The following is a 71,435-nucleotide window of genomic DNA, read 5'->3' as shown; positions in this document are numbered from 1 at the left end:
AAAAGGCGATGGAGGGCAGCAACAGCGCAGATTCATTTGCAGAGTCCCCACATAGATGAAGCCTCTACGGGATGCTTTCTGATCCTTAACCCAGCAAGATGCTGCCTCTTGCCCTCCGGCAGAATGCCTTGGAGCAGGATCGCCGCCCCCCCTCTCTGACCAGCGCAGGGAGGGGCTTGCCGAAGGTGTGTCTGTGATGGGAGTCTATCAGCCTTGGCCTGACTGCCTTGGTGGGAAGGCCTTGCACCCATCTGTAAGTCCTTCTACCTAACAATGCATGTATGCAGTCAGGGACCCGTTCCTGCCTCTGTCGTCCCACCTGTCACTGTGATGTATTGATCTACCACCAGTCCTGCTTTGCCACCACTTCCTCTCTCCCCCTCCTCTCTCCCTGTGCCCCACTTACCTTGCGGCTCAGTGGCAAACCCTCAGGCGCCATTTTAACCTTGTGCTGGTGGCCTCTCTCCTCCGGATGCTGTGTCTGTGTCTTTGTCTCTTTTAAGACATGAAACATGTCCTCTTTCAATTCTCTTTGAAGCAGGAATCACTTTTGTGCCCTAAAGCAACTCTCTTCCTCGGCCCACCTGCAAACCCAGCACACAAAGGAAGCACGGACGCCCGGGTAGAAATGCAGGTGTGTTGGAACACCATAAAGTAGACATGGAATGAGGTACTTTACACCGCTGATGTCTGTATGGATTGTGAGAAGAGTTGTATGAGCCTCCAATAAAGTGATTTTAAAAAAAGTAGACGTGGAATGAAATAAAGAGATGGAACAGTCGACTTCTGAAACCACCACCACAGCTCAACGCAGGTAAGGGGATATTGGGATAACTAGCGAGTCTGGTTCTCAAGTCAAGGACAATCTCTGGAACGCATGGGGTGCGTGTTTTCCAGTAGACATAGGCTCCCTCGCTTCACTCACCATTTCATCACTCACTCACTCCCATCTTGAAGGCTGTCACTGATGAACTGAGACATGAAAGTTCAACACGTTCAACGTTGGGGTGTGGAAGGAGGCTCAATCTAAAGTTCAACCAAATCTTTAAAGTACCCGATTAATGGTTTCATTGCTTAATAGTCACCTTGTGTACACACCGTGAATCTTTGAAATGATTAACGAGAGGCAAAGATTGGTGGTGTGGCCCATTATATTCCCCTCACTAAGAAAGCATGTGGGGCCCGACTTTATAATGCAGACTTAAAATAGCCACCAATCAGCTCTTGGGAGCTTTGAGAACGGGATGCTGAGCCACATTACTTGATGGTAATTAGCAGTAAGCTACACCTCACCCATTTCTCATTTCACACTTTACAGACCCCTTAGTTCCACCTCAGCAGTAATGGAGCGAAACTCTTCAGGTATTCACATATTCCAAGTCACATCGACGACTCACAGTGGGGTAATAAGCCTGTGATAGAATTTAGCAAGGGGATTTTGGGCTGCTGAAAACACAGTAACAGTGAAAGTGGTTAAAGTGCTAGGCAGTTGATGTAGAGGTCAGTGACTAACCCACGCACCACTCTGGGGGAGAAAAGTGGACATCTATTTCTGTGAAGATATACAACCTTGGAAACTTGAGACAGTCTTCTTGAGCCTTTAGGGCAGTGGTTCTCAACCTGTGGGTCGCAACCCCTTTGGGGGTTGAACAACCCTTTCACAGGGGCCGCCTGATTCATAACAGTAGCAACATGACAGTGATGAACTAGCAATGAAAATAATGTTGTGGTTGGTCGGGGGCCACCACAGCATGAGGACCTGTATTAAAGGGTGGCTGCATAGGGTGTTGCAGTGGGTTACGGGCTGCAAGGTCAGCAGTTGGAAACCCCCAGCCTCTCTGAGTGGGGGGTGGGGGGTGAGGTTTTCTGCTCGCGTCCACAGGTACACCCACCTATGGGGCTTTGTCTTCTCCGTTTCCCTTTGGAATTTTCGATTCAGCTCTTTGACTTCACTTTCTTCCACTTGCTTTAACTAGTTTACAATCAAGAGCAATGTTCAGAGTCTCTTCTGACTTCCTCTTTGGTCTCTTTTCTTTTTTTTAACGACCTTTTGCTTTCTTCATGAGCGACGGTCTTGGTGTCCTCCCACAGTTCGAGCATCAAGAGAAGTTGGAAAAAGTACACAGAGTCACTGCGCCAACGGAGCTCCTCGACATTCTGTCATTGAAAGCACCATGGACTGCTGGAAGGACAAACAGATCTGTCCTGGAAGAGGTACAGCCAGAGAGCTGCTTAGAGGCGAGGATGGTGAGACTTCCTCTTACTTTGGACATGTTGTCAGGAGAGACCAATCCCTGGAGGAGGACACCCTGTTCAGTAAAGTGGAGGGGCAGTGAAGGCGAGGAAGGCCTTCAAGGAGATGGAGTGACACAGTGGCTGCAACAATGGGTTCAGACACAGCAACAGTTGTGAGAATGGCGCAGGACTGTACTGTGCTTCATTCTGTTGTGCACAAGGTTGCTGCGGTAATTAGTTTATTGTGCCAACCTGGATGATAAACACATGTGGGGTTAATTGAAGGGTGGAGGGATAAATGGCTCAGTGAGTCTTTCCTTTCGACTTCTTGGGTCTCTTGCTTTCTGATGGTCGGACCAGGGTGCAGCTGGCTTAGCAGTTCCCTGCTTCAGCCGGCAAGGCTCACTTCCTGCAAGACATCCCCAAGGAGAAGCTGCATAGACCTACCCCGATGCAGCCCTGGGTGCTGGAGCAGCCGTGTGGAGACCCCTGCCAGCGCTGAGATGCTTACATGTTCACTGATTCGGCTTTCCTCCTGCAGTCAGTGTCATTGCGTGTGTTTTGTGAAATGGAGGAGGACTTTGTGGGTTGGTGTCAGACATGTGGGTTAATGTTGGACTTGTGGGTTTGGGCAACACTGGGTTGGGATGTTTTCTTGATATGCATTTAGCCTTTATATAAAACTCTCTCTTACACATGAGTTTCTGTGGATTTGTTTCTCTAAAGTACCCAGACTAACACAGTTGCTATGGGTTGGGGCTGAATCAATGGCACTTAACAACAACAGCTACACAAAGGTACAGTCCTGGAGATCACAGGGGTAGTTCTACTTGCCCTAGAGGGTCACCGTGTGTCAGAACTGACTTAGTGGCAATGAGTGGGGTTGGGGTGGAGTAGGGTCCCTATGTGTTGGCACCAACTGGAGGGTAGTGAGTTCAGTTTGTTTGTTGGGTGGGTGGGGTCTAAAGCAAGTCCTTTTCTTCCCGCTCATGGGGCTGGCATTGTGGGTTAGACGTTGGACTGCTAACCACAGGGACAGCAGTTCAAGCCTACCAGCCAGAAAGATGAGGCTTTCTGTTCTCATGAGGATGTATAGCCTTGAAAATACAAAGAAGCAGTTTTACTGTGTCCTGTGGACTCCTTGAGTCAGAATGAACTTGACACCAGCAGCAGCAGATGCCATGAGCTCTCCAGGAAAGCCATCTTATTTTCCTGTCTCGACATGAGAGACAGCGTGAGCGCCAACGAAGGAGACTCCTTGTTTTCTGAGCCCGCTCTTCAGCCTCCTTTGGTGGTTTTGTAGCGTATAGTTGTGCCAGGTGATAGGAGAGATAGAGAGCAGGTTAAAAGGTGTAGTAACAGATGCTTCCCCCACAGGCACACCTTACCTGATGGCACCTCCCTTATTGAGCCTCAAAGATACAGTGATTATTACAAGTTGGAGGTTGGTGGCAACCCCGTACCTGTGTGCAGGGTTCTGTGTACTCAGAAACCAACCAATTCGTGAGACGCACTCCCTTGCTGTGCTTGCTTTGCTTTGATGGCCTGGAACCACCCACACAGTATTTCTGAGGTCTGCCTGTAGGCTGCCATAAGTGGCCCTGGAGGGTTGTGTCTGACTGCCACAAGGCAGGGTCAGACATGCTCCGTGGTAAATCCTTACTAACCTATTCTGACACCAGCCATTCCTCCCAGGCCACTCCGCTGGCATGACATCTACACTGGGTTCAATAATTCGTAGTAATGGCCACAGAGAACTCACAGGCAATATTCTCAAATAAGGGGGTTTCATTCAAGAAATTAATAGGTTGCCACAAGTCAGGATCAGACAACAGTAAGGATATAGTCATTGGTCTCCTCAGTCAGCTGTCAAGTCTCTCTCCTGTTCTCAGTCTCTCAGCCACGTGGCCCTATGGCCTTTGTCTCTCTGGTCCAGGAAGCCAGCCCACCTGTCACTCTGTCCCACAGTTCCATTGTCTCCAGTCAGATGAGGGGAATGTGGCCCGTAGTTTCGGCGCTGCTCCTGAGTCTGTGATGTGTTGGGTCTCGGCAACTTCCGCCACTTAAGATAGAGATGTTGAATATGCTCTTCCAAGGTCCTTGGCTTTCTTTTGTCTTCTGCTTCAAAGATGGCTCATCAAAGATGGCTCAGACCCCTTATAGCCAGGGTGGTGGTGGTAAGGAAAACTGGCCAATCCCCTCTTTTAATGAGATACACACCCTATTTGCCTAATCTCACTCAATCATTTTGATGGGAATTACAGAGATTTCATTCGAAGAGCCAAATTACAAAACTGCCCCATCATATAGGCAATTGTGCCGTGAATTTATTCTTTGAGTCTCTCCACCTGCAGGGTTGGGCAGCAAGGGAGGCCAGACTACACAATGAAGGCTGGTGGTGACCGTCGTCCTCTCTGCCGTGCAGATATTGGCTTTTGTTGGAGGACAGATGTCCAGTGGAGCAGACGGTCACTTGGTCCAAAGGTTGGAGTTGGCCTCAGGGACTTGATCTGCAGGAGATTATTCTTCCCTACTTGGAAATTATTCTTTGAACTCATTTCTATGTGTATAAAAATGAGTTGCTATAAACTCAATTCCAATTCTTGGTCATTCCATACGGGTTAAGTAAAACTGTGTTCCCTAAGCTTTCAGTAATTTCACTTTTCAGAAATAGATTCACCAGTCATTCATTCTGAGGTTCTATGAGATGAACTTGAACTTCCAACCTTTTGGTTTGAAGTTGAACCTTTTAACTGCACCACACAAGAATTCCATATCAGTATACAGAACCAACCAAACCAGACCCCTCCCTACGGGACTATTTGATGTAGGAATGTTTCCAGTTCATGATGGATTAGGTGCTAGGGATTTAGGAATGACCAATTTGTTTTGGGTTCTAAAAACGTAATCAAGCATCTCCTTAAATGAGATTAGTCACATTCCTGAGGCATGCCAACCAGCACTGGAATCTGCTTCAACATTTTTGCTGGAAGTTTTATAATCAGCTTTCAGGAGAAGATGCCAGCTGTCCAGATGGACAAAGATATGACCGGGGAAGCTTGGCAGCAGAGAGTTTGACCAGAGTCACAGATTGTACTTTGGAGCCAAGGCGAGAGTGGGTGGCCATTGAGGGACAAGGAGCAGGAGACTTGTCAGACTGCTGTATGTCAAAGGGGAAAGCTTGAGTGACAGAGTATAGAGTACATCGATGGAAGACAGCTTGTCACCTTCAGCTGAGCATGTGGCGATCGTCATTCGATTATCCATTCCTGTGTGTAGGGGCTGTGCCCTTAACTGCTAAACCAGGGAGAGTCTTAATTGCTAAACCAGAGAGTCCAAACCAGGGTTGACTATGAACACTCTTTACTACTCTCTTCTGATAATTGCCATACAGATGATTCAGTGATCTTGCTCAATTATTGACATGATTAAGTTCCAAAGACCCCACAGTGCTATGAATATTAGCAAAAATGGAGGATGATCACATCAGATCACAGAATAGAGGATGGTTACATCATGACATCACTGCCAAATTCCATCATGACATCACTGCCAAATTCCATCATGACATAACTGCCAAATTCCATCATGACAAAATTGTTAAATTACATCATGACATAACTGCTAATATGCAAATAATCAGAGAAGCTAGATTATATGAACAAGAATGCAGGCTCAGGATGGGAGGAAGACTTATTAATAACCTGAAATATGCAGATGACACAACCTTGCTTGCTGAAAGTGATGAGGACTTGAAGCAATTGCTGATGAAGATCATGGATTTAATCTTCAGTGTGGATTATAACCCAATCAATATAAAGAAGACCCAAAGCCTCACAAGTGGACCAATAAATAATCAACATCATGATAAACAGAGAAAAGATCGAAGTTGTTAAGGATTTTGTCTTACTTGTATCTACAATCAATGCTCATGGAAACTTCAGCCAAGAGATCAAAAGATGGGTTGCACTGGACAAATCTGCTGCACAAAACCACGTATGAGTGTTGAAAAACAAGGTTACTTAGAGGACTAAGGTATGCCTGGCTTAAGTCATGGTATTCTCTGTTGCATCATATGCACGTGATAGTTGGAAATTGAATAAGGAAGATTGAAGAAGAATTGATGCACTTGAATTGTAGTGCTGGAGAAGATTATGTAAAGAACCATGGATTGCCAAACGGACAAACATGTCTGTCTTGGAAGAAGTAAGGCCAGAGAGCTCCTTAGAGGCAAGGATGGCAAGACTTCCTTGTACATACTTTGGACATGGTGTCAGGAGAAGGACATCATGTTTGGTAGAGTGGAGGGGTATCGAAAAGTAGGAAGGCCTAGGGGGTAAAAAAAGGAGCGGATACCAAAATGATGATGGCAACATATGTACACATGTGTCTGACACAATTGATGTATGCATTGTTATAAGAGCCGTAATAGCCCCAATAAAATGATTTATATTAAAAGAAAGAAAGAAAAGGAGGAAGGCCAGTAATGAGATGGATTGACACCGTGGCTGCATCAATGGTCTCCAGCATAGGAACAGTTGTCAGGAAGATGAAGGACTGGACAGTGGTTCGCTCTGGTGGACGGAGGGTTGCTGAGGTGGGAAATGGATTCGGTGGTGGTATCTAACAACAACAACATAAGTGCTAAATCATATCATTAGCTGCCAAACCATGGAGAATCACTGCTCAGCCAAGCCGGCACATCACCCAACCATCACAGCCAGCTTCATGTGCTGTGAATGTAAAAAATAACCGATTACTATTATTTTTGTAAATGCAGTCTGTCAGATAAGGAGGCTGTCTACAAGTGAGGCGCAGCTGTACCGGAGTAGGGGGCTGTTCCCGCTCTAGAATGAACATCTCCGTGAATAGGGGTCTGTACTCAGCACCAGGGACAGTGTCTAGCCTGTGGTAGGTAGGAGCTCCTCAGTCCTATCTGTTGAATGAGTAAATGCATATGTGCGCTGGGAATGAACATTCTAGTGAGCTCCTATAGTCAGGCTAGAAATTTTACGTAAATGAATTAGTTAGTATCATCTTGTTATTACTATTGAATTGGCCAAACTCATAACAGCCTTCTCTACGAATTGCACCTCTTTCGTCCTCACTACCGTTGCTGTGTGGGAGCCCTGTGTTGGGGCCATTATGTCAGTCCTCCGTGTGCGGGAGCTTCCTCTTGTTAGATGACCTCTTCCTACAAAGGCACGGCTTCCTTCTCCTGGGATTGCTCTCTCCGAGTGACTTGTGCAAAGTATGGGGGAAGTCTTGCCATCCTTGCTTCTACAGAGCACTCCCGTTGGACTTCTTCCAAGGCATGTTGGCTTGTTCATCTGGAAGTTCGTCGTATATTCCATATTCTTCACCAACATCACAATTTTTTTTCTAGATCTCATCTTTTTAATTTTTTCTTTCTTAATTTTTAAACTAAATTGAGGGCTCGTACAACTCTTATCACAATCCATCCATCCATCCATCCATCCATTGCATATCAAGCACATTTGTACATGTGTTGCCCTCATGATTCTCAAACAACATCGGAATCAACCTGCATCTTATAACAAATCCCAAACTCTTAATTAAAGGGGACCCCACAGTTGTTTGAGGGCCAGGGGTTGTAACTGGAAGTATTCCTTGAAGCTGCAGAAAGAAGGAATCTTTTCATCTTTCCCTCTTTTCATCAACCCAATAGATGGGAGATGGTCAGTAACTTGGTCAATGATAAGCACGTTCTTTCAAGAAAAAGATGCTGATTTCCTGCTCCCTTGTATCCCCCTCCCAATGATTATTTACTAAATGGATAGATAGATGGATGGGTGGGTGGGTGAGTGGGTGGATTCGTGTTTAGAGAGGTAGGTGGATGGATAGGAGAAAAGATGAGAAGGCCCATTGGGGGTTACAGTGGTGCATGACAATGGAGGTGGGTAGCTGGCCATATCTGACCTTGAATTTTCCCTATTGCCATGAGGCAGGGGTCAGACATGTCTCCCTGGTCCATCCTTCTACCTATTCTGACACCAACCCTTCCTCCCACGCTACTCTACATCTATGATGGGTTCGATAATTCACTGCAATGGCCACACAGAACTCACAGCCAGTACTCACAATTAAGGGGAAGTTCAGAGGCGACCACAAGGGAGTTTCAGCAAACAGTAAGAAGAGAGTCATTGGTCTGCTAAGCCAGCAGCCGAGTCTCCAGTGCTCAGTATCTCCGTTACACAGTGCCCTGGCCATTGTCTCCACCTGTCTGTCACTCTCACAGTTCTAAATTCTCGGGCCAGATGAGAAGTTATGCCATCGTCTCTGTGCTCTGCTCCTACGACCCTCTGTGTTACAGTTTGTGGTGTATCTGGCCTCGGCGGCCTCTGCCACTCTGTACTCTTCCAGGTGGACCTGGAATTGTTCTGGGTCTTGTTGGTCCTTATACACCAAGGAATGGCTTTGAGGGACAAAACTCGCTACGATGGGGTTGATTCTGACACATAGTGACCCTACAGGACAGGATAGAACTGCCCTGCAGGTCTTTTGAGGCTGTAGAAAGTAGAAAGCCTCATCTCTCCCAAGGAGGAGCTGCTGGTGTTGGATTGCTGACCTTGAGCGAACAGCCTCAATGGTAAACACTATGCCAGCAGGGCTCCGTCTCTTGAAGGAAAATGAAGGGAGATATCTGAGGTCACACCCTCTACTAAAGTGCTCTTAAAGATGCCCCCCAGGGAAACATAAGGTGTGGCTTGGTTTATACCCTCTATTAACGTCAGAATTTGGCTTGACCTTGATCCTCTAACAGGGAACTCCTTCCAAAAAGGGCTCAGAGCCACAGGCAGAGTCTAGAATTACAACACATCATATAAGGAACTGTGGCTAGAATGTCATGTTCATGGACTACATCTCCGTTATAGGCACACCCCCTTAATGCCTCAGGAAAGCACCATATTCCCATTGAATAATATACCCGCAAGGTTTTTTAAAGATTATGTAGTTATACATTAGCTATCAGGGAAATCATTGACTTTCTCCGTTCCAACTCATTCTTAGTGGCCTACACATTGGATTTGAAAATTCATCCTTTAGGATATACATCTTGACTCAAAGCCTTTCATGTATTCCTCAAGAGCCATGTTTTGAGTTCCTTTGTCCTGTGCCAGGTGCTGGGGGGGGGGGGCTGCAGGGGGGGGGAGTGAATGGGACAGATGTAGTTCCCACATTCGCATTGCAAACACACAGAATAAGATCATAATGGGAAAATGCTTAGCAAACTGACCTGTGAGCTAGCGCCATTCTCAATGTCAACCGAGTGGATAAATGAATGGAATATTGCTGTTGTTAGGTGCCATTTGACTCCATTCCAACCTTATTCACAGCACAACCAAACACTGCCCTGCCCTGTGCCGTCCTCGTAATTAATTATTCCTATATTGGAGCCCATTGTTGCAGCCAATGTGTCAGTCCATCCCTTGAGGGCCTTCCTCTTTGTCACTGGCCCTCTACATTGCCAAACATGATGTCCTTCTCCAGGGACTGGTCTCTCCTGACACCATGTCCAAAGCAAGTAAGATAAAGTCTTGCTCTCCGTGCCTCTAAGAGCATTCTGGCTGTACTTCTTCCAAGACAGATTGGTTTGTCCTTTTAGCAGTCCAAGGTACTTTCAATATTCTTCTCCAACAGCAAAATTCAAATGCATCGATTCTGCCTTGTTCTGTTTTTATTTTTTTATTCAATGTCTAATTTCACAGGCGTAAGAGGCAATGGAAAATACCATGGTTTGGGTAAGTCATGCCTTAGACCTCAAAGTCACATTCTTGCTCTTCAGTACTCTAAAGAGGTCTGTGCAGCAGATTTACCCAATGCAACTTGCATAATGGTTTAGAGCTCAATCAAACCTAATTTAAAGTTTTCTAATCATCTCTCATTTTCATATCACCCTCATGAATTTTGCCATATCCACAAACCACCTGTGTCATTGTTGATAGGTGGCATCAAGTGAGTTCCTACCTGTAGTGACCCTATGCACAACAGAACGACACGCGTCACGATCCTGTGTCATCTCCAGAATGGTTCCTATGCTGAGTTCATTATTGTAGCCACGAGTCAATCCATCTCGTTGAGAGCCTTCCTCCTTTCCTTTCCACTGCCCCTCCACTTCACCAAGGACGATGTCCTTCTCTGAGGACTGGTCTCTCCTGACAATATGTCCAAAGTACGTAAGACGCAGTCCTTGCCCCTGTGGAGCTCCCTGGCTGTACTTCCTTCAAGACAGAAAGTCATGGTCAGAATGCTCTTAGAGGCACGGAGAGCAAGACTTTATCTTACATGCTTTGGACACGGTGTCAGGAGAGACCATGGTACTTCCAATATTCTTCTCCAGCACCACATTTATTTATTTAATATTTGTTTTCAAAGCATGAAAACTTGTTGTTTTTTGCTTAAAGACTTCTTGGAAGTGAAATAGCCTATTATTGCTACAAAAGGGAAACCCTTTGTCATTTCTCATAACGAGAAAATAAACCTGAAAAGAGAATCAAAAACATACAATAGTGAGGTTGTTCAACTCTAGCCAGGGCTTGCTGCTTCAGAAAGTTTGGAAAACCTGAGGTGTTAGGGTCTCGTCCAGCAAGACCCTCACGCGGTGACCCGGAGGGGCAATGAATCTGGATGGAAAAAAGACACAGAGACGTGGGGCAAGACAAGTGCTGATCAAGCCCGTTTATTTTGTCAAAACTCGGGGTATATATTTACAACAGAGAAGGAAGTGGGAGGCACATATTCCAATGAAGCACACTGTGTAACAACCAGTTGGCTACATGTTTCAATGAAGCACACTGTACAACAACCAATCAGCCACATGTTCCTAATAAGGTACAAAGGGTGCGCAACAGTACTCAAAGACGTCTGTGGTGACGTCCGCATGCAAATTAAGGCTTACCGGGTGAACTTATCACTATGTTCCTAATATGGTATATCTGCAGTTCAATGGGTGCTCAGTACTTTGACTAATGGCAACAAGGTCAGTTATTGCACGTAGCTTGGAATGTGGGGGCGAAGTTGGGCAGGAAACAAAGCCTTGCTGTTAGAAAGCAGCCACGTTTCTGCTACGTGTCCGAGGCCAAGGTCTTAAGGGCTATCGGCTTCCAACACTGAGGCATCTCTTCTGGTTTTGTTGTTGTTGTTGTTAGGAGCCTTTGACTGGGTTCAAAGCCTATGCAATACAACCAAACACCGTCTGCTTGGTCCTGCACCATCCTCACAATCGTTAGGTTTGAAGCCATTGTGATAGTCACTGAGTCAGTGCATCTTGAGAGTCTTCCTCTTTTTCTCTGACTCTCTATGTCTCCAGGCCTCATGCCCATCTCCTGGGACCGGTCCTTCCGGATAACATGTCTGAAGTATGTGAGATGAAATCTCCCTCTCCTGACTGCCAGGGCACATTGTGGTTGAACTTCACACCAGACAGAGTGGTTGCTTCTTCTGGCAGTCCAAGGTATTTTCAATATTTTTTGCCAGCATGGTATTTTGGATGCATCAATTCTTCTTCAGTCTTCCTTGTTCATTATCTAGCTTTCACACGCATATGAGGCGATTGAAAATATCACAGTTTGGGTCGGCTGGACCTTAGTCTTTGTGTTAGACAGGGTTCTCTAGAGAAATAAAACCAGATTGCTGATAATTATATATATATATTTATAAAGATATGTATAACACAAGAAATGAACAGTTAAATTATAAACAGATAGATATATAATACAAGAAATGAACAGTTAAATTATAAAGCAGTACAATGGCTCAGTGCGACTCACTCCCATGAGAGAGTTGTGAGACACTGGCAGTCCTTTAAGTCTTGAGGGCCGTCAGGTAGTCCTCTGTAGAGAGAGAGAGCTAGGCTATCCCAGCACAGGCAGCAAACAGCAAGGCAGGTCACTAACTGTCAGTCCTCAGCTCCGGAGATGTAAATTTCATTCGTGTGATCTTAAAGGGACCTCAAGTTAGAGCTACACAGGCCAGACGTCCCACAGGTAGTGTGCCCTTTAAATTGAGTCACAGAACAAGCAAGGCAGCTGCACACTGGTCCGATGATTAATGAGCGAGAGACAAGACAGGTGAGGCTCACTGAGCCATTTGTCTCTCCGCCTTTCAATTAATCCCACTTGTGTTTATCGGCCAGGCTGGCACAATAAACTATCTCAGTTGTCAAAGTGTTATCTAGAGAGAGGTCTTGTGTAGTCAATTTGTCCGATGGATTGTATTCTTTGATTTCTTGACGGCTGCTTCCATGTGCGTTACTTGTGAATGCAAGTATCATGAACTCTTCCACGTTAATCCTTTCTCCGTTTATCATGATGTTGTCGATTGGTCCAGTGACAAGGCTTTTGGTTCTCTTTACCTTGAATTGTAATCCACACTGATGGCTGTAGTCCTTGATCTTCATCAGCAAGTGCATCAAGTCCTCCTCTCTTTCAACAAGTAGGATCGTGTCATCTGCACATCACAGGGGTTAATAAACCTTCCTCCCATCCTGATGCCATATCTTACTTCGTGTAGTCTAGATTCTCAGAATATTTGCTAAGCATACAGATTGGTAAGTATCATGACAATGTGCAACCCTGAATGAAGGCCTTTCCTGATTTTAAGCCAAGCAGCATTCTCTTGTTCTGTTCAAATGACTGGTTCTTGATCCTTATACACATTTCAAATGAGCACAATGATATGTTCTGAGATTCCCATGCTTGTCTGTGTGATCCACATTTTGTTTGCCCCACAATGTTGAATGCCTTTGCACTGTAAATAAAGGAAAAGCCAACATTTTTCTGGGATTCTCTGAATTCAGTCAACATCAATCTGGGGTCAGATTGCAAGGATAACTCCTGTTCCATATCCTCTTCTGAATTTGGCTTGAATTTCTCGAGCTCCTGCCCATGTGTTGTTCCAATTGTTCTTGAATGGTATTCAGTAAAATTTTACTTGCATGTGGTATTAGTGTTACTACTCCATACTCTCTGTGTCCTATAGGGTCACCTTTGCTTGAAATGAGCACAGATAGGAATCTCTTTATTTGTTAAGAACTCTGGCGGTAAATTGAATTATACATTATGCTGCTCATAGTAATGTCAGCTGCTCAACCTCAGCAGCGGCTCCACGGGGCAAAGATGAGGCTCTCTGCTCTCTTAAAGAGTAGGCAAAAGCCTTAAAGTCTTTCCCCTAGCACAGCGGTTCTCAACCTGTGGGTTGTGACCCCTTTGGGGGTCAAACGACCCTTTCACAGGGGTTTTCTAAGACCATTGGAAAAGATATATTTCCAATAGTCTTAGGAACCGAGACACTGCTCCTCTATGCATCTCCAGGAGGGTCCACCCACATGCAAATACGCCCACATATGAGTACCTGGCATGAAGACTGTTACCCATGTTTCACAAGGCTTCAAGACAAAATTTCATTTATTTTTAATTATAAATAAATATTCCATAATATAATTACATATTGTTTTGTGGTTAATCACTGTCCTTTCATTATGTTTAGTTTGTAACAATGAAGACATTCTGTATATTGGATATTTACGTTATGATTAATTACAGTAGCAAAATTACAGTTATGAAGTCGCAACGAAAATAATTTTATGGTAGGGGGTCATCGCAACATGAGGAACTGTATTAAAGGGTCTCGGCATTAGGAATGTTGAAAACCACTGCCCTAGCCCCAACCCCCATGCTCAATGTAAACAGAGATCAATCAATTAAGAAATCAGCTCATGGACTGCAGCTTGCAGTTGAGCTACTCATTCAAGAGCGAGTTTCAGAGGCACTCTGGCATCCCCTTTTCTTTCTTTCCTGTCTTTTTAATGATGTTTTGTTTTCTTTTGGTATGTTCTTAGTTTCACCCCACAACTTGTTAGGTTTTTAGTCGTTAGTGCGTAATATATCAAAACTATTCTTGAAATGTTCTATAAATTCAAGTTGGATATATTCAAGGTCATATTTTGGCTTTCATGTACTTCTTTTAATTTTCTTAATCTTCAACCTAAACTTACATGTGAGCAATTCATGGTCTGTTCTATAGTTGGTCCCTAGCATTTTTTTCAACACCCATGGAAGCAGCCGTCAAAAGATTAAACAATGCATTGCATTGGGTAAATCTGTTGCATAAAATCTCTTTAATGTGTTGAAAAGCAATGATGTTACTTTGAGGACTAATGTGTGCCTGACCAGGCCATAATTTTTTCAATAGCCTCATATGCATGTGAAATTTGGAATATAATAAGGAAGATGGGAGAAGAAACTATGCATTTCAAAGATGGTGCAGGTACAGAATCCTGAAAGTACTCTGGACAGCCTAAAGAAAAAACAAATCTGTCTTGGAAGAATGGTTCTTAAAGCTTTTTGGAGGTTCTTAGAGACTTCATCTCACATGCTTTGGACATGTTATCAGGACAGACGAGTCTCTGGAGAAGGCATGATGCTTGGTAAAGTAGCGGGGCAGAGAAAAAGAGGACAACTCTCAACAAAAGGAACTGACAGAGTGGCTGCAAGCATGGGCTCAAACATAAGAACAATTGTGAGGCTGGTCCAGAACTGGGTGGTGTTGTAATCTGTTGTACATAGGCTCACTATGACTTGATGGCACCTAACAACAACATCCTTGTGTTGGCTAATGATATTGAGCTTCTCTATTATCTCTTCTCACAGATGTTGTCAATTTGATCCCTGTTTATTTCATTTGGCGAGGTCCCTGTGTATAACCACGGTTGATGTAAAGACATAATACCACCCCAATGAGATTTCCTCTTGCACAAAGTATCGATGATGTGCTGCTTAGAATTTAGAAACCCTTTAAAATGAATGCAGATGTTACCAAATTCAACAGTGGCAGCATGGAAAGGCAACATATAGTAGTGTGTTACCAAAAGCATTATATTTGATGTGTGAATTAGTGAATGATATAGGGTTTGGTACACATCTCAACCCATGTTTCCCGTTCATTCCCCTTCAAGATAATTTCATGTCATATGCAACAGAGAAATGTATTATGACTTGCTAATTTTATGAAGGGCAATGCTACTTTTCATGAAAACATTAAAATTTAGGTATTAGCTGTGTTTCATCACTACCAACTCCAGAAGTAGCTATTTCTCACAAAAACCATTTAAAACTTTGAAGGTAAATTTGCAAATATGTTTGGTATTTCTGTTCCCACTACTTGTATTTTAGGTCACTAGGTAGTTGAAGGTATTACCGTTTTACTGGAAAAATGTTTGGAGTTGTGAATTGTTTGAATCCCCGTCTCTTAATAATTACAAATTTTTGGTGTAGAGAAAAAGTCCCAATTTCATATGCCCTCATCCTCCCAACGTTTACTGGGGGGTCTCTGGGAATACTTGCAGCCAAACTAAAGCACCAGATGTTCTATACATTCTATTTTTGGAAAGTTAAAAAAAGACTAATTAAAAAATTCATATGCATTGTTTAATAGTGAAAATTGATAGTATTTTCTGTAATAACATCCATGTTTTTCTCTACTTTCTTTTTTTTAATTATACTTTCTCTTTTTTTGTTTTAAACATTTTATTAGGGGCTCATACAACTCTTATCACAATCCATACATATACATACATCAATTGTATAAAGCACATCCATACATTCCCTTCCCTAATCATTCTCAAAGCATTTGCTCTCCACTTAAGCCCCTTGCATCAGGTCCTCTTTTTGTTCCCCTCCCTCCCCGCTCCCCCCTCCCTCATGTGCCCTTTGTAATTTATACATCGTTATTTTGTCATATCTTGCTCTATCCGGAGTCTCCCTTCCCCCCCTTCTCTTTTCTCTACTTTCTAAATGGGCATTGGCTGCAGCTTTTTTGTGGAGATGAATGTCCGAACAATATCATCAGAAAATTTTAATTTTTCTCGCACAATATGTATTTCTGTCGCTGTTGTTGCTATCTGGGAAGTTGATCAATAAATCTTAAACTCGGGTCACTAAATATCTTTTTATTTTATTATTTAAAAAGTTATTTTATTGGGGGCTCATACAATCTTATCACAATCATCAATTGAATCAGGCATGTTTGTACATATGTTGCCCTCATTCTTTGTTAGGCATTTACTTTCTATTGAGCCCTGGGTATCAGCTATTTTCCCCCTCCCTCCCCAAATATCTTTTTAAATCTTAACTTAAGATAAGAGACTTTTAGCACGTGCACACACACACACACACACCTATAATGGCATGTGCCTATATACAGTTGGTTTAATAAGCCCCAGAAATCCACGGGGCCATTTTCCTTGGTCCTGTAGGGTCATTACGAGCTGAAATCGACTCAATGGCGGTGAGTTCAAGGACATCTAGTGGTGTGGCGTGTCACAAATTGAGTTGCTGACCCCGAGGTCAGCAGTTGGACCTCACTAGCCACTTCACTGGAGAGAGACGAAGCTCTTTATTCGTGGGAAGATTTAAAGCCCTGAAAATCCAAAGGGCCTATCCTACTCTGCCCTATAGGGTCGCCGTGAGCCAGGATTGACTGAGGGCAGCAAGTTCAAGGAGTTCTGGTGGCATACTGAGTTATGCTGTTCATTAAGTAATATGTACATATCACTCAATAAATGTTTGTTCAGTGACAGAATGATGAGCATTCCTGCAGCTCTCTTGAGCGATGATCTGTGGGTCTCAGAAGAGTCTCCTGGTTTAATTGTCTTTGAAACTCTTTAGGATTTCTTTGTCTTTCAGTTTTGCCTGTAAGCTTTATAGTTCATAAAGAAAACCGTTCTAGGCAACTTCAACCAAGTTCAAAGGACCCTCTCTTTCCCACGAGCAATTCAGCCATCCACTCGTTCATTTACTGAATTAGTGTATATCCAACAGGAGTAGTTAATTGGTTCTGGCTCCTTTCTCTGACTTCATTCCTTGGTGTCACCTCTGATTATGGCTTAAATCTCTATCTTCACTCCATCGAATCCCCAAGAGTCCCTGACGGATGATTCCCTGCATTTCTCTAGACGGAGTTCTAGACAAAGCCTTGGAGATCCCAGGAGGCCCCGTGGCTGTTCTCAGCCCTCACTGTACTTAAGAACATTCCATTGCCTACAGAGCAGTCCAGAAGATCCACCGGGGATCTGGGGAAGGACGTGGCATCAGACTTTTGTCACTCCCAGGGTGATGATGATGTTCAGCAGAGACAGAGAACCAAGGCCACCAGGCTGCCCTGAAGAACGAGCACACAATACCATTGTGCTTTCTGGGTGTCCCTGCCTCAGCCTCCCAATGATGCAGCCTTCTGCTTTGACCTGTCTTTCTCTTTCTCACACGGAGACTGTCCATCCTCCAGTAGACCAGCATTCCTTGAAAACTAAGGTGCTTGCTATTGGCTCTTTCAAATGTTTAACAACTATATTGCTAGAAAGGCCTACATTGTCATTGGGAAACAAAATGTTAGGAATATTTATAAGGCTATTCATTCATACATTGACTATATATAAATATGGAGCAGGGCTGATGCTTACTGCTGGGGGCAGAGGAGAGCAAGAGAGCTGGTGGCACTCCACATGGGCTGAGGGATGGCAGGATGGCGAGAGGTTAAGAAATAGCAAGGTGTCATGTGTGCTTTGGGAGAAACGACAGGACAGGGTGCTCTCGGGACACACAGGAAAGGCCTTGACCATGTTTAGAAGGAACTGGGCATTTTCTTGATACTTTAGCTGAAATCTCAAAGATGAAAGGAATCCTCCAGATCTCTCTAGGACCCCCGAGAGAGGATGTCATGTTTATCTTCTTCTTCATGGTACTCTTAGCGCCTGGTAACAACCAACCAACCAACCAACCAACCAACCAACCAACCAACCAACCAACCACCAAACCAGTTGCCATGGGGTTGTTGATTCCTGCTCACGGCAACCCTATGTGTTTTAGAGTAGAACGGTGTGCCATAGCATTTGTGGCAGTTAGATTTTATGTCAACTTGATCCTGTGTGAACCTTTGGGGTGACCTATCAGTTAGGTCACAGCCTGATGACACCTACTGGGGGTGTGGCCTTTTCATAAAAGAGTAACTGGGGGCTTCACTCTTTGCCCCTTTGCCTTCTTGCTCCCTGGGATTCTGCCTACCTCTGGGGAAGGCCCCATGTGGGTCACCCAACCCCAGAGCTGTCCTGCCATGTTCTACGGACCTTGGGACCCACGCAACTCTGTCCTCACCACCCTGTGATCTTCCTGGATCCCGATTCATCTTTCTGCTTCTTTGGCCTGAGCTACGTGAGTCTGTGGAGGGCTCTGGCGAGCTTGGAACTCGTGGACTTAGGGTGGACCGAGCTGGGGAGGCATCTGGATACACGACTATTCTTGATAGAAAGCTATTGCTTGTACCTACACGAGTGCCACTGGGTTTGTTTCTCTAGCCCACCCGCCTAACACAGGGGTTTCAATGGCTTTGGCCTTTCAGGTGTGGATCATCAGGGTCTTCTTCTGAAGCACCCTGGAGGGATTCAATCCAGCCACCTCTGGGTGTGTACCTGAGCACGTTTGCCCACCCAAGCACACCCCGGCTCATGGTGTGGCCTTGCTACAGTTTGTCCAATGAAGGAATAAATGAACAGGTGGAGCGGAAGAATCGAATGCTTGAAAACAAAAGAAAGCAAGGAAGAAGCGTCTTCTCTGCAGCAGGGACTGTAGGAGGGGAAGTCCCCGGCTTGTTATTACTGTTATTGGAGGCCTAGGCAGGGAGTCTCATAAGCTGTGAGGGCTTTGAACTTTCTCTTGGGGTCAAGGTTCAGGCAGAGCCGCAACGGAGAGATTTGTGGGTTGCAGGCATCACTTTGGCGGGGGTCTGGGTTTGCATGGGAGGGGCGAGTGGGGACTGGAGACTAGGCAATGAAAAGGCAAGAGTGGTGGTGGCCGACTCTGGAGGAGGGATGTGAGTGCTACCAGGTCAGATTGGGGTTGGTGATGGTTGGGTGGGCTTGGGGTGAGGGTGGAAGGGGAGGCCATCGAGCTGACCCAGTTCAGGACGCTGCAGGAAGCTTGCAGGACGGCAGAGCCACTTGCTAAAGCAGGACGCACTGAAGGCAAACCAGGGTTAGGGTGAAGAGGCGGTGTGTGGCTTGGGCTGGGTGGCTTTTGGTGTGTCCAGGGGCCATTCCAATTGAGATGTCCAAAGCACAGTTGGATGGCCGTGCGGGGCATTTAGGAGAGAAACTTGAGCTGGAGGCGAAGGGAGGGCTCCAGGGCGAGGTGACAGCTAAGGCCACTGGGAGGGGAGGGGCAACAAGAAGAACTGTGTGAAGGGAGAGAAATGGAGACGGAGCTATTTTGCCTTGTCCCCTGCGTTGACCACGGTGTGCTCCTGCTATGGTGAAGCCTCCCCTGCACAGTCGCTCTGTCACACATGGGATGCTACCCCAATCGCCATCGCTGACTTTGGGGACACGCTGAAGCGTTGGCCTAGCACCACCAGCAGCTGCCTACGTGGCAAAACACGTGCCGGGCAGCCCAGCATGGATAGCAGGGCAGCTTTGGAGAAACACGAGGGGTCCCTGTTCCTCCGTGTCCTAAGCCCGTGGCCATCAAGTCGGTCTGACTCACAGTGACCTGATAGGTCAGCGAAGAAGTGCCACTTCTTCCGTAAGGTTTCCCAAACAGGCTGCCTCTGCTTTCATCCACAGAGCTGCGGGGATGGCTGCTCTGTGAGCCCCACATGGGCCACCCCACATGGGCTCCTTCTCCTAGCAGGGGTGAATGGTACTTAATCCATAGGGTTGTGCTGAGGACGATGTCAGCACCCTTTCAGACGGCTCCTCCTCATTTAGAAATGGTCGCTGCTACTGTGGGAGCTGGCTCTCTCTCCCGCCCAACGGGCACCAATGGTCTCATTCCGTTTCTTCAGTGGCTCAGAGTTCACCTGGAAATCGACTTGCCCTCACATGAAACTCCTTGCTGTTGACCCCGAGCATTTCAGGGCAGAACTGAGCTCTGTCCGGCTTTTGGTGACTGACTTTTTGGAACCAGGTCACCAGGCCTTTCTTCCCCGGGGCCTCGGGGTGAATTCAAGCTGTTAGTAGCCTAGAGCTTCACAGTGTGTGCCAGGGGCTGTGCGGCACTCAATCGCAAGGGGACGTAAACCTGCCTGCCTCCTCACCATGAGCCCAGGGCAGAAAAGCAGCCAGGCCCCCATTGGCTAGTAAACAAGACAAACCAGTTCTGGTTGAATTAAAACAGAAGGGAATTTCACAGAAGAATAATGGGGACTTCACAAATGTCTGACTGATGAGCTTGGGCAGTGCACAAGGCAGCCACCCGTGGAGAAGCCCGAAGCTGGAGGCCCAGTCAGGACAGTGTGGGCAGGCAGGCAGGAAGGCTGGGATGAAGGCCTGCCCTAGCCGATGGCCTGGGGCTCAAAGGCCGGGCGAGAGCACCTGGCACAGCCAGCTCAGGCACCTGGCAGCACATGGACTGGACAGAAGGGCCAGGCTCCCCTACCATGGTGGTGACTCATAGCCAAGAGGGGCCTCTCTCCAAAAGAAAGAGGGACACTTTGGGGGAGGCAGAGCCTGTTGGACAGCCGACAAGTTGCAGACCTGAACCTGGGCTGAACCTGGGGTGGAAATGCCTTTGAGACTGTCCCTGCACTCCTGGATAGGCCCTCTGCTTCACTCTCTCTGAAAACCTCTCCAAATGGTCACTCACAGGGGGGACAGGGGCTATTCACAGTCCCGGGGTTTGACTCATCCAGCCGTGGGAGAACTGGAAGAACTCTTGGTACCATTTACTATTTCCAGGCAAGAGACTCTGGCCTAGCTTAGATCAGGCACCAGCTTCTGATCCAATCAGTTGAGTCCAGGGCATTGGGGCAATCTGAAACCTCTACCCATGTGAGTTCGAGGAGGGCTTTGGGCAAGAAGGTTAGGGACGTTGAGAAGGATCTGCATCCCCAGTCTATGAGGCTGGGAACATCATGTCTGTATGAAGTTACAGGTCAACAGCACGTCAGCACAGTGAGTTCTCTAGACCAATCTTCAGGGAACCGCCTGTCCTGGCTCAGCCCGAGAATGTGTGTGTGGAGGGCCCATCAGGGACTCTTAGCTCACGGGGAGAAATGACAAAAAGGAAAGGGCAGGGGTAACCCCAGATGCTGAGGGAAGTGGGGAGAGGGAGGGGAAAGGAGGCAGCATGTGCATAATTTGAGACTCTGTGTTCTGTGGGAAGGGCTCCTGGTGGCACAGTTGGTTACGTACTGGGTCGCTAACTTGAAGGTCAGCAGTTCAAAACCACCAGCTGCTCCATGGGAGAAAAATGAGGCTTCCTACTCCCAGAAAGATTTCGTTTTGGAAACCCTACAGGGTCAGTCCATGTTTATCTTCTCAGTTGCTGTGAGTCAGAATCGATTCTAGCAATATATGTGAGTTTTGAGTTCAATGGGAGTAAGTGCAAAAGGGTGAAGGTTCTCTTCCTTGCTCAGCAGAGCAGAGTCCTAATAATGAGGGGGAATCCCCGTGTGTTAAACACTCAACACTAGCTAAAAGGTTGGTGGTTCAAACCCACCCTAGACTAGAGGCACCTTCAGAAGGTCATCCTGGTCATCTGCTTCTAAAAAGTCCCAACCCTGACAAGCCTGTGGAGCAGTCCTATGCCACCCTCATGGAGCTGCCTCGAGCGGAAAACCAGCCCATGGCCGCCAGTTCTTGGCATCTGAGAAGAGGCAGAGATTCAAATCGAGACCTGATCTGATTCCCCTGGGCACACATTTGGGTGCGTGAAGACTCGCCCACCCAATGCCATTCCAGTGCTTCCTGTAAGCCAGCTGTCGACTTGCTGTCACCTTGGATTCCACAGTTAATCCCAGATCTGAGCTGTTGCCTGTAATTCTCCTTTGTCTGCTCCAGTGGGCTGAGAGAGGATTAAGGGCCAACGGGGATGAGGTCATTTCTGAGACCACAGCGCACTCTCGGAGAGCTGTCCCATGAAGCGTGGATCAGGGCCATGTGGGGGCCCAGGGAAGATCTTTAAGATCCACTTTTGCTTAAAATCAATGTCACTAAATTATATCTGTAAAAACTATTGAGTTGTTTTTTCAGTGTCTATACAATAAGAGCAAGATAAATGTAACTTCAAAAAAATCCACTTTTGCCCCTGATCTATTTGAGATTAGGGAAGAATCATCTGTCTGGGGAATTTGGAAGGCAGGCCCCAGGGTTGAGCTAACGCCTAATCTGTCCCCCAGTCTGGGAAGACCACGGTGGGGTCCCCACTGAGATCTCACTGGGAACATGTTGAGTTGAAAGGCTCACTCACTACCCTTCCAATTCACAGTGACCCTGTGGGCAGAGTAGAACTGCCCTTGTGGACTTCTAAGACTAATTCCATTAAAAAATGGTTTAAATCATTTTATTGGGGATTCATACAACTCATCACAATCATTCATCCATCCATTCTGTCAAGCACATTTGTATATTTGCTGCCATCATCATTTTCAAAACATTTTCTTTTTACTTGAACCCTTGGTATCAGCTTCTAATTTTCCCCCTCCCTCCTCCACCCTCTCTCCCTCATGAACCACTGATAATTTATATATTAAAAAAACTTTTATGTCTTACAATGACCAATGTCTCCCTTCACCCACTTTCCTGTTGTCCATCCTCCTGGGAGGACGTTATAAGTAGATCATTGTGATCAGTTCCCCCTTTCTCCCTCCACTTTCCCCTTACCTTCCTGGTATGACTGCTTTCAATATTGGTGCTGAAGATTCCCTGGGTTCCCAGATCTTATCTGTACCCGTATACATGCTTTGGTCTAGCTGGATTTGTAAGATAGAATTGGAGTCACGAGAGTGGGGTGGGATGGGAAGGAAGCATTAAAGAACGAGAGGAAAGGTGTATGTTTCATCGTTGCTATACTGCACCCTGACTGGCTCATCTTCTCCCTTAAACCATTCTGTAAGGGGATGTCCAATTGCCTACAGATGGACTTTGGGTCCCCACTCCACAACCTTCGTCATTCACAGTGATATGATTTTTTGTTCTGGGTCTTTGATACCTGATCCTATGGACACCTCGTGATCACACAGGCTCGTGTGCTTCTTCCGTGTGGGCTTTGTTGCATCTCAGCTAGATGGCTGTTTGTTTAAGATCCCAGAGGCTATATCTTCTGAAAGCCAGGCACTATCAGCTTTCTTCACCACATTTGCTTATGCACCCATTTGTCTTCAGCAATTGTGTCAGGAAGGTGAACATCATGGAGTGCCAGTTTAATAGAACAAAGTGTTCTTGCATTGAGGGAGTACTTGAGTAGAGGCCCAATGTCCATCTGCTACCTTAATACTAAACCTATAAATATATGTACATAGATCTATTTCCCCATCCTCATATATAAATATATTTACATATGTACATGCCTATGTTTAGACCTGTATAAATGCCCTTTGCCTCCTAGTTCTTTCCTCTATTTCCTAAAAAAAATTTTTAAACACTTTTATTGACCTATAACTCACATACTATGCGATAGTTTAAACACATTGAAAAGGATTATGCAATCATGACTACAATCAATTTTAGAACATTTTCTCCTTTCTTGTACTTGTTATTAGCTCCCCATTTCCCCTCAGCCACAAGAAAATATTCATCCAGGTACTGTCACTGTAGGTTTACCTATCCTGAATTTCATATAAAGAAAAATGTACAACAGAAAAAGCAAAACAAAGAGGGATAAAACCCCACAACAGCAACAAAACATAGAAAAATCTCAGTCGAAAAGTATGTACGTAACTTTCTGTGGCGTTGCCAGCTGGATCCAAGAAACAGTTTTACGTAAACTTCCATACGCACCATCGTGGAAAGGTTCCACACATAATATTTGTTATTGCCTGTGTTCTTTACAGGAGTAAAGAGCCATGTCTTTCTCCCTCAGGTGCAGCTGCATCTTGTGGTTAGCAGCCCAAAGTCACTGTGTACTAGCTGCTAGGCGACCACGGCTGACCGCATCCAAAGATCCCCCAGCATCATTTGTAAGGCTCATTCATAGTAGAGCTTACTGGGCTAAGCACTAGGACTGCAGAAGGCTCCTTACAGGGAGAGCCCTCAACTCATTTTTCACTCACGGGCTAGACTCAGTCTCACTGAGTTCTCTCTGACGATGTAACAAGCTTTGCCCCCAGGCAGACTGAGTTTGCAAGTGGATTAGTACCACTCCCCAAGCCAGCCGAGAGAGGGGCAGCCTGGAGATCGGGGACTTGCCCGGGTTTGTCCTTGATAGAAAGGAGGGCGTTCATCATGAGTTACACCCTCCCTGATTGCCCTGGTCGGAGGGCCCTGACCTGCTCTTGTAAACCTTTTCTAATCTGTAAGGGTATACATCTCAGGGGTGGGGGGTGGGTGATGGATACCAAGGGCTCAAGTAGAAAGCAAATGTTTTGAGAATGATGAGGGCAACACATGTACAAATGTTCTGGATGTACACCGTGGATGTATGCATGGATTGTTAAAAGAGTTGTACAACAAGGGCTCATGAGGGAGGGGGAGCGGGGAGGGAGGGGAAAAAAGAGGACCTGATACAAAGGGCTTAAGTGGAGAGCACATGCTTCGAGAATGATGAGGGCAATGAATGTACAGATGTGCTTTACACAATTGATCTGTGTATGGATTGTGATACGAGTTGTATGAGCCCCTAATAAAACGTTTTAAAAAAAGAGTTCTACAAGTCCCCAATAAAATGATTTTTTAAAAAGAGTATACATATCCCCATCATGGTCCCTTCCTCCCTTTTGTAGTCCTGTCTGCAACAGTCGTGAGCTCACCTGCTGCCAGTCATGCTTCTGTACGTGTCCTTTGCTCCTTGTGCGTCCTACTTAAGTTACTGCATTTCTGCCGGGCCTGGGACGCCGTGATGGCCTTGTGCTGACGGTCTGCCTCACCCGGATGGTTTGTCCATGACTTGTCCTTGCCGTGTTTAAAACTTAATAAATGTCTCTCTCTAAATTGTTTGCATTTGAGGTCTGGTGGAGCCCTGGGCAGAAGGGTTGCGTGTTGGGCTGCTAGTTGCAAGGTCAGCAGTTCAAAACCAGTAGCCGCACCGAAGGAGAGCTGTGAGGCTTCCTACTGCCCTGAAGAGGCACAGTGTCAGAAACCGACAGCGGCAGTTCTACTCAGTCCCACCGGGTCGATATGAGCCAGAATCAACTGGATGGCCGAGAGGTTGAGTTTTTGCTGTTGTTCTCTTTACTGTCTCCCCTCCCCCCGCCCCAGCTCCTTTAAGAGTCTTCCTTTCTTCTTGAACTTGATGCTGGCGTGTATTCTTGAGTAGGCAACAGATACATGAAGAGGCACGAAGAGCCCCTCACCCACCCCTGTGCCCAGGCAGCCATCTCCACCTGCGTAAGGCAGTACCAGCACCAGCTGCCTCAAGTCCTTCTCCCCCTGCCCCCATCCTGGGCATCAGAGCAGAGCTGTGCCCCGCACCCACCCCAACTTCTGATGTTTCTGAAGCAGATCTCCCGGACACCCTTCCTAAGCAGACTTGACCCTCCAACCTTTTGGTTAGTCCCTGAGCTGGTTAGCTATTAGCACCACCCTGCAGGCAGTCATGGTAATCGGCAAGTTAGGGTCAAGCTCTGGCAAGGACCTGTCTGATGGACTTGACTTGTTTGGTCCCAGGAACTTCCGGTAAAGCAAACTGTTGGCTGGAAAATTCTTCCTCCTGAACCATAGCCCCGCGGGACACTGTCCAGACCCACAGACAACTGACGGACAGAAGACTAGCTCTGAGGGTAGGTGTGGGTCCTTGGTCTGCCTCTCCTTCCCCGTGGAATCCCAGCAAGGCCAGATGGCCGAGGGGGTCGCAGCACAAGAACCCCCCGTGCTTGTTGGAGGAGAGCACCCCAGACCCTGCAGGTTTTCAGCTCATTCTCAGCCATGTGAATTGCAGCGCCGACTCTTGATACTACCTGCCCAGGGACTGGTTTACCTAGCATCTCGTTATTGTTGTTAGGTGCCATTGAGTCTGTTCCAGGCCACTGTGACCCCTCTACACAGTGGAACGAAGCACTTCCCTATCCCACACCATCTCACCATCGTTCCTGTGGCCGAGTTCATTGCTGCAGCCACCGTGTCCATCCATCCATCTCATCAAGGGCCTTTTCTTTGTCGCTGCCCCTCCACTTTACCACGCGTGATGTCCTTCTCCAGGGACTGGTCTCTCCCAAAAACACATCCAAGCAAGTCTCTCCATCCTTGTCTCTAAGGAGCACTCTGGCCATACTTCCAAGAATGATTCTTTTGTCCTTTTGGAAGTCCATAGTACTTCAATATCCTTCTCCAAATGCATCAGTTCTTCCATCGTCTCCTTTATTCAGTGTCTAGCTTTCGCATGCATGTGAGGTGATTGAAAATATCCTGGCTTGGGACAGGCGCGCCTCAGTCCTCAAAGTAACCTATTTGCTTTGCAAAACTCTAAAGAGGTCTTGTGCACCAGATTTACCCAAATCCTGCACAGCTTTTGACTTCCTGACTGCTGCTTCCATGAGCATTGATTGTAGATCCAACCAAGACGAGATCCCTGACAACTTCAACCTGATCTTTTTTATCACGATCTTACCTACTGGTCCAGTTGTGAGGATTTGGGTCTCCTTTACATTGAGTTGTAATCCACACTGAAGATCAAGGCTGCAATCCTTGATCTTCATCAGCCTGTGCTTCAGGTTCTCCGGGCTTTCAGCAAGCGAGGTGGTGTCATCTGCATAACGCAGGTTGTTAATAAGCCTTCCTCCAGTCCTGATGCTACATTCTTCTTCATAGAAGCCAGCTTCCTACTAGAACAGGAGTCTATTGAGGCTAGCAGGGAGGCATGGGTGCCTGAGTGATAGAATTCTCATTTCTATGGGGCTGGGGGGGGGCTTGTTGTTAGGGGTCCTGAAGTCAGTTCTGATACATAGTGTCCCTGACAGAGCAAACTGTGTTCCTGTGGCCTCCAGACAATGTCTCCATGTGGGAGACTTGGATTTACACCTCACCCACACATCGGTCAACGGAGGCTTCCATGTTGCTGTAATGCTATATAAAGCTTCCAGCAGAGCTTTATTGATTATGCTGAACTAGGATTATAGATTAAGATGAACTAGGAAGAAAAACCTGTGATCTCTTTTTAAAAAAAATCAGCCTTCTAGAGCAGCCTGGTGTGATTATGGGGATGAAAACAATCAGGACTGGGCAGCGTTTCATACCATTGTCTCCATTGAACACAACGACAAGGAGGGAAAGGCTGGGCCAACCATTGGAGACACTCCCTGGCCTGGTGGCAGATGTGTGGCAAGATACCCAATAAATGCACGTTCAGGTTGGAGCTTGAAGCACTTGCTTTGAGTGAGGTCTTGTCCTAAGCTCCTGTAAATAAACTCCGCTCATTTTCTCACTAGCTGCCCTCCGAGGTAGGTGCTACGCCTGCCCCTGAGGGACAGGTGAGGAGTGGATGCACAAAGTAGTTGTCACCTAACCAGACAACTGACATGCAGACTGGATGTCCGGTCACCTGGCTTTGGTGGCCAGGACACTTGCAGGATGACTAGCTCTTCTTGGTCTTCCAAGAAATGCTTTGTGTATGTGTGCATTTTAAAGAAGGTCCTCTGGGGGCTCGGGACCACAGTCTCGGGGAGCACGAGGGTCAATCGGCACAGCAGAGCTTGCACAGGCAATGTTCTACATCTTACGTTGGTGAGTGGGGGTCTTGGGGGCGGTGTGTAGGGTGGCTCTTAAACACTTGTGAGCGGTCATCTACGTTTCAGCCATTGGTCTCTCCCCGTCCAGAGGAGAGAAGAGTGAAGAGAAGAAGAAAATAAAAAGAAAAGAAACAATCAGGCCAACGAACAAATGGACCACGTGACCCCCAGCCTCCAGGACGCTGAGACCAGAAGATCGAGATGGTGAGGCCTTGCCTAGAGAGGGAGAAACAAATATACAAATATGGAATAAAACCCACAGACTGTAAAAGAGACCGGATGGACTGGTCAGATGAGGCCCCGGAGACCCCTGTCCTTAGACACTTGTCAGGCCCAGACCCAAATTCATCCCCGATCACCACTCCCAGCCAGATGATAGGTGGGCCTACAAGATGGATAAGAAGACCAGGGAGGCACACCAGCATTAGCATTGGTGAATGGAAAACCAATGCACTAGGCTGATTTCACCCAAATCACAATTGGGGAAAAAATGTTTTTAAGGGTATTAGAAAACAACAACAAAAAGTCCCACTTTGTTGGAAAAGCGAAAGCCCTGGTGGTATAGTGGTTATGTGTTGGGCTGCTAACCACAAGGGCAGCAGTTCAAAACCACGGGCCACCCTGAAGGAAAAAGATGAGGCTTTCTACTTCCATAAATATTTACAGTCCAGGAACCAAACAGAAGTAGTTCTCCTCTGTCTCCAGGGTCACTAGGAGTCAGATGGAGTCTGTGAGATGAAGTAAAGGGATTTTGGGTTGTAGTTTGAAAAAAAACCAAAAACCTCAAACACTCAATGATCAACATAAAATTATAATACAATCTATTAAAACAGAATTAATGAAAAGGTTCATCCATGCTGTAGCGTGTATCAGTTCTCCATTCCTATACATGGATGAATGAAGCTCTGACTGTATTACACATCACAATGTATTCCCTCTCCACCCCTTGATGGACATTTGGGCTGTGTCCATGTCTTGGCGACCGTGAATGGAGCAGCCTTGAAAGCATTATACAAAGCTAAGGCAGTCGGGCACAAAGGGTCTCACATTGCACGATCCCAGGGGTGGGAAACAACCAGCAGTGAGGCAGAGTACAGGCATTGTCTGCCCAGGGTTAGATGAATTCTGGAGCCCAGAGAACCAGCTTACTGGGTTACTTTGAGGCAGCAAGATGCTTTGGAACCAGACAGGTATTGGAACCAGGCAGCAGATATTGTGAATGGGCTAAATGCCACTGTTCTCTTTGAAATGGTTCCTTTTATGCACTGTCATTTTGCCTCCATTTAAGAAAAAATATGGAAGAATTCTGAAACATACGCTTTTCCTCTAGTTCCTAAATACTTTGTTCCCCACCAACTATCATGATCCCAATTCTACCTTACAAATCTGGCTAGACCAGAGGATGTACACTGGTGCAGATAGGAACTGGAAACAGGGAATCCAGGGCTGATGATCCCTTCAGGACCAGTGGAGAGAGTGGCAATACTGGGAGGATAGAGGGTGAGTGGGTTGAAAAGGGGGAACTGATTACAAGGATCTACATGTGACCTCCTCCCTGGGGGATGGACAACAGAAAAGTGGGTGAAGGGAGATGTTGGACAGTGCAAGATATGACAAAATAATAATTTATAAATTATTTAGGGTTCATGATGGAAGGGGAGAGTAGGGAGGGTGGGAAAAATGAAGAGCTGATATCAAGGGCTCAAGTAGAAAGCAAATGTTTTGACAATGATGATGGCAACAAATGTACAAATGTGCTTGACACAATGGATGTATGTATGGATTGTGATAAGAATTGTAAGAGCCCCCATAAAATGATTTAAAAATATATATATGGAAGAATTCATGGTCAGGATCAAAACCACGCGGTAGAAGTGGAAAAAGAATTGGCACTCCCCAGAGTCTCTAGGCCCCTCTGGTCCCTCTGTGAGAGCAGTGTGTCTGGGCACATGTGGGGGGGCCAGGCAAAACCAAACAACAACAAATCTCACTGCCGCCAAGTCAAGCGTGCCTCACAGTGACCCGCTAGGGCAGAAAAGAACAGCCCCTGTGGGGTTTCCAAGGCTGGACATCAGATGAGGAGCAGGCAGCCTCATCTTTCTCACACAGAGGCACTGGTGGGGTTGAACTGCTAACCATTTGGTTGGCAGCACAAGGCATGACCCACTATGTCACCAGGGACAGGCAAAGTGGTGGGAAAGCCCCCATGCCTGGGGCACCAGTGAGGGGCTGGGTGGGGCCTATCATGCCTTTGCAAATCCCCCTGCCTTTGGGCAGCAGAGAGGAGGAGGGTGTCTGGGGACAAGCAGAAGGGCCTGGCTACGTCCCAGCAGAAAAGGAGTGGGCGGGGCTCGTGCCTGACCTGGAAGGGGCCTTTCTCTATCCAGAATGAGCCGTGGTTGCTCAGAAAAGGCAGCCTTGAATCATGCTCTTTCTCTCTTTCTTTAAATCATTTTATTAGGGCTCATACAACTCATCACAATCCATCCATCCATTGTGTCAAGCACATTTGCAAATATGTTGCCATCATTTTCAAAACATTTTCTTTCTACTTGAGCCCTTGGTATCAGCTCATTCCCCACCCCTACCCTCCTTCATGAACCCTTGATAATTTATAAATTTTAAAATTTTCATGTCTTACACCAACCGCTGTCTCCCTTCAACCATTTTTCTCGTGTCCATTCTTCTGGGAAGGGGTTATATGTGGATCATTGTGATCCATTCCCCCTTTCACCCCCTCCCTTCCCCTCCTAGTATCAATACTTTCATTATGGGTCCTGAGGGGTTTATCAAGAGCCTTTCTTTTTTGCTTCCCTCCACTTTGCCAAACATGATGTCCTTCTCCAGGGACTGGTCTCTCCTGACAATATGTCCAATGGATGTAAGAAGAGGCCTTGCCATCCGTGCCTCTAAGGAGCACTCTGCCCTTACTTCTTCCAAGACAGATATGTTTTTCCTTTGATCGGTCCAGGTCCTTTCACCGTATGGGTAACTCCTGCAGAGAGGCTGGTGGTTTTTAACTGATGGTACCTTGTGGTCACTATCCCATGTCCTAACCCACTCCACCACATGCAATGACAGAGAGATTTTCTTCCTCATTTTGAATCTCTCCCTCTGAGGTGAATAGTGTTTGCCCAAGAGTGGCAATAGTTGTCACCCCAACAATTCTGGAGTGGCCTCCCCAAGAAGTGTTGGATATGTGTTCATCATAAGGATTTCTCTAGGTATGAGGTCTCTGGCTCAGAGTCTTATTTTTGATGGAAAAAAAATAGAAATACATCACAGGGTCAAACCAAATTAAACTTGTGTTCTGTCAAAATGAGTCAGTTCTGATTCGTGGCAGTTCTGTGTTACAGAGGAGAAGTCTGATATTGTTTGCTTGTGTTTAACTTTTTATTGTGAATAAGTGATGTGTTAGGTTGTCAGAACCAGGACCTGGGTGTCCACTGGGCATGCTCAACAATTTGGGCTCCGAGATAGGAAGGGGTGGTGCACCTAGGTGGACAGTATGCCTGGATTGGCCTCATCTAGGCTAGGGGAGCTTAATTCAGCCAATGGGGTCAACCATGGAGGTTGACCCAATGGAGGGGGTTCTGAAAAGCCAGGATTCGAAGCCCACCACCCTCCTTTCCAGCTTCTCCTTAGGCCAGGCTGTGGGTTTGCTCTGTCCTCAGGTTTCCCCATGTGGATGTGAAGTGGCCTGAGTGTGCCTGTGTCAATCCTGGAACCTCTCCTAGCCTACATAAAACTCACTTGGATCACAAACCAACCTTTGGAGTAAATTCTTTCTCTTGGGAAGTCAAGGACCAAGGTATTTCTCACTGGAGAAACCTAACCTATTCATGGAGCAAATCCTCAGTTCACCATTCAGCAATTCCTTCACATGCAGATCCACTCATCCATGGCCTTCCCCTCCATACCAGACCTCACCTCCCTGCCATTGAATGGATGATGACTCATAGCGGCCTCCCTCGTGGAACAGGGAGGGACTGGCCCTGTGGGTTTCAGAGACTGTAACTCTTTATCAGAGTCTTTGGCCCAGTCCCCTCCCTCATGTAGCCTCACTTACCCATTCCACTTAATCCCTGTCTGTCCCTTTTCCATTCCTTCTTTGTCCTTGGGTAAGTTTAGCCCTCTTGATATTCCGTACTTGATGATTCTTTTTTGTTGTTGTTGATGATTCTTTGCCTATTTTTCTTTTAAGCTAGATTTATTTTGTGCGCTTTTTTCTTTCTCTTTTCCTCTTAGGATAATGAATGGAAAACTGGTGATGTAGTGGGTTAGGACTGAGAAGTTCAAGGTCACTGATTCAAAGCTACCAGCCACTCCGAGGGCTAAAAGTGAGGCTTTCTGCCTTATAGTCTTGGAAACCACAGGGAGCACTTCAATTCAGGGCCCTGAGGGTCATAATGAGACAGGATTGACTGGATGGCAGTGAGCTTTTGTTTGGCTTTTCAAGGACAGTTGCATATCTTTATTTACATATCTTCAAAGACCTTGAACTTGATAAACTCTCTTCTCTCCCATTGTTCACATCGGGAGTGGCATACCAACCGTCCAATAACGTCTGATTGCATCTCCCTCATTAAAGAATAAAGTTTTACTTTGATTGATCAAGCAAAGTGCAAGCTAAGACTAGCATTGCCAAGGCAAGCTGCCAATTAAGGGGGATCTATAATTTCATACATGCATCTATTGGTCGTAAATCGAGAAGGTTATGAATATGTAACAGATTTCCCTGGAGTGATCGTGAATATGCATGGTGGGGGGTGCAGAGTCTCCATGAGTATGGTTTATCGGGGCCCTGGTTCTCCAATGCCATCAGAGTTGGTCTAGAGATGTCTCTCTGGCAACTTTTGGATTCTTGACCAAAGCACTTTTGTTTCAGAACAACCTGTCAGGGACCATCTCTCACATTAACTATGCTCTGCAGGAAGACACCACTGGGAGCCTGTGAGGCGATCGATAAGGTGGCAAAAAAGAGGCAGACATCCGACTAAATCTCTGCTTCAAATTAAGGAAGAAACGGTTCCACCTCATAAGACAAACGGATTAAGAATCTTCCGGTCTTTTAAGTTCGTCTCTTCATGTTGTGCCCGGTCTGTGGCCACACCGGTGTCCCAGTGGTTAAAGTGCTTTGCTGCTAACCCAGAGGTCAGCATCTGGACCCCACCAGCCACCCCCCGGGACTGCCAACTAAGAGTGTCTGCCGCCCTCAGCATTGACAGGCTCAGGGTAGCTCTGCTCTGCCTGGCAGGGTGTCTGTGAGTTGGGACCAACCCCAAGGCAGCCCGTGGAGTGGCCACATCAGCCTCCTACAGACCCAGGACCCCCAGGTGTGGCCCGCAAGCGGCAGGAACAATTGCACGGAGGGGAGAGAGGACTTGGTTGTGGAGTGACAGGGCCCTGGGAGGAGGCCAGGCATCAGCCAAGAGCCAGGGACAGAACCAGAACCATGGCCTTCCCTAAGCAAGACAAGAGTGGAAAGAGGCCACGGCAGTTCTCAAATGTCACAATTGCACAGAGGCTGAGATGGAAAAGTCAGGAATCCAGATGGCAAAGACCTTGGTGTGGCCATCTGCTCACTTGCTAAACGGCTCTGACCGCCATGGAAAGTCCTCTCCCTTGTCCTCTCCCTACAGTGGGCTGACATCTCCCTCAAACTCACAGCCCTCAAGGCGGTTCCCACTGATAGTGAGCCCATAGGAGAGCTAGCACTGCCCGTGGGTTTCCAAGACTGTAACCCTGCATGGGAGTCGAGGTCTCCCTCGCATGGAGTGGCTGGTGGTTTCGAACTGCTGACCTTGTAGTTAGCACTCTAACGTGTAACAGTTGTGCTGGCAGGGCTCTTTCTGGAACCCCAATCCTTTGAGCCCCATATCGTCATATCAGGCATTTCAAACGTCTCCACAAGACCTTTCGTCTGCTATGTGACAGACTGGGAAGGAAAAACGGCGGTCTGAGTTTCCTGTGGTCCCCTTTCTCTGCGGGTTTAGGTCTCCAGAGCAGGAGCGGCCGGTGTGTAGAAGCGTAGACCTTTCAGTGCCTGATATTTTAAGCAGGTAGCCAGGCTATCCTTCTGAGTAGCCTGGGGGGTGGGGGGCGGGGGGGTCACTTCTAATCCTGAGGGTAGCCACTGAGGACCTTACCAGTTGGCAAAGTCAGAGAGAGCCCTAGGCCATCCCATAACCTGGAATGGACTTGCTGGTAACTGCCGGAGCCTTGCCAGGAGCCCACGTGGCGCTCAGGTGAAGCGCCTCAGCTGGTAACCGGCAGGCTGGCTGTTTGAACCCTCCAGCATGCCTTCAGGAGAAGGGCGTCACCTTGGGCGGTGACTCCATCAGACTGGGTCACTGTGAGTTGGATTGAATGGTTGGCAGGAGACATCGAGGATGACCTCTGTCTGTGGGGGTTTAGGTGATTGCGGCTCTATCTAGAATTAAGTAGTTGTTGCTGTTGGTTGCTGTGGAATGGGGACAGTAGAACTGACCTTTTCTGAGCATGCCTGGTGGATCCTATGGAGCAGGTCTGGGCCTGGCCTTGTCCTGAAGGTGGGGCGGCCCGTCCTTAGGGACTTCCCCTCCAGCTCCTGCAAGGCTTTTACTTTGCCCCAGACAATGTCAGACAGACCTTTTTGCAAATCTTTGGTACTCTTGGGCAAGCAATATCACTTCTCTGGGGTCTGATTTTCTCTTCTCGGGAAGAATACCTATTTGGACCTGTTAATTCTCATATCTTACTCATTAACAAAACAAGGCGGGGACCCAAAGCCCATCTGTAGGCAACTGGACATCCCCTAATGGAAGGGTTATGGGGGAGGAGATGAGCCAGTCAGGGTGCAATGTAGCAACTATGAAACATACAACTTTCCTCTAGTTCCTGAATGCTTCGTCTCCACCCACTATCATGATCCCAATTCTACCTTACAAATCTGGCTAGACCAGAGGATGTACACTGGTACAGAGAGGAACGGAAACACAGGAAATCCAGGATGGATGATCCCTTCAGGACCAGTGGTTTACAGTGTTGATACTGGGAGGTTGGAGGGAAGGTGGGTAGAGAGGGGGAAGGGATTACAAGGATCTACATATAACGTCCTCCCTTAGGGATGGACAGCAGAAAAATGGGTGAAGGGAGACGTCGGAGAGTGTAAGATATGAGAAAATAATAATTTATAAATTATCAAGGGTTCATGAGGGAGGGGGGAGCAGGAAGGGAGGAACTGATGCCAGGGGCTTACGTGGAGAGCAGATTTTTTGAGAATTATGAGGGTAAATGAAAGTACAAATGTGCTTTATACAATGGATGCATGTATGGATTGTGATAAGAGTTGCATGAGCCCCCAATAAAATGATTCAAAACAAAACAAAACAAGGGACTACTGCGTGATCTCAAATCAGGAAAGGTGTGTGAAATGGTTGTAACCTTCCACAATACTTATTCAATCCGCATGCCGAGCCAATATAGAGAAGCTGGCTTATCTGAAGAAGATCGTGGCCTCAGGATGGGAGGAAGACTTCTGAACGACCTACCAAAGACATGACACCACCTTCCTTGCTGGAAGGGAGGAGGACTTGAAGGACTTGCTGATGAAGATCAAGGACTGCAGCCTTCGGTCTAGATTCCAACTCAGTGGAAAGAAAACCCAAATCCTCACAACTGGACCAGCAGATCACATCATGGAGGAAAGCTGAAACTGTCAAAGACTTTGTCTTGCGTGAGTCTCCAATCAAGAGATCAAAAGACGCGTTGCATCAGGAAGATCTCTGTAGAATTGTGCAGAGCAAGGATGTTACTTTGAGGTCCAAGATGAGCTTGACACAAACCATGGTCTTCTCCATTGCTTCATATGCTTGTGAAAGGTAAACATTGAATAAAAAAGCCCCCCAAAGAATCGATGTATTTGAATTGTGGTGCTAGAGACAAATACCAACAGATCTGTATTGGAAAGTACGGCCAGAGTGCTCCTTAGAGGCGAGGATGGTAAGACTTCTTCAGGAGAGACCAGTCCCTGGAGAAGGACATCATATTTGGAAAAGGGGAAGGGTGGTGAGAAAGAGGGGAGCCCTCAATAAGCCGGATTCAACCACGGGCTCAGGCATGGGAACAATGGTGAGGATGGTGCTGGCCGAGCAGTGTTTCCTTCTGTTGTGCACGGGGTCCCTGTGGGTCGGCACCAGACAACAATGATTCTCACGTCTCCATTTCCTTGTCTGTAGAGTGAGGGTGCAAATGTGCATCCTTCCTCGGGTTGCTGTGGAGATTGTATAGTAAATGCAGTGAAGTGCTCACCCTGAAGGCGCCCGTGTCCAGTTCATAGCCACCCGCTAGGACAAGGGTCTCCAAGGCTGTCACTCTTTAGAGAAGTCAGCTGCCACTTATTTCTCCCTCAGAGTGACTGGTGGTTTGGAACCAGCAATCCTGTGGTTAGCAGTGGGGCATTTTAGCCCGCAAAGGTTATATCAGCTTGATTTACCAGTAACACAGGAGATGTTTTCTCTGTTCCATTGCTTTCTCGTCACTACTTGCCAGAAATAAATAGCATTGCACCAACAGGGAAGGAGAAGAAGGGAGCCCAAGAGCCGGAACGGGTTACAAGTTGGGTGGCTAACCGCAAGGTTTGCAGCTTGAATCCACCAGCCACTCCAAGGGCAAAAAGTGAGGCTGCCTGCTCCCACAAAGATTTATAGCCCCGAATCCACCGGGACAGTTCTAGTCTATCCCATAGGGTCACTGTGAGTCAGCCTCGGTGACTGGGAGGGTTTTCGATTTTTTTTAAGTTAATGATCATTTGCTTCAATTATTATTTCAACAGAGTACTGGCAACTTTGGAGATCTGATTGAGAATGAAACAGGGAGTGTCAGCATGCGTGTGGGAAAATTCCATTATCTCAGAATTCCACCCACTCGGTTTCATGGTCCGTTTTGGGCTTATATATTTTTTATTTATTGAGATCACAGAGATTTTGCTCACTTATTCCCAAGGAGCCCCGGTGGTGGCATCGTGGTTATGCTGTGGGCTGCTAACTACAAGGTCAGCCGTTTGAAACTCCCTCCCGCGAAGAGTTATGATCTGTGAAACTCCCAGGAAACGACCCTGTCCTAGAGGGTTATCATGAGTTGGCATCCACTCGATGGATGGCAGTGAGCTTGGCTTTACACATTGGGCTGTTAACCACAAGGTCAGCAGTTCGAAACCACCAGCCACTCCATGGGAGGGAGACCTCGACTCCCATGCAGGGTTACAGTCTTGGAAACCCACGGGCAGTGCTACCTCTCCTATGGTCAGTGGGAACCTCCTTAAGGGTAGTGAACTTGAGAGACGTGTCAGCCCACTGTAGGGAGAGGACAAGGGAGAGGACTTTCCACGGTGGTCAGAGCCGTTTAGCAAGTGAGCAGATGGCCACACGAAGGTCTTTGCCATCCGGATTCCTGATCTTTCCATCTCAGCCTCTGTGCAATTGTGACATTTGAGAACTGTCGTGACCTCTTTCCACTCTTGTCTTGCTTAGGGAAGGCCATGGTTCTGGTTCTGTCCCTGGTTCTTGGCTGATGCCTGGCCTCCTCCCAGGGCCCTGTCACTCCACAACTAAGTCCTCTCTTCCCTCCGTGCAATTGTTCCTGCCGCTTGGGGGCCACACCTGAGGGTCCTGGGTCTGTAGGAGGCTGATGTGGCCACTCCACGGGCTGCCTTGGGGTTGGTCCCAACTCACAGGCACCCTGCCAGGCAGAGCAGAGCTACCCTGAGCCTGTCAATGCTGAGGGCGGCAGACACTCTTAGTTGGCAGTCCCGGGGGGTGGCTGGTGGGGTCCAGATGCTGACCTCTGGGTTAGCAGCAAAGCACTTTAACCACTGGGACACTGGTGGGACCACAGACTGGACACAACATGAAGAGATGAACTTTAAAAACAGAAAGGTTATCAATCCATTGTTTATCATATTGGTCATCATCTTTTACTCCTTAATTTGGAGCAGGCATATAGTCAGAAGTCTGGCTTTCTTGCAACCTTATTCATAGCCTCACAAGCTTCCAGTATTACCTTTTCTCCAGAGCGTAATTAATGTCAAATTCTATTCTCAGCAGATGGCGCTTAGCTATCAACCGGAATAGTGTCTGGGGTCTTAAAGGCTTGTACTTAAATGAGCAGCCATCCAAGGGTGGAGTCAACTAGACCAGCTTGTGTGATCCATGGATGACAACCACAAAATTCGAATATGGCGAGGAGAAAGCATCAGAGCAAGAATTGTGAACACCCAATTAGAGGAGGGCTGTGGGGGATGGTGGGAGCCCCCAAACTCATCTGCAGAGTCCCTGGTCAGCCTGAGCCACTGGCCGATCTGCTCCAGCCATAGGCAGGAGCCCGGAGCAGCCTTGCTATCAGGCAGAGACCACTGTCATCGTAATTATGTGGGATCACACTCCACACTTGGCCAGTTGACCACCCTACAGACGCTACCTGCATCTGATCTGGGTGCAAGCGTCTCCTACTGGCTCCATGACCGAAGTTTCTGCCCTGGCTTTTTGAATGCTATTGGGGTTCTTTTTTGTCTTATGCATTACTTGTATTTTTGTCTGTATAAGCTTATATTTTTAACCTTACCAACTTCGTGTGATTTTGTTTGTTATTGTTTTCTTTTGTAATCATTTTATTGGGAGCTCTTACAGATATCATAACATTGCATAGTCTATTCACATCAAACAGTATTGTATGATTGCTGCCACCATCAGTTTCAAAACATTTTCTTTCTTATTGAACTCCTTGATATCAGCTCCTATTTATGATTGTTTTCTGTTGGATCTCTCGGCTGGGAAGCACAGGAGGAGGGGCAGCATAATAATAATAAGGGATACAAGGGGATCTAGGGAGCTCAGGGGCGGGGGTAGATGATAGGGAGGGGAAGGGGATTTGGGGAGTAAATAAGTAAATAATGAAGAGGGAGAGGGGAGTGAGCACTAGAAAGAACTGTGATGGCATCACTGATCTTAAAGGCAATTTAACAATGGGGTGGGGGTAGGGAATGCTCTAAATTTGGAGTGGGGGTGATTGTACAATTCTCCTTGATATGATTGAATGATTGAACCATTTCATTATATGATATGTACATTACTTGCCAATAAAACTGTTGGGGAAAAAATTCTATTCTCGTTTGTCTATGCTCTTAAGTTTCAAGCAACTGTTCGCCTGCGTTTAGTTTTGATATGTGAGAGAAGGTGTATCTAATTTAATGTTTTCCTCAAATTGTTCATTGCTTCTCCTTTTAAAAAATCAATAAATAATTCTTGCTGTGACAGTTAGTAAGCACTGATGGTGTGGTAGGTTATGCATGGGGCTGTGAACCACAAGGTCGGCAGTTCAAACCCACCATCTGCTCTGAGTGAGAACGATGGGACTCTCTGCTCCTGTAAAGATTTGCAGGCAGGAGCCCTGCTGGCATAGTGCTAACCTGCTGGGCTGCTAGTGGCAAGGCCAGTACTTTGAAACCACTAGCTGCTCCTCGGGTGAAAGAAGAATTCCCCCAGGGCCAAGTGGGTCTTGCCCTCGAGGGTTGCTGAGTCAGAATCCACTCCATGGCCGTCAGTTTGGTTGGATACTAAAATTAAACTCCTGCTACTAGAATTTGTTATACAATGTTGGCAGTTGATTTTATTTGATCAAATGTAATTTTAAATCAATAAACCATTTTATTGGGGGCTCTTACAGCTCTTATAACATAGCAAATATAATTTAAGGAAAACATTGGTTCAGTCTTAAAGAGACAAATACAGCATCAAGATACAGACTCATGATTCAAACAAGAGAGGCTACTAGTGGCCAAGGGTTCGTTGAGACACCAAGTTTTACCCCATCCGGCAAACCATAATATTTCCCATTACCTCATATGCATGCACAGGTGGTCTACTGAATCAGAAGGAAGACAGAAGAAGAAGGATTGATGCATTTGAACCATGGTGCTTGTTGACAATATTGAAAGTACCCTCTCCTGAAAGGCAAGAATGGTGAGCCTCTGTCTTATGTAATTTGGACATGTTGTTGGGAGAGACCAGTCCCTGGAGAAGGACATCCTGCTTGGGAGAAGGTCTGGGGCAAGATGGATTGACACCGTGGCTTCAACAAAGGGCTGAGACTTAAGAACAATTGTGAGAATCACTAGGGATGCTTTGGGGTGTGGTAGGCAATGTTGCTGAGAGTGGAAACAGACTCAACAGCACACACCCCAAGAGCAACAACAAACAAGGTGAATAGTCACACCAGGGAGGTGCACCTTTCTTAGAACAATGAACCCTGTGAGATTAAAGGAGCAGTGTTTGCCCAGAGATAAAGTTGGGCAGGGGGGGATGGGAACGAAGGATGAGGAGACCCAGGGATGATAAGGGATGAGTGATTTTACCTGGTGGGCTTGTAATCCCATCAGTGTCATGAAACAAGATAGATGAATCATTAAATGGAAAACGAATTTGCTCTGCCAACTTTTACCCCAATCACAATAAATAGTTAAAAATTACAATTAATTTTTTTAAAGAAGGGTCTGGGTGGACAAAGGACACCGTCACAGAGCATGTTTAATAGCAGCTCCATGCATCACAGCTACAGAAGCAGGAAGGGAGCCATGCTGGGGACACATACCTTGTTGGAGAGAAGGGCTTACCAGATTGGTCCAAGAGCTCCAGACCAAGGCAGTATGGTGCCCTCTTGGCAGCCAGTGTGAGGCTGTCAATCTTCAAAGGAGCAGACAGCCTCATCTTTCTCTCCTGAGCCACTGGCGGCTTTAAACCTCCAACCTGGCTGTTCTCAGCCCAACACGTATCCCACAGCTTGTGTGCAGGGCTTGTTTCTTCTCATGCCTGCCTTCGGAATCCTGTACATTCTGCCTCTTTCATTTTCCAGATGAGTTTTAGAACCGTCTTGCCAATGGCCTTCCCTAATCCAAGGGCTGGAGATAGCAGGATGGGCCGCTGGGGGTGGCAGGGGGGCGGGGCAGGGTGTTCTCTAGGATCTTCAGAGACCCTGGGTGGGAGCCAGACAAGCCTGCTTAGGCAGCTCATCAGAAAAAGGCGCCTGATGGGATTTCCGAGCAGAACTATTCTTCTAACCTGAGGTGGGTCTCCCAAAACAAGAGGAGATGGAATCTAGAGGATTGAGAGCTGATTGGAACAGAGCCAGGAAGGCCCTCGGGCCTAGGTGGGGCTGACTCTCGGGTATATATATATAGGCTCTTGTCTGCAGCAGCAGCAGGATTCCAGTCCTTGGATTGGCTGCATGTTTCCCGGGTAAGAGATTGGGGAGAGGAGCGTGGGGAGGGTATGGGCCATTGTGGGCTTGGGCTGGGAAGTCAGAGCTGGTCTCCGTGGCAGGGTGGTGAGGGGGCTCTGGGGGACCAGCGGTGGGCTTCCTCGTGGAGCCCTGATGGCCTAACGGCTTGCGTGTTGGGCTACGAACTACCAGGTTAGCAGTTGGCACCCACCCCAGGCGCTCCAAGGGAGAATGACGAGGCTTCCTACTCCCCCAAAGAGTTCCAGTCTCTGAACCCCACAGGGGCAGTTCTACCTTCTCGGTTAGGCTAAGACTATGAGGCAGAATTGACTTGATGGCAGTGAGTTTGGGTTCCTGTTTCTCGGTGGGGGTTGGGGGAAAGGAGAAAAGGCGAGTTGGGTGGTTTGAAAAGCCAATGAGGGTTTAACTGGATTAACACGGATTGTGTAACAACCCTTTCTCCCCATCTCCTGCTTAGGTATTTGTCTCCGCCAAAGAGGAAGTCTTGAGCAGAGAAGATCCGACCAGGGTCAGACATCTGGCTGCTCACAAAAAGGCCTCTTGGAAGAAAGACCTGGTTATCTACCTCCGAAGAACTCACCAGTGAACACGGCGCTCCTCTGAGTTGAACACGGTCACCATCGGTCCGAGGCAACTGGCCTGATTTTTTCTGAAGCGCAAAGGTAAGAAGGCGGGGGTTTTGGGATGCTCCTCTCTCCAAGCAGGATGAGCTGCCCATTTTCCTTGCTTCTGAGGGACGTACTCGTACAAGATTGTTGTCTACCCAAGCTCTCGCAGGAACCGCCAAGGCCCACTCGAGAGAAAAGGGGATTCACAGTTGTATAAACCAAACTCACTGACCTCGAGTGGATTCCAACTCGTAGCCACCCTAGCAGACTGGGAAGATCTGTCCTTGTTGAGACTGTAGCTGTTTATGGGAGTAGAAAGTAGCAAGTGGCTTTAAACTGCTGACCTTGAGGGTGGCATCCCAGTGTGCAATCACTGTGCAAATACTAACCACTATGCAAATACAGCAAATTCAATGGGAAGGATTATGAAGATGTAGCAGATGTGAAGTGGGGGTGAGGGCTGGGTGGGCTGAACGCATGGTTCTTGACTGGATATAGCTTATTGGACGTTTGGCTTTTAAAGATCTTCAGAGACAGTCTGACATCTTCCCTCTTGGTTCCTTGACCGGAGTCCTTTTGTTCCGAGTGGGCTGGAGGTTGGGGCTGCCCTTTCCCTGCAGGTGGGACTGGCCTGGACTGGTCATAACTAAAGCAAAGCTTTTCCTTGGAACAAAAGGCTCGTCAGGTTATTAGAAGGAAAGAAGCAGTGAGCATGGGCCACACAGCAGATACATATAAAGGAGCCCTGGGGGTGTCCTGGTTGGGTTGTGGTCCACATGGTTGGCAGTTTGAAACCACCAGCTGCTCCTCAGGAGAAGTACTGGGCTTCCTAGTCCCATAAACAGTGACGGGTTCAGAAACCCACTGGAGTCTCTAGGAGTCAGCCTTGACAGAAGGCAGTGAGCCTGGCTTTGAGTTTGCTTGAACACCCAGTTATAGCCTAGGGGTAGGCTCTTTTGGACCAGCTGTGGACTTTTACAAGGTTACAGAGGCTAAGTAGGCTGGGGAGTGGTCTCCTGAGGGAGGAGGGTGTGGGGAGGGGTGGGGGGACTGCTTTCAGCAAAAGATCTCTTGAGGGGAAGGATATTTGCTGGGTCCTCCAGCTTACAAGATTCAGTGATAAGAAAAAAGGAATTCCTGGCGAATACAAGGGAAAGTCAAGTTCAAAGTTATATCTAAAATCCAGATGTAATTCAAATCTCCTTAGACCAGTCATTTGCATGATAGTTGTGCCCACACACCTGGCTACCGAGATGCCCCCAGCCCAAGCCTGCAGGTCTTAGGTCCTCTAGTGCACAGGGGGAAGGGTGGGTGACCCAGAAAGTGGAAACCTCCCTGGATTGTGGGGGGTGAGGCCAGCTCTGCGGTCCAAGTGGTGGGTGGAAGCTGATGTGGTGGGAGGTGGGCTAGCCCAGCACAGTGTCTACAATGCTCCTGACTTGCCCCTGGTCCCCAGTTCTTGGGGTGGGAATTCCAGCACATTCTGAGGGGATGAAGGCAAGGGGCCCTAGTGTGCAGTGGTTAAAGCGCTTGACTGCGGACCCATTGGCTGCTGCGGGAGAGAAAGATGTGGCTGCGATCTTCTTCTCTGAAAACTTGGACACCCCTTGGGGGGCGGTTCTGCTCAGACCTGGAGGGTCCCTGTGTGTGGGCCTTACAGGCCTCACTTGTGTCTGGGGCCTTAAAGGATTCGGGTCAGATGTATAAACCATCCCAGGAATCCTGCTCCCTGCTCCCACCCTATAGGTTCATCCAGGTCAGGAATGGAGATTGGACCAGAAGTCAGTTCCCCACCTCTGACCCCATCACAGCAATCCCACCAGGTTCTCAAGTTTGCTTCCAGTCGGGCCATTCTATGCACAGCCTCCAGTTGTGAACAGACATACGAGGCAGGCCATACCCCTGACCCAGACATCAAGCATGAGTGGGTTTACGTGCTTGGGTTTACTTTGGGTTTTTTGTTGTGTCTTAAGTCCCTGGAAGGGACGCTTTTGGCAGGTGACAGCTGAGAAGGGTCAGTGGATATATCCCAGGGCCTGGGTTGGAAGGACTGTACTAGGAGCTTCTAGAAAGCAAAGACTTACATGAGGGAGAGGGACTCAGTGACTGCAGAGTCAGACTTCCTACAAAGCACTGTCAGTGAGGATTTATTTGTCCCACTGCTGTTTTGTTTTTTTAACCACGAGCCACATCCCAGGTCCCCACCCAGTGGGACCCTGAGGAGAATGAATGAACGCCAAGACCCCACTGCCATATCTTTTCTTGGGTGAATTGTCTGTGAATCTTGTGCCCATTTTAAAATTAGACTGCCAAAGTCATATGCATTTGTATGCATATATTACTATGTCAGCAGGTCCACCTAGACAAGATAGGCGGGACAAATAATGAGAGAAGAAAACAACAGGACCAACGGTCCTGGAGGGACATGAGAGCGTGGGAGGTAGGGGAATGGAGGAGGTGTCGCCCAACACAGGGACAAGGGAACAGCGAGTGGTTCAAAACCAGAGGAGGGAGGGGAGGGGAGGACTGGAAGGGAGTGACCAAGAGCAAGGTAACTGAGAGGAACTACTGAATCCAGAATGAAGGCTAAACATGGTAATGGGTCGGGAGGAAAGCGAAAGGAAATAGAGGAAAGGAGTAGGAGGCAAAGTGCATACAGAGAAGCCTAAATACAGACATGTACATATGTAAATATATTTATGATTATGGGGGCAATAGATTTATATGCATATATTTATAGGTTCAGTAGTAGAGTAGCAGATGGACATTGGGCCTCCTCATGCATAATCCCCCAAGACAATAGCACCTCGCCCTGCTAAACAGTCATTGCAGGATACCCATCTTCCCGACATGATCACTGAAGACAGACGTGTGTGTAAGCAAATGTGGTGAAGAAGGCTGATGGTGCCCGGCTACTGAGAGATATAGCGTCTGGGGACTTAAAGGCTTGAAAGCAAACAAGCGGCCATCTAGCCCAGAAGCAACCGAGCCCACACGGAAGCAGCACACCAACATAGGTGACCTTGAAGGACAGAGGAGACCAGGTCTCCAACAACAAAAGTGGGGTGGTGGTGAGAATCACATCACCGTGAAAGAGGGGGAGTGCATGACGGGGACCCAATGCCCACCTGTAGACAGCTGGACACCCCTTCCAGAGGGGTAGTGAGGAGGAGATGGGCCACTCAGGGTTCAGTGTAACAACAATGAAACTCAAAACCTTCCTCTAGTTTCTGAACGCTTCCTCCCCTCCCAATCATCATGACCCCAATTCTACCTTGCCTTGCGGAGCTGGTTATACCAGAGGATGTACAGTGGTGCAGTGGGGATCTGGAGGCACAGGGAATCTAGGACAGACGAACCCCTCAACACCAGCGGTGGGAGTGGCGACACCAGGAGGGAAGGGCGTGTAGAAAGGGAGACCCGATCTCGGAGATCTATGTGTAACCTCCTCTCTGGGAGATGGGCAATGGGGAGGCGGGTGAGGGGAGATGCCAGGGAGTGTAAGATAAGATATAATAATTCCCCAGATCCTGGATGCTTCCTCCCCCCAACTACCATGATCCGAATTCTAGCTTGCAGGGCTGGATAGGACAGAGGCTGTACACTGGTACATATGAGGGCTGGAGGTACAGGGAATCCAGGGTGGATGATACCTTCAGGACCAAGGGTGTGAGGGACGATGCTGGGAGAGTGGAGGGTGAGTGGGTTGGAAAGGGGGAACTGATTACAAGGATCCACATGTGACCTCTTCCCTGGGAGAGGGACAGCAGAGAAGGGGGGAAGGGAGACTCCAGATAGGGCAAGATATGACAAAATAACGATGTATAAATTACCAAGGGCACATGAAGGAGGGGGGAAAGGGGAGGGAGGGGAAAAAAAAAGAGGACCTGATGCAAGGGGCTTAAGTGGAGAGCAAATGCCTTGAGAATGATTAGGGAAGGGAATGTATGGATGTGCTTTATACAATTGATGTATGTATATGTATGGATTGTGATAAGAGTCGTATGAGTCCCTAAAAAATGTAAAAAAAGAAAAGAGGAGGAAAAAAAGATATAATAATTATAAACTATCAAGGGACCAGGGGTGGGATAGGGGAGGGAGGGGGATGGGGGGTAAAAAGGGAAACCGAGCTGATTCCAGGAACCCAAGTGGAAGGTGAATTGTGAGAATGATGAGTGCAACGAATGTATAAGGGTGCTTTGCTCAATTGATGTATGTACAGATTGTGATAAAAGCCTTATGAGCCCCAATAAGATTTTTTAAAAAATTAGACTGCTCGTGGTTTTCCAACTGAAGTACTGCAGTTGTCTGGAGATTGTTGACGTTAGGTCTTTTATTTGCTCTATCATTGCCAAATCATGCCCCTTGTCCCTCACACTGGGTTCTCTTTTTACTCCATTTAATACACGCATGTCGTATTCTTTGGGAGGTCCCAGTTCTCCACAAAAAGGTATCTTCTGTTTGTGCTGGTTTCATTTGAATCAAAATTCTGAAATCCAACATAGACCCATCTTGATCCTGGCACCAGAAGAGCAGCTGCAACGTTGACTGAGAAGTGACTGCCCCCCGTCTCAGGGCAAGAAGTGGGTCAGACAGGGCTTCCCTGATTTTATTACCATTCAGCACCATTTAAGTTCAAGACCTATCTCAGGGGCTGGGTCACCATCAGGTGCCTTGACTGAGCCAGGGGTTGTATGTTCCACAGCACCAGAGGGTCTGGGAGAAGCTTTGTTGATGGCAGAAATTCGCGATGCTTATGTTCAGGTGTTATTTTTGGGGGGCTGAATGGGCAGGCCGAGAGGGCCATCCACTAAGTGCCCCCTTTGGGCAGCATCTGCTGTTAGGTGCCTTCTGATCCTCAGGGGTTGTTACTTGAGTGAGCCAGCTCGGGACACAGCCGCCTGCCTCCTCTCCAGGGCTCAGCCTTGGCAGCTAGGAACCAAGCAGGCAGGCTCCGCCCACCCCGTGACTGGCAGCTGCTGAGGAGTTTGGAAGGAACCAGGGCAAGGCTAGGACTTTCCCCACATGAATCCTTTGCTTTTCCAGGGCCCCCCGGTGACTCACAGGGCGGGGCACTGAGACCAGCCAGAGCCAGGGCTCCCAGGTGCTCAGCCATGGGTACAGGGCAGGGCATCAGCCTACCCTTCTCGGGGAGCTTCTTTCCCCCCTGCCCTGTACAGGAGCAAATCAGAAGCACTGGGCAACTCAAAGAAGTCAAGGCCCACCATTCAAAGCCAGCTTCCCAGCGAGAGATGAGGCTGTCTGCTGCCGTGAAGGAGCCCTGGTGGCACTGATGGGTTAGTGATGGATTGCAAACCACAAGGTCAGCAGCTCAAGCCTGCCGGCTGCTCCTGGGGTGGAAGATGAGGCTGTCTGCATCACCAAACCAAAAAGGGCAATTCTCCTTTGTCCTATAGAGTTATGACATAGAATCATTCAATAGCAGTGAGTTCGGTTGGGGGTTTGGTACCAGACCCAGTGGACAACAAGCCTTGAGTGCAGAGTCAGGGTCCCAATAGACTAAGTTGAAGGTAGCCTGTGGCCCCCTTGTGGTACAGTGGGCTACCCACTGAACTGCTATCCCCAAGGACAGCAGTTCAAAACCTCCAGCCACTCCAAGGAAGAAAGATGAGGCTTTCTACTACTCCTGCCAAAGAATTACAGTCTTAGAAATCTAAAGGGGAAGTTCAACTCTGTCCTATACAGTTGCTTTGAGCTGGAATCCAATGGCAGCAAGTAGGGTGGCAAAGACAACTGACACTTGGCTACTCACCTAATGGTTCAGTGGCTTTGAGGACGAAAAGCTGGGCGAACTTTTGCATACAGATGATTAAACTGTTCTCCTAGCAACCCCATGTGACCACAGAGAACTGACCCATCGCATTTTCTAGGCTGTAGTCTTTAATTATGGGAACAAATCAAACTAGTCCTTCTACTGAGCGCTGATTGGATTCAAACCACCAAATTTTTGAATAGCAGCCAATTGCTTAATGGTTCCATCACCAGGTCTTGTTGCCTAAAGATGATGGTCAAACAGACTATGGGGCAGTTCAATTGTGTCTTACTTGGGCCACCAAGAGTCAGGGGCTAGCTGGTCAGCAGCTAAGAATGAACATAATCCAGCCCATTCATGTATTTAAACGGGCTGTCCAGTAATTCTTTTTTTTTTTTGGTTCTCTGGATTTAATCTTATTTTGTAGTTTTATTGGCATATAATTCATGTACCATATGATTTAGTAGAAATGTTTTTTTAAGTTGAATTGTTTTTAAAACATTTTCTTCATTTAAAACGTTTTATTGGGGCTTTTACAGGTCTTTTCGCATCTATACATAGATTCATTGTGTCAAACATTTGTACATATGTTGCCATTATCATTTTCAAAACATTTTCTTTTTACTTGAGCCCTTAATATCAGTTCATTTTCCAGCACCCCCATCCCCTTTTCCTCATGAACACTTGATAATTTGTAATTTTTTTTTCATGTCTTACATGGACCGATGTCTACCTTCACCTACTTTTCTGCTGTCCACCCCACTGGAAGGGAGTTATATGTAGATCATTGTGACTGGTTCCTCCTTTCTCCTCCTACCTTCCCCTTCCCCTCCTGGGATCTCTACTCTCATTATTAGTCCTGAGGGGTTATTTTCGTTCCTTTTGTTGTTGTTGTTGACAGGCTGTCATCTGATTTATTTAGTTTTTAAAAACATTTTATTAGGGGTATTTTCATTCTTGTATCTTATTAGCTCCCTATCTCACCCTGACCTTCTCTAAGAAACTAGTCATCTAGCTACTGTCTATAGATTTGCCTGTCTTGGATTTCATGTAAAGAAAACCATACCGAAACAAATAAAACCCAAACCCCCAAATAACCATAACTTTTTTTTAATGGTATATTTCAGGTAGAAATCTGATTTCTTCAGAAAATTCCATAGCTGGCAGTGTGCTGCGGATGGATCATCTTAGGCACCATTTGAAGGTGAGTAGCCACTGATCTGAGGGCCGCACAGGTGTGGCCCCTACCTGGAGTTTGAGGGTATCTATCCAGGCTGGCTGCTTCCCAGGTGAGTCACTGTGCTCCTAGACATCTGTGTGTGGAAGGTAGGTCCCCAAAAGCCTGCAAAGCCAAGTCTATTCTTGGTTTCATAGTGACCTGGGGTTTCTGAGGTGGGCAGGTTTCTAGCTGTTGATCTTGCAGTTAGGAACCCAATAGGTAATCTGCTAGGTCACCAAACTCCCTGCCATCCAGGTGGTTGTGACTGTAGGGCAAGGGAGAACAGCCCTTGTGGGACTCAGGCTGTAATTGTGTGATGTGATGTGTGTGTGTGTGTGTGTGTGTGGTATATAAGCACAGAAAGCTTCCTCTTTGAATCTGGTTTGAATCGCAGCCCAATGAAGCCCTTACATCCTACTTAGTCACCAAGAGTGGAATTGACTTGACGGCAGCAGGCAGATAGGCATATTAGTAGCTTGCGAGGCAAGTATTCATACCCAAAAGGTCACCATACATTTACTGTTGATGCACACTGAGGGTAGGGGGCTTCTGAAACTAAGCCAGGCCCTCGCTAGCTCCACAGCGTTCAGACCTGCAGTGGAGTTTGCTTGGGGAAACCAAGAGTCCACTTACTGCTGGCCTTGTCCCCTCTCCTCCCACCCAGGAAGACACCATTTCTATGGAGGGCTGTTGTTTATTCCAGAAAAGTGGTTATGTGAAGCCACACCATTGTCTGTGTGGATCAGAAACCTCACCAATGTGGTCCCATGGCACAGTAGACCTCCCCAAAGGCTGTCTAGGCTGTAGACTTTGTTGTCACCATGGTGAGGTGCTCTGGGTCGGTTCTGGTTCATGTCAACCCTAGTTATGACCGGGAGGAAATGCTGCTCCTCACAATTGTTATGCCGGAACCCTTTGTTGCAGCCCCTATGTCAAGCCATCTCATTGAGGGCCTTCTTGTTTGTCCACTGCCCCTCAACCCAGTGTGATGTCCTTCTCAAGGGACTGGTCTCCTGACATGTCCAAAGGACATGGGATAGAAGCCTCACCATGCTGTCTTCCAAGGAACACTCTTTAATGTCCTCTTAATCCGCTTTTCTCCTATGGAACCGTGGGGGAGTGGATTTGAACGACCAATCCTTTCCGTTAGCAGTCCTGCGGTTCAAGGCTGTGCCACCAGGAGTGGAATGGCAGCAGTGCCTGGAAGGTGTCACCTGTCCCCATGGTGCTCATCAGAGGCTGTCTCTTCCCCCACTCATGCCTGTTTGTACCTCTTTCAACCACTCAGTAGTGGTGGGGCTCAGGGCACACCATCCGCTGGTGTGGTCAGGGGTGCTGCTGTCAGGCTTTGTGGGCTAGATTTCAGGGGTGCTTTTAGGCTTTGTGGGTTAGATTCCGACTCCCAGCCACCCCATGTACAACAGAACTAAGCACTGCCCGTCCTGCACAGTCCTCACCTGCTTGCTGTGTTTGTGCCCCTGTCAGTCCCCCTTGTGGCAGCTCTCCATTTTTCTCTTCTGACTGTCCACTTTATGTGCTGAATCACACAACAAAGAATTCTATTGACAGGCTAGATCCTCATAGATCCATAGATAACATAGTGGGTTATTCAAACATTGAGTTGGGAGAGGGGTAGGCCATGATGCAGAAGTTCGATCAATGAGATTCCAGGCAGTTCAAGGATTCATCCCAGAGCCAAGTCCCACAACCAAGAACATGACAAGCACCTCAGGTACAATCCAGTAACAAAGATACTACCCTGCATACCCGAGCCCCACTCACCTGCTGAGAAAGAAAGGTGGCCAGGCTCTGGGGCTGAGCTTGTCTCCCAGAGTTTTAGAACCTGGGCCTCTCACCCCGAGTGACCGATAGGAGTGACATGAAGGCGTATGAGGACCATCAGGCCTGTGCCCCACATCAAAGTCCACACTCGGCAGGGGAGGCTCATGGGTGAATGTCCAATTAAGTCTTGGTCCCCAGATCCTGCGTCTGCACCATCCCCAGCCCAGGATGGGAGAAAGAGCTGAACACCAAATAGTATGGGTGGGCCCTTGCCTGCCGGATCCTGACCTCTGCTTTAGAAGGTGGTATACGACCGCCGTCCCCAAGTTTGGCCTTTCAGGCCAGCACCCACAGGCAAAGCCACCATGCAGCTAGGCTGGGCTGGATTCTGGTGCCCAGCTCTCGGCCACTGGCCTTTGGACTTTCCTGAGACTGTTGACTGAGGAGTCCAAGGAAGGCTCCCCACCTCCATTTCTTCTACTCCCCTCCCCTCCCAGCACAGCAAGCCACTCCTCTCCCATTTCACATAAAGGCCAGGCCAGTACGCAGAACCGAATGTACCAGGGGTTCTAGGCCGGCGGATTCCTGGAAGCAGCAATACTGACTCTTCCCCCTGTGCCCCGAGAGAGCTCTTGGCTGTGGAATGACACCCTTAAACTGAGAAGCGACCGTAGCCAGGCAGTTGGCTACACTTAGCTTCCCCCAGCGAGCACTTCAAACTCTTAGTCACTCTGCGTCCATACACAGGCACAGCATAAAAACCGAACTGCCCCGTGGGTTACCATAACTGTACATCTAAAGATAAGTAGAAAGCCTCATCTTTCTCCCTCACATGGGCTGGTGGCTTTGAACTGCTGATCTTGCTATAAGCAGCCAACTCACAACCATCAAGGTTCCTAGTGATTTGTCATGGGTAATCCCTATATTGGTTGCTCTGAGCCAGAGTCCAGTCTATACCCTTTGGGATGGACATTTTGAATGAGTTGTCTTCCCTTGCGAGGCACAATACTGGGTAGTTAATCAGGATGGCCTCTCCCGGGGACAGAAGGATGGAGACAGGTATGAAGAGACATAGCAGGACAGTGAAGTCAGCCAGCCAGGTACAACCCTGTCCCAGTGCAGTCCCAGCTGGCCAAGTCAGGAGCTCAGGGCAGATTCAAGCGGGACACACAAGCTTGCCTTTGTTTGGCGAGGAGCGTGCCAATTGTCTTCTCTTAATTCAGATCACTGTCCCTGGCCTCTTCAGCCACAGTAGGGCTAGCCTAGACGGGCCAGGTTCTCGGAGGACCGACCAGGGGGCATGCGTGGAGCCCCGGGGGGCCCTGGCTGGTCAGAGGCGGAGGCGGGTGGGGAGGCGCGCGGCAGCCGGTGCGCTAGCTCGCGCTGGGCGCCGCGGGGCGCAGGGACGTTTGCTGCCCCTCGGGCAGCGGCCTGAGGTTCTCCCCGGGCCGGGCCGCCCAGCAGGCGAGGCCAAGATGGGCTCATTAAGCGGACAGGTAGGCAGAGCAGTGGCGACGGCGACAGCGACGGCGGCGGCGGGACGTCCTGGAATGTGCGAGGGGCGTGAGGACAGCTGCCGCCGGCCTCTTTGCGCAACACCTTCGCTATATATACGGCGGACGCCGGGCTCCACCTGGGTGCCTCCTGCAGTCCTCGGCGGCGGAGCCGGGAGCGCTGGTGAGTAGCCCTGCGGGGCGAGCAGGCGGCCGCCCGGCCCCCGCGCCCCTTCCGGACTGGGGTTTTCAGCTGCCCGCATCACGACGACCTCCAGGCACTTGGCTAAGTGCAGGGAGCGGTGGGACAAGTCTCCAAGATGCCCCGTTCCCCAGACTTTCCTCAGGCATGGGGCATGGCTAGGGACAAGGGCTGAGCAGCCACACTGGGGATCTGAGAACTAGGTGTGCTTTGAGGAAGGACACGGGGTCCTGGCTTCCCACGATAACGGATAACTGCTGATTTTTAATTTTTGTCTTGCCCTGCTCCGTGGGGGGAGAGAGCTTTCCACTCCCATGAAGAGTTAGACCTCAGATTCCCCACCGGACAGTTCCACCCTGTCCCATAGGGTCGCCATGAGTTAGCATGTACTAGATAGCATGGAATTTAATTTGGATACCCCCCACCCCCCACCCCCAATAAAAAGAAAGCTAGGCTGAGAAGTTGGCTGTGTGAACCAAGAAGGCAAGTCCCAGGTGCCCCTGGTCTCAGCTGTCCCACATTTTGCATGGTCACCTGCTGTGAGACTTCCCCCATGTGACATTTGCCCTCCTGATTGCAGGCAGCTATTTTGCCCCAGGCGACGGTGAACAGCAACCTGTTTCCTGGACAGGAACGAGTTTATTTTTCTACTGATCGGGGAGGAAAGAGACACCTTCCCACCCCCACTAGTTACCAGAGTCAAAAGGTAGCAGGCAGGTAGCATGGGGAGCGGTACCCAGGGAGATAGCTGGGGGCCGGCGGAAGGGCTGAATGTTGTCCTGATGATGGTGCCTGTCTCTCAGCAGCGTTGGTTGGTTGTAGTGAAGAGACATTTGAATCTGTTCCGTGAGGGGACCGCGTGTGGTGCAGTGTGCTGTGCAGTGGGTTATGCCGACCAGCAGTTCAAAATCACCAGGTGCTCTATGGGAGAAATGGGAGGCTTTCTACTCCCTCCCGTACAGAGTTCTAGTCTTGGAAAGCCCTCCGGGTCGCTGTGAGTCAGAATGGGTGTGATGGCAGGGAGTTTGGTTTGGCTTACTTTGGCTGAGTAGGGGGTTTGCTCCGGGCCCCAGCCCATTTTCCTGTGACCGGCTTTGTTATGGCTCTGCCTTTGGGTCTCCCGTGCTTCCTGGGAGCGGCCATTGCTTTTGGCTCTTAATGCTGATGTTCAAATTACTTTACTTACGAGTGCCAGCCGACCCACTGATAGTGATCTCGCTCCAGTTCTGTAGCTTTGGAAACTGGTAGGAAGCCGGGCACCCTTCTAAAAGGTTTGGCTGCAAGGTAAACACCCCTGTCCCTATCCCTACTCACCCAGCCCCTTCCTTGAAACAAGTCCTCAGGGTGTAAGGACAGGGGTCTGGGTGACTTCAGGGAGGAAGCTGACACCCACATAATCTGAATTCAATGGGCTCACAACGGAATGAAGGAAAACAGCCTCTGGTTCTATCATCAGCCCAGGTTTCAATACCACTGTCAGCCCCTCTCCACGCTAACTGACCTCACCACCTCCACCCTGGGGACTGGCCCCCATGGAATGGCAGTTGTCAGCAGTCTGGGCTTCCCAGGTAGAAAGAGCATCATCTGCTTGGAAACCTTTGGGAAATTAAATGTGCCAACATAGAACTGCCTTCGTTGTAAGCTGTCCGAATCCTAGCAACACACATGGGACAGAGTCGAATCGCCCACAGTGCATCAGGTCACCAGCACGTTTCTCTCTCCCCCCAGGAGCTATTGGAAGGGTTTTAAACTGGTGACCCTTTCCACTGCAGCCGAACCCATTTCAATGCTTGGCAAGGGTGGGGCTTGGTCTTTGTGACCCAGGTTTAAAACAATAGCAGAAGGGTGAGGTCTCAGTCCTATCAGTACTTCACGTCTTAAGCAAATCATCCGTGTGAATCTCGGGGTTCATACCCCCAACTTTCCTTGTCTGTCCTTCTGCCCCAACACAAACACCCCTGTCCCCGCAACTTTGTCCAGCACCACCCTACCATAATAGTGGGCAGGGTTTGTGTGTGTGCATGTGTGTGTTTTCAAACTTCTGACTTTTACAAATCTTATGACAGTCCATCATTCAACTGTATTTGTACATTTGTTGTCATCATTCTCAAAACATTTTCTTTCTACTTGAGCCCTTGGTATCAACTCCTCTTTTCCCCTCACTCCCCCTCGCCCATCCTTGTGAATCCTTGTTCAATTATGTATTTTATTTTCAATTATTGTTATTTCCTATCTTGTACTGTCCACTGTCCCTTCACTCACATTTCTGTTATTCATCCCCCTGGGAGGGTGGGCTCCCCCTTTCTCCCCCTTTCCTCCCCCATCCCCTTACCCTCATGTTTCTACTGTTCCTGAGGGGTTTATCTGTCCAGAATTCTGAGAGCTCTTATCTGTACCAATGTGTGTACTCTGGTCTAGCCAGATTTGTAAGGTAGAACTGGGTCATGGTAGTGGGGGGAGGAAGCATTCAGGAACCAGAGGAAAGATGTGCTATATTACACCCTGGTTGAATTGTCCCTTGTAATTCTTTTGGGGGGAGGGTGTCCAATTGTCTGCAGATGGGCTTTGGGTCTTCAATCCATCCCCCTCATTCACCATTGGGCTGTTTTTGAAATGTTTCCTTGTGATGGCTAAAAAAAAGCTGGAACTGAAGTTATGGGCCATTCCTGAGCATGTTGAGTGAACCCTGGGATCAGAGATGACAATCGAGTGGGTGGGATATGGTGTCTGAGGTTTTAAGCAGTTAAGTACTCTCTGCCTGCTTCGTCTTCTGTGCAAGGGGCAGTAACCTGTTTGCTGACCCTTATGGGTCATTGTCATTCTGTCTTGGTGGAGGCCACCACTGGTGGGAGCAAGTTACGCCTGGCACCGAGTCTGTCCCTGCCTCTTCGGTGGCCGGCTGCTGTTGGCATGGGCCCAGGTAGCCCGAGCACAGGTGCTGGGTGGGAAGGGCGAGACGGGGCTGCTGGAGGCAGAAACTGCCAGAGACTTGGCAAGACAAAAGAGAGCGAGGACTCTCTTGGCACTGTGTAGAAAGTGGAGCTGGGACGCTAATGCAATCGTAGAGGCCAGATGGACAACCCCAGAGGAGGACTTGGTGGTCTAAATAATGCCAAGAATTCTCCACTCCTGGGAAGATGGTTGTGAAAAAATGCCCTTTCCTTTTCCGAGCTGCTCAGCAAGTTGCAGTGTGGCTGTCTGGGAAAGGTGTGCAGAGAAGAGGGCGGATTCCATGCAGGGCTCCCCGGTGGCTGGGCACAGGCTGCCACTGGGTCTTGGGAATTCCAGGAGCCCTTGTGGGAACACAGTAGCCAGTCATTAATACATTCTTGGCCGACATTTCCAGTGGCTGAATGAGTAGGCAGGGGTGACCCCTGGAGACACACCAGTCTAGCTAGCTCTCCCAGAAACTCCCAGTTCCTCCCTGTGCCTGGACCTGAATCCAGCATCTGAACACCCTGGAGCCCTGATGGGTGGTTGCAGAGTCCCTGGCTCTTCCGGAGAGTTTCTTCTCTGTGCCAATAGCCAAGAAGCCCTTCCTTGTTGTGGCATTTAATGAGGCCACACAAAAAAACTCCACAGGGCTCACTCTGCCCACAAGCAAATTTGGATTCACCTGTGACACACACGTGCGCGTGAGCCTAACACTAAGGAAAGCTGGGGGCGAAGCCTATGGTTTGTGCCAACTCTCATAGAAGCTCATGACAGATGATGACAAACGGGTGCAGTCTGAGGTGTGTGGAATGGGGCCGCTTTCTCTTTCTGGCCCGGTAATGAGCTTCAGCAATCAGTGGTGCCCATAGAAAGTAGGGAAGAAATACTTCAATGGGTCATGTTTGTAAAGAGGAAACGGATGTTAACGCCCAGACCAATGGAATGGGCAGTACCAGAAACTAGCCTGGGCTTGATGGAGTCCTGGACCAATATAGAGCAGGTTGAGGAAGGGAAGGAAGTCAGTAGGTTTAGCTCTTGGATTCCTTGTCATGCCATGGCTATAACTCTTTATCGGAGTAGAGAGCCTCATTTTTCCCCCCAAGGAGCGGTTGGTGGTTTTGAACGACTGACCCTAAAGTTAGCAGCTCTACAGGTAAACCCTACACCACAATCTCAGGACAAGAGGGGTGTGAATTCTCCTTTCATGGAGCATTTTCCATGGGGAGGAAGTGAGACAGCCATCTGGTCAGCATGGTTTGATCATCCATCCTTTGTACCCCTTTCTGCCTGGACTGGGAAGCGTGTCCTTCATGGGGCCGCGGTGATATCCGGTGGCAGTTTCTCCAGCCCACATATCTGGGCCAACCCAAGCTGTACTTGGTGCCAGGGATAACCGCCCACCAGGGATTTTCAGCTGGCCCACAGATCAGATTGGGGGAACATTCCATATGGGAAGTTCACTTCAATGTGACAGGAGACAGAAAAGTATACTGGTGGCGGGGGGTGGGGAGGTGTTCAGAAGAGAGGAAGGCAAAGACCCACACTTTTGCTGGGTCCCTTCTGAGCAAGCCAAGGACAGAGGGCCATGCAGTTGAACCTAGTAGCCCAGAAATGCCCATTGCACCCCGTTTTCTGGTTTTAATATATGTGAATCTTAGTTGTACTATATCAGTGTTTCCCCAAGTGGGTGTGATACTGCCCCCTTAGAGGGTGCTGGGATATTCTGGGGATGGGGGGGATTCCCTGCAGAATCAGATACCTCTACTTCATCCTGGGTGACGGTCTGTCTTGCAAGGTTTCCTTGTCATAAAGTGTTTTGTTTTATGGGGGTGGGGGTGGGGGGAAGGGAGAACACATAAGTTTGCACTTTGCCCCTGCACTATCCTCATCACATGAGGCAAGATGAGTATTCTGAGAAGCAACACTTGTGGTTTCACCATAATCCTTTTAAAGAACTGTCATTGACTTCATTTACAAAGGGGGTTAGCTTAACAAGTGCAAGCACAGATGGGGCTGTCCAGAGACCAGAAGAGGCTAGTCAGAGGAGAGGGAGCCGACCCTTACAACAAGCCCAAAATGACCCCACAGTGACCCTAGAACTCCCGTCAAGTCGGGCTGCCCCGTCCAAGGAAGCAGATGAGCACACTTATCTCCCGCAGAGCAGCAGGCGACGGCTTCAGCTGCTGCGCCACCAAGCTGTGGGCAGGGGAAGATGCTTGGGGTATGGGGTGTGGATTACACTCACAGGTTACCTCGGGGTGTTAGGAAAGTCAACCTGTGCAGAGATTGGCGTCCAAACCAGTTGGACCGGCCGTGGCCTTGCCCCAGCATGGGAGGTGGCACCAGGAACTGGATGATGGCCAGGACTGGAGATGCTCCAAGAGCCTTCAGTTCCAGTGCCTGCTGGGATTGGGGGCCTGTAGGGGAGCCAGTGAGAATCACATGGACACGAAAGTTCCCCAGAGGGGAAAGGCAGCATGACCGAGGTGGAGCTGGGAGGTGTGTGTGGTAGGGAGGCCTCTCACATGCCCAGAGCCAGGCCTTTAATCAGGGCCATCTCTGACTCATGCTTTCTTGCTACCTGGTCATTCAGGTCTTTCCACACATCGTGAAGGCTCACCAGAGCCTTCCGGCCAGCTAGTGATACCCTCTCCCCAGCTTTTTAGGTGCCACCTGTCACACATTGGAAGGTGTCCGGTCTGCAGACCTTGACCAGCAGACTTCACCCCACTTGTAACTGTCAGCTCTAAGAAGGCTGGTCCTGGAGCTGCAGGAGGATTCAGGCATCCCGGGCCCCATTGCTCTCAGAAACCAGGAGGCAGGCGTGCACAGGGCCCCCAGCGACAGAGCTCCATGGGAGAAGGCTCCGGGTTCAATTGGGCCTGCGTACAGGAGTCTACTACTTAGGGGTGACCGAACTCCAAATTCTGTGCCTCCAATTTTAAGTCTGTATCCTGAGGAGAAGAATCACTTACTCTCACTCACGGCATTGAGTCTTAGAGACCCTATAGGATAGGGTAGAACTGCCCTGGTAGGTTTCTGAGGTTCTAACTCTGTGTAGCAGCTGGTGGTTTCAAACTGCTGACCTTCCAGCTAGCAAGCAGTCCAAGGCATTCTTTGGACAGGCAGCCCCCAGAGCAGACCTGTAAAAGCATGAGCTTTGTGAGCAAGGCAAACCTGGGATGTTCTCCTGCCATAAGGTTGCATGAGTGAGAATTGCTTCCACAGGCAGGGAAGGTGCCTGGGGCGCAGTGACAGGAAGCTAAACCGGAATGGATTGTTGCAGCCAGCTGGGTCTTTGACCTGAGACACAGGCTTCCTAGGTTCCTAATTCCTAGAGCAGGAATTCCTGTGTATGAGAAATGCAGGCCACTGAAGACCTGTTGTCAACTGCTGTTTAGAATTTTCAGGAATGTTATCTCAACACAAATCTCCACTTTGCCCCGTTGAGCTCCGATCTTCTATCTACATGTGGTTTTGAAAGTGTTCTCTTCTTCCTGGTTTGGTATGGACTTTGAAATGGGCCAGAATGGGCCAGGACTTTTGATATGTAGGCTAGCTGAACAGTTACTCAGAATGACAGGCTGATGTTCATCTAGGAACTCAACACTGCTCTTAGAAAACAAGGCGGTGTGCAGGTTGCATAGCAACGAACTATCTTAACCAGCAGGGTCTTAAACAACTGTGCCCGGCTCTGTGCCTGTGTTTCTTGTTCTTTTTTCCATTCTGGCCACCCTCCTGCTTCACCCCCAAACGGTCCTTTTCCAATTTCGCCACGCCAACTGTGACTGAACTGGTTTGAACCAACCAGTGTGAAACCTCTGCTTTATGTCAGGCAGTCCACCACCTTGATTACCTTTTCTGATGACCTTGCCAGACCCAAGGTCATGTCCCAAGTACATTCTGTGGGATGCCCAAGTGTGATGTGAAAATCAAACCCCCTTGAAAATTATGGGGGGTGGGTGTGGGTTGGGTGTGTGTGTGTTCTGTCTCTGAGGGAAAGAGGGCAGAGGGTTGGGGGATTAGTTTACCATAGAGAGCGCAGAGGCTGCAACAGAAACCTACTAGAAGTGGGGCGGGCAGGTGCTACAAAGGCATATTATACCACGTCTAATATTCCAGGCGTAGAAGATACAGCAGGGATATCCCCCACCCCACACACACTTGTATTCCTCTCAATGGGAAAGCATTTCTGTTCATGTCCACTGGGGGTTCTTGGCCTTCTTGCCACCCCTTCTTGGGGAGACATTCTCTTCAGCTCTCTTTTTTGCCACCCACAGAAAATGGCTCCTTGGCCTGAGTCGGAAAATGCCCAGCCAGACCCCAACAAATACCTGGAGGGGACCGCCAACCAGCAGTCTGCCAAAGGTGGAGAGGTCACCAAGAGTGAGTCTTGCTCCTTCCGTTCTTGACTGACCTCCCCGAAGTTGCTGAGGGCTGTCCCGTCTGACTCCTTGTCTTGTTGTCTGGACAGATGCTTCTGGAAACCCTGGCCCCCAGATTGAATTTCTGCCTGCCTACTCCACACTGACACTGGTGGAGGACCCCTCAGAGGTGGGAGACCCCTGGAAACTTTCTGAACTTCAGGACACAGGGATCAAGTGGTCAGGTCAGTCTGAAGCCAGCTCCTAGCAGCTGGGGCGAGGTGGGTGGGTGAGGGGACACTTGTCACCACTGGGTCTCTTGTGTGTGTCAACCACCCCCCGTTGACATTGTCCTGATGCGTTAGATCAAGGGATTGTCAGTTGGCTTTCCTGGAGACTTGGGGTTAAAGTACCACGAGCTAGCTGTTCAGGGAGGGAGCCAGCAACTATGTCATCCAGCCAATGTGCCCGACACAGTAGTCAAGTACCAATTGTACCCCATGCACCCTATTCAAGGAGCTGTAGGCAAAGCTCGATAGGAGGGGTCCTCATTGAAATGGGTGAAGGATGGCTTCTGGAGAAGTCAAGGATGTCCTGCCTGCATCAGGGGCACAAGCCTCAGGGCCACCTCAAACACATGCTCTCCGAGGACCAAGAGGAGCTGCTGGCCTCTCTTCCAGCATGCTGGCCCCTGTGGGACGTGCCATGATCATGTAGGCAGGACAGGCACAAATCGAGCCATGGAGTCCGTGTAGAGTGTAGGGTGTGAGGTGTACCTGTGGAGGTCAGGCATAGGAGAGAAGGGTGCTGGATGCCGGGAAGGACGGGATCGAGGCTGAAAGAGGATGAGGTGCAGAAGGAGGGGGTCTCATTTGTTCCTCCCTCCTCCCATCCCCGCCTCCTAACCAAGGAGGATAAGAGACCAGTGTCCCAACCAGCCAGCAGAAGAGATGACCAAACTCACAGCCGTACTCAAAGCGACCCTACAGATCAGGGTAGAACTGTCCACCATGAGTTTCTGAGACTGTCACTGTTACTGGGAGTAAAAAGCCCTGTCTTTCTCCCAGATTTTCATAGTGAACTACAGGGCTTCCACCGTGGTTTTTTCACATGTTCAGCCCCATTCTAGAAAGTGTTCTGTGCCCCCACTTCTACCCAGGGACCATCCCTCAATGGGCGACCATGACGATCGTTTTGCAAATGATGCATTGATGCTGTGGGCCTCCCTTGACCCAAGAGCTCACAACCCCGCCTGACTAGCTCAGGGCCCATCAGGGGCACGGACTGCACGGGGGCCCATTGCCAAACTCCTCAGGGTCTACACACTGAAAACCTTTTCTGTTTGTCCCTCCAGAGAGAGACACCAAGGGGAAGATTCTGTGTGTACTTCAAGGCATTGGGAAGGTCATCCTCCTCCTGGGATTCCTCTACTTCTTCGTATGCTCCTTGGATGTCCTGAGCAGTGCCTTCCAGCTGGTTGGAGGTATGGATGGGGGGGGGAGGCGGGGGAGATATAAGGGACAACTGAGGCCCACAAGGGGGATACTAACGTTGTCAAGGTAGCTTAGACCAGGGCCAGAGAGACAGAGCCGAGGTGACAGCCCCGTGCCTGTTTTCTCTTTGTTGGGGTCCCTGCTGTCCTCCCTCCCCCAGAGGGGATCATACAGGATGCTGGTTATTCTGTGAGGCTACAGCAGGGTCATTGCTGAGGGTGGGACAGGACGACTTTCCCTTCATGGTAGTTGCCCAAGGATCTTCGGGGACCAGTGTGACCAAGAGGTGTAAGGAGGAACCTAAGAGGAGACAGTTGCCCTGTGCGACTTTGAGTATTGGGTGCGGACATTTTCCAGGCCATAGTACATTCTCCTCTCCCCACTCCCCCACCCCCCAGCTGAGCCCATATGAAGATGACTCAGCATCAGACTGCCCTATAAATCACTCCCAAGGGGCAAAGTGGGATTCAGACGCCGTTTCAAGAGACACCCAGAGACCATGGTCTTTGCACTGCTTGGTGCTTCTCTGCTTTGCCACCTGGAAGGGGCGGGCAGCCTGTGCCTCTGGTTCTCCTGGTCCCGAGCAGCACTGACCAGGCCCTCGTTCCTGCCTGGACTTGTTGTGGTCTCACGCTGTCCCCTGATGGATGGTGGCTTTCTGTTCCAGGCAAGGTGGCTGGGAAGTTCTTCAGTGACGACTCGCTGCTGTCCAACCCTGTGGCCGGACTGGTGATCGGGGTACTGGTGACTGTCCTGGTGCAGAGCTCCAGCACCTCCTCATCCATCATCGTCAGCATGGTTGCCTCCTCACGTGAGTTTGGGGACCTGGAGGCCTATGGAGCCTTTTCTAGTCTTTTCTGGGTCGTTTGGCCGGGCCTCTGGGTAAAGTAAGCAAAACCAACTTTCAGTAGAAATGAACCAGTGGGCCAATGAGTGCCAAGGAAATGCTGGTTCCCAGGTTAAATTTGTCCTTACACCGAGGCTGTACCCTGGTTTCTCAACCCTAGCCCTTCCTTTGCAATAGGAATGAGAGTCCTGAAGAAAGTCATTAAAAACCGGGGTGTGAAGCACAGTACAGGGGCTCTCTGGACGCTATGCTCCGTTTCAGGAGGTGGCACCCGTGTATGCATCTATGGTGATCCTCCATCAGGCGGTTTCACCAAGCCTGCATCCATAAACAGATTGTGGGTGGGGGATATACTTGAACATGAAGCGCCTTGGGGTGTGGGGGACTGGGACAGCTAGAATTCTTACCCCAAGCCTCCATCCTCCTCCCTAAACCACTTCTTGGTCCCCCCCTCCAGTGTTGACGGTGCATGCCGCCATCCCCATCATCATGGGAGCCAACATCGGCACCTCTATCACCAACACCATCGTGGCCCTCATGCAGGCAGGAGACAGGAACGAGTTCCGGAGGTAGGTGGCGTCCAAGCGGCCAGTTGGTTCTCTGGGGCAGGGAATGTGTGCTGATCAGCCGGGGCTCCTGGTGGAGTACAGCTATTTCATCACATCCACATGGCTGGGTTAATAGGATCCATCCCCACTGCTGTGTCCTGGGAAAATGTTCTAGTACTTGCATGCCAATAAAAAGGCAAAATGTGCCTTTTGTGGCCCAATACCTAAGATGTGAAATTAGGGAGGTCTCAAATGCAGGGAGCACTTTTCTTCCCAAAGGGTTCACATGGAAATGCAGCTCATTTTTCCGGTGATGAGCCAGGTTGCTTGAGGTCTGATGCTGTGGGTCAGAGATGTCCTCGCAGCCTCCATGCCCACTGCCGTAAATGCCCACTGCCGTAAATGCCGTCTAATATGCTTTTCTTGGGATGCGGCAACAGCATTTATTTCTATCTTTATTTGCTATTGTTGAGACACAGCAGAACATAATGCCAGCCCAGTTGCTCTGCCTGCTCTGCGGGGGTGCCAACGAAGGTTTCTAAGAGGCCAAGTGACTTGACTCCAGGCAAGTCTTCCCGCAGGCAGACCGTGGATCCTTTCCACCGTTCCAGTCCCATCGAGGTTTACTTATGAAAGAGTCTGAACACATGTGCCCTTGTCAGGCGCCTGCTTTATAGCCGGGGCCTCACTCTACCGAGCTCCTTTTTGGAGCTGTTTAAACTAGGTGATTTCACATCAATTTCTTTCTTTCTTTTTAAAATCATTTTATTTGGGGGTCAGTACAATTCTTATCACAATCCATACATACATCCACTGTGTCAAGAACATATGTACATTTGTTGCCATCATCATTCTCAAAACATTTGCCTTCTACTTGAGCCCTTGATATCTGCTGCTCATTTCCCCCCTTCCTCCCGACTCCCCCTACCTCACAGCAATTTCATACACAGGTCTTGGCTTTCTTCTAGAATAATAATCTCTAAATTCCAACAAACAGCTTCACTCGATGACTAAAAATTTAATTGTGAGGATGCCGCAGGCCCGGGTAGTGTTTCGTTCTTTTGCGCAGAGGATTGCGGTGGGTCGGAACTGGTTTGATTGCCACTTAATCACGATAAGCCGCATCCGCCTTGGGTGCAAGCAGCATCCTTACACCACCCGCTGCCTCAACAAGATGAGTTGAGGAGGATCTTGGTTGATGTGATAAGTGAAGGAGCCCGAGCATTGGGCTGCAAGGCAGCTCTGTCCTGTCGGGGCAAAACAGACTCAGTGGCAGCAGCAGGGGGACACTTAACCCTTTTCCTGGTTATGAGTGGCTGCTTCTCCTGGGGTCCACTGGCAGACACCTTTTGAAGGAAACTGTTTCATCAAGTGGGAAACACAAAATGTAGCCCGGCATGGACAAGGTGGATTTCCGGGGTGGGTGTGGGCCTGTGGCCCCACCCTGACAGATACTTCCCTGTACAGAGCATTCCCATGACTCGGGATTCCCCCAAGCAGCCAGGATCTTCTGTTGAAAAGCTAAGAATTCTCGTGGGCAGGTTGTGTGATTCCCAGGTGGTCTTGAGCTAATTCTTGGAGCTGTGAGATAAACGTGTGGTGAGCGTGTCTCCCACCGGCATAGGAGAACCGTCCCCCCACCCCTCTGCACACGGCTCTGCACAAGAATGAAGAAAAGGGTGCTGGGCTCAGCCCAGGTGCCACCTTCATGCCCCCCACGTTTGCCAGCTCCCAGCTTCCTCATCTGTTGGATGGGGGTATTGACGTGGGGATCATTGTAAGAGTGAGAACAGGGATTTACTCCATGTGTACAGATTCTCTAAGCGATGCCCACTGGCTTGTTGGCTAACCTGGCTCTCGGCTTTGGGGTGGGCTTCCCCTCCTGCAGGGCGTTCGCTGGGGCCACTGTCCACGACTTCTTCAACTGGCTGTCGGTGCTGGTGCTCCTGCCTCTGGAGGCAGCCACCCACTACCTGGAGCTCCTCACCAACCTGGTGGTGGAGTCCTTCCATTTCAAGAATGGCGAAGACGCCCCGGAGCTTCTCAAAGTCATCACTGACCCCTTCACAAAGCTCATCGTCCAGGTGAGCTGGCTTCCTTCTGATGACAGGTGCCCAGCTGCCCGCCCCAGCCTGCTCAGTGGTCCCGCGGCTCTGTCAACGTTGCTCTCGACTACCCCGGGAACCTGCAAGGTGGAGCCCCTGAGACACCTAGGAGAGTAATTGGCTAGATGAATTGGTGACCCTGGAGGCCACCACCTGTTACCTGGAGCACCTGACCCACCTGGTGGTGTCGAATGTAACTAGCCCAATCCAGGGCTTTAGGGACACTCACATGAGCAATTGGGCTTTCTAGTTGCCCTGACTCCCTTATCTTGATTGTGTGAGAGAGAGAGAGGTGTGCTTCTTATGGGACTCAAGGACATTCCACTGGAAATTTGAGGGCCTTTGGAAGCCATGATGGCCCTCCTAAGTACCAGCAGGCTCACTGATGACAAAGAGAAATGGAAATAAGAAACCAACCAAACAGCTGCTGTGGTCATTCCAGTGAATGGTGGCCCCTGGGTGTGCCTGAACCTCCAGTTGTGTGCGGTCAGGAGGAAAGTTACTGCCTGCCCTCAGTTGCCAGGGGCTATGCTATACCCCTGGTCACTGGTTGTCCTTGTTCCACTGTCCCGTGACCCCATGACCAATGGAGCCAGCCTTTTGAGATCCATGGGTTTTCATTGGCTAGTTTTACAAAATCGCTTTGCTGGGCCTTTCTTTGTCCAGAAGCCCCTAAAACCTGTTCAGCATCCTAGCAATACGCAAGCAAGCCTCTGCTGACAGGTGGCATCTGTGGACGTGGTGTAGATGTCTACGACCACTAAGCCACCAATATCTCACTAGAGCCTGTTGTATGACTGAGTGGCTCTAGTAGGAACTTAACTGGTGGGAGCAGATACAACCTGTTTGCCCTTTGCTTTGGGTCATGACTCATGTGATCTTTCATTGGTTTCTGAAGCCCTTGCCTAATATCTCAGAGTGGAGCTTTGGTGTCATAATGGTTCCGCATTGGGTTTTGACCCGCGAGGTCTGAAGTTTGAAACCACCAGCTGCTCTGATGGGAGAAGACAGGGCTTTCTACTCTGGTGAACATTGCCTCTCAGACTCGCAGGGGCAGCTCTGCCCTGTCCTGAGTCAGCATCACCTCGACCTCAGAGTTCTGAGGATGTCTGGGTCCAGGTTCTGCTCACCCCTGGCAGCCTCCCACTCTCCTCCGAACCTGGTTACCTGGACACTGTGCCTTCAGACTTCTGAGACAGGGCTGACTCTCCCTTCTGTTGTCTTCCTCAGCTGGACAAGAAAGTCATCAACCAGATTGCAATGAAGGATGAAGCTGCCCAAAACAAGAGTCTGCTGAAGATCTGGTGCAAGACTTTCTCCAATGTGGTAAGCTCGGAGTGTGCACACTCGGCCTTCCTTTAGTGAAGCCCCCTGAAGCCAGAGGGAAAGTGAGTGAAAGGAATTCAGCTTCTGAAAGTTAGACTCCACCGTGAGAAATGGCCACGGGGTTGGGTGGATGGGGCAGACCGAGTGCCCTCTTTCACCCTGGTGTCCCTCCCCATGTCATGTCTGAATCCCACTGAGGGAGGGAACCACGGAAGCAGGGCTCTTCAGGGGCTGGAAAGCAGTGACCTCTCTCTCGCCCGATTCACAACAGTAGCAAAATTACAGTTGTGCATAGCAAGGAAAATAATTTTATGGTTGGAGTCACCACTTCATGAGGAACTGTATCAAAGGGTGGTGGCGTTAGAAAGGTTGAGAACCACTGCTTTCGCTTCCCCTTGTTGACAGGTGTGTATACAGAAAGCATGTGTCTGTTGCTGAGAGATGCTAGGCTGCAATAGCCTGGAGGCTGCCTTGGTCTGTCCCCAGCTATTCCACGAGCTTTATCAAATGAAGGGCCAACGACATAAGCAGTCAGGGCAAAGGCGGCTCTGGGGAGAATGTTTCATCAAAGCTCACAAGCCCTATTGTTTTTACTTTTTACCAGCCCTATATTTATATATATGAAAAACGGGCCCCTTAGAAATTTGTTTTAGCCCTTAAAATGAAACCCTTCGAATGCGTGAAGCAACAACATGCAAAACATGTCCCTCTTGGTGGTCCTTTGCTCGGTCCCCCCACCCCCACCCCCAGCTGCCTGCCACTCACACTCGCTTTATGTTTGCTGCATAGACTGAGATGAATGTCACCGTCCCCTCGTCTGCGAACTGCACATCCCCTTCGCTCTGCTGGCAAGATGGGCAGCATGTCTGGACCATCAAGAATGTGACCTACCATGAGAACATCGCCAAATGTGAGGGCACCAGCCACGGGAAGGGCTGTCTGCGGGGCTGGCGGGTGCTTCCTGTCTGGCTGGAGAGTGGGCAGTTGAACTGGGGTTTGAGGTCCAGTGCTTCTGTGGGCACCCAAACTCACACTGTCTAGAGCATGTATCCTCAGGAGAGCTTCGTTCCAGCCTGACAGACTCGGGGGTTATGCTCTTTGAATCCCAGACAGGCTATTGTTGGTTCTCTGGGCGGCTCTGACCCAGGCCTGCTCCCTGGGGCAAAAGTAAAGCAGATGGCCTCATCTCTCCCACGGATTGAAGGGATTGGAAGAGATAGGCAGCTAACCCAAGACCAGCAGTTGGGAACCAGCAGCCTCTCCATGAGAGAAAGATGGGGCTTTCTCCACCCCAGGAAAGAGCTGCAGTCTTGGGAGCCAACAAGGCCAGGGGTCCTATTGGGCTGTTCTGAGTTAGAATTGGCTCAATGGTGGTTAGTCGGGGAGACCCAGAATTAAGCAGAATACTTTGGGTTTGATTTGCCCCCAGAGAATCCAGAGACCATCTCCCATGTTCGATCTATGGCTTAAACTGTCTCGCTAGAACCACGGGTTCCTGGAATTCCCATGGGGACGCTGAGGCTTTGGATCCTGCACTTGATCTCAGTCCAAAGGCCGAGAAGCGATGCTAAGAGGGTTTGGAAGCATGAAAGGGATCTTTGCATTTTGTTGGAATTTTCACTTTCTCCCTTGGTTCCTTAACCCTGTGGTCAAACACATGCTCTCCATGTTAGGAGTGATTTAGAAGTAAAAAAATAAGACCAGCGGCCTGGCATGGTCCCTGACAATGTGACCTTAATCCATGTGACTTCATGTCACCTTCCAGCCTCGAACATCTGGTGCGGTAACTCTGCAGGCTGCAGTCAATGAATCCCGGTGTGTAGATATAAGTGAGCTTGGGCTTCCTCCTCTGTTATAATTAGATCGCCACCTTGTTGGCTCGATGAAGCTTCGCCTATGTGAGTGGTGAACAGCACAGGCTCAGGGTTCCATGCTGTGTTATTCGACGAGCGGGTCTTCCTTAAAGGCTTGTGGCTATTCACCTAATTGTTGCTGCGAGATGCTTTCAAGTCAGTTTCACAGAATGAGACACTGCCCGGTCCTAGGCCATCCTCACGGTGCTTGGTCGTGTAATTGATAGCCAATCATGAACAGCGTCTCGCTGCAGGCGAGATCCTGAAATGATCCTTTTGACAATGGACGGCAGTGATGTTCCATAGTCATCTCGACAGCTTCCTTGGGGTCATATCTATGGAGCAACTGCTAATGGGTGCTTTTCATTGCTTCTTCCTTTGAGTCCTGCTGGGCTAAGGTCCTTACTCTAAGAAAGACCAATGAAAATGATTATTGTACTAATGTAGGCACCGGCCAGAGGTGGAGAAGGAAATAAAGGGTTTGACTGACTTGGGCAGTGTGAAGGTGGATCAAACACACCACCAAGATGCCCTTCGATGATTAGAAACATACAGGGACTCATAGTAGGCACGTGTCCTTGGTGACAGAAGCTGCGCAAGGGGGACACGGGAGGAGGGCTCTTTCTCCAGGGCCACTCTGGCAACTGGTGGCCACACATGGCTGTGTCTCCTGACAAGGGCTGCCTTCTCATCTTTGCAGGTCACCACATCTTTGCCAATTTAAACCTCCCGGACCTTGCCGTTGGCCTCATCCTGCTGCTAACCTCCCTTGTGGTCCTCTGCCTTTGCCTCGTCATCATCGTCAAGATCCTGAACTCTGTGATGAAGGGACAGGTGGCCGCAGTCATCAAGAAGACCCTCAACACTGGTAGGCATCCTTAACCCTCCCAGGGAGGATGTCACAGGCCAATCCCCTGTGAGCACAGGCCTCTGCTCTGAGTATCTCTCTTGCCTCTGAGAAGCTGGAAGCGTGTGGGTGGGCCTGGGGAGCGAGGTCCAGGGCCCTGGCTTTCCTGGGGTCCCTGAGACAAGTCACCAAGTCACTTACTTGATGCCCCCACCACCCACCCATTCTACCTATGCTTGGGGATGAACACTGCTGGATTAATACATCAGCATCACCAGGACAGTGTCCTGGCCAGTGACATCACCCTGTGCATTCAATGGGGCCTAGGACGCCTGCCTCCCAGGTTGCCCCAAGAGTGAATTAGACATCGTTGGGGTTTCCTGGGTATACGTATGTGTGGGGCAGGGAGAGTCCTACGCCATGGTAGGTAGGTGGGGTGGAATGGGAGAACAAGACAGGGAGAAGGTGTGGAGTGCTCCATGGGAGGGCATTTGGCTGGGACCTCTGACCACACCTGCATGGTGAGAATGCAGCGGGGTAGGAGGCTTGGCATGATCAGAATGTGGTGTGGGTTCGGGAGGGAGGCCAACCCCCACCCCATGTTTGCCTTATAAGGTGTGAACCATCTGACTCCCTTCCTCCTGCCCTCCAGATTTCCCCTTCCCCTTTGCCTGGCTGACCGGCTACCTGGCCATCCTGGTGGGGGCGGGCATGACCTTCATCGTGCAGAGCAGCTCTGTGTTCACATCTGCCTTGACCCCTCTGATTGGTGAGTTCCCCATTCTCCCCCCGGGCTTCTCCCCATCACCTGGGTTTCTACGGCTGACTCCCATTATCCCCTGGGGTTGATGTGACGGTCTTTAAATTCCCCCCATCTCCTCACCAGGCATCGGTGTGATCACCATTGAGAGGGCATACCCCCTCACGTTGGGCTCCAACATCGGCACCACCACGACCGCCATCCTGGCTGCCTTGGCCAGTCCGGGCAACACCTTGAAGAGCTCACTCCAGGTCAGAACATGCAGCATGGGAGGCCCGGGGCTCTAAGGGAGGCCAAGAGGGGCATCACGAGTCAGGCTTTTGCCTCTGAGGCTCACAAGAAGCTCAGATTGGAGGAGAAGGCCACGAGCTCCAAACACTTGGAGGCTGTTGTTACCGGGTGCCATCGAGTCCGCTCTGACTAGGCACAACAAAATGAAACACTGTATGTACGGTCCTGCACCATCCGTGCAATTGTCCCTATGCCTGAGCCTCTGTGTCAATCCATCTAGTTCAGGGCCTTCCTCAGTGAAAGAGCACTACCCTTCCATGATGACCTTCTCCTGGGACTGGTCTCTCCTGTCAATATATCCAAAGTATGTAAGAAATCTTCCTCTGGCTGTACTTCTTCCAAGAGAGATCGGTTTGTCTTTTTAGCCATCCATGGTACTTTCAAGAATCTGAAATGAATCTTGAATAGTGAAAGTCTTGGAAGAGGGAGTAAGGCTTCCATTTTGGGCAGCAGTTGACATAAAGGTTTAGAGGCCACTTGATGGAGGGGTGGCACAAACAACTCTTGATGAGTTTCTCCCCACCCCCCCTAACAATGCAACACCCACTCACCTGCCCAACTTTTTCCCCCCATCTTTCAGATCGCGCTGTGCCACTTCTTCTTCAATGTCTCGGGCATCCTGCTCTGGTACCCGATCCCCTTCACCCGGCTGCCTATCCGCCTGGCCAAGGGGCTGGGCAACATCTCTGCCAAGTACCGCTGGTTCGCCATCTTCTACCTCATCTTCTTTTTCTTGCTGACCCCGATGGCGGTGTTCGGTCTCTCGCTGGCCGGCTGGCCAGTGCTGGTGGGCGTGGGCGTGCCCATCATCCTCCTGCTGCTCCTGGTGGTACTGCTGCGGATCCTGCAGGCCCGCTGCCCCCGGGTGCTGCCCCCAAAGTTCCAGAACTGGAACTTCCTGCCACTGTGGATGCACTCGCTGAAGCCGTGGGATCGCCTGGTCTCCCTGGTCACCAGCTGCTGCCAGCGGCGCTGCTGCTGCTGCTGCCGGGTCTACTGCCGTGTGTGTTGCCTGCTCTGCGGTTGTCCCAGATGCTGCCACTGCAGCAAGTGCTGCGATGACCTGGAGGAGGGGCAGGAGCACGCCAAGGACATCCCCATTAAGATCCCGGAGGCTGCCTTCGACAACATGGCCCTAGAAGACGCCTCACCAGACAAGATTGTTTCTCACAGCACTGCCTTATAGGGAGCTGCCAGGAGGTGAGCTGGGGGGAGGAGGAGGCACATCTCACAGGCAGCCCCGCACCGCCTATGGGGCTGTGCCTCTCAGCCCGTTCCCTGGATGCCCCCTACTGCCAGGAAGGCTAAGCATGGCTAGACCCCTAAGGGTGTCCTGCTACACACTGCAGAATTAATCACTAGGGACCTCTTAGCAGATTCGGAAGCTTGGGGAGGGATGGCCAGGTAACTATGAGTCACTCCCGGGAAGTTGTACAGCCTTGGAAACCCACAGGAGCAGTTCTACCCTGCCCTGTGAGGGGAAGCTAATGAGTTGACTTCGCGATGAACGTATGCTCATGTGCACAGACCGAGTCTAACAATGGCTTAGCCTCACAGGCCCATGCAGGGGACTTGGCGGCAAGAACACAGCAGGTGTGGGTTCCTCCCACTTCCTAGATGTCTTCCTCATCGCCCTCACCCCATTACCCATCCACTTGGCTAAGCCAGAATCTTATGTTCCTCCACAGGTGCCCTTTCTCTGTGCCCACCCAGCTCTGGGTCACAGAAGCAGGGCGTGGCTGGACTGCCCACAGCACTACTCACGGTTGGATTCGTGTGTTGGACCAAAGACTCTGGGATCTTGTCCCAAAT

General features: G+C 49.1%; 1 protein-coding gene across 1 annotated transcript; it reads left to right on the top strand.

The window, feature by feature from the left end:
• The first annotated feature begins 59,472 nt into the window (after positions 1-59,472).
• On the top strand, positions 59,473-70,809 carry SLC34A2 (solute carrier family 34 member 2). Its single transcript, XM_075543592.1, has 12 exons — positions 59,473-59,575; positions 59,664-59,798; positions 60,908-61,036; positions 61,714-61,857; positions 62,351-62,462; positions 64,330-64,525; positions 65,777-65,872; positions 66,662-66,782; positions 68,426-68,593; positions 69,225-69,341; positions 69,459-69,583; positions 70,204-70,809. Exons 1-12 carry the CDS (start codon positions 59,473-59,475, stop codon positions 70,807-70,809), a joined length of 2,052 nt encoding a protein of 683 aa, XP_075399707.1.
• Positions 70,810-71,435: the final 626 nt, after the last annotated feature.

The sequence above is a fragment of the Tenrec ecaudatus genome, chromosome 3 (assembly GCF_050624435.1).
Source record: "Tenrec ecaudatus isolate mTenEca1 chromosome 3, mTenEca1.hap1, whole genome shotgun sequence".
Classification (NCBI taxonomy): domain Eukaryota; kingdom Metazoa; phylum Chordata; class Mammalia; order Afrosoricida; family Tenrecidae; genus Tenrec; species Tenrec ecaudatus.
The sequence above is the reverse complement of the archived record's forward strand: the minus strand, read 5'-3'. Positions and strand labels throughout refer to the sequence as shown.

Excerpts from the sequence above, each read along its gene's own strand:
- SLC34A2 (XM_075543592.1), top strand. The coding sequence starts at position 59,473 with ATGGCTCCTTGGCCTGAGTCGGAAAATGCCCAGCCAGACCCCAACAAA. Across the intron at positions 61,858-62,350 it reads CAGCATGGTTGCCTCCTCAC|TGTTGACGGTGCATGCCGCC; the intron begins GTGAGTTTGGGG and ends CCCCCCCTCCAG. Across the intron at positions 65,873-66,661 it reads GCAAGACTTTCTCCAATGTG|ACTGAGATGAATGTCACCGT; the intron begins GTAAGCTCGGAG and ends TTTGCTGCATAG.